The following is a 60,948-nucleotide window of genomic DNA, read 5'->3' as shown; positions in this document are numbered from 1 at the left end:
AGAACAGTGTGTTGACTGTTGACAGACACAGCATTGTACAAGTATTGTACCGTACATGTATGTGTACGCATACAATGTACAGTACATAGGATACTATAATACAGTGTAAATGGTTGACACAAAACCTGCACAAACTCCACAGTTCCACATTTCACCTTCAACTGTTCCAAGTTCACACTCTCCCCAGACAGCAAGCCAGGCACATTTAAACACGGCATGCAATCAATCACAACCATCTAAGTCAACATCATCTGACAGGGTTTAGACTTTCGCATTTTAATTTCAAATGCCCCTAGCAAACTAATGTAAGGAAATGTAATGGATTCTACGGAACACTAATAATATTACTAGAATACCAACTGTCTGAACTGGAAAAATTTGAAAAGACTTTAAAATGAATTTACAGATACAATGAAGGCCTACATTTTATGTTTTGCTTGCCAATTATCATACAATCTATAGCGTCTGCATTGTTGTAAGCTTACAGTGTCAGTGTTAATTTATTCTATTGTGTTCAATTTGGTAGGTTAGATCATGGAGCTACCTTTGTATAGCTCCATGGTAAAATTGAGCCATCATCATCAATGTCTCTCACACTAGAAGTACAATACATGTAGGCTACTGGACAAAGTTGTTTTCATTGCAAAGTTGTTTTCATTGCAAGTTAACTGTACTATGCAATGTACACACATTGCAAATGGTTTGATGATGATGCACCGGACAACTTGTTTTAGTTGGTACAACATCGTATACTTCATGTATCAGTTTCTAGAGTTCAGGGCTTGCCAACTAAGCATAACAAGTCCATCTGTACTGATGTATTTTCCATTTTTCATTCTGTTCATTTGGAAATGTAGGCCTCTATTAATTTGACTGAATGAAAGCTAAAACTTTCAGGTTTTCCTTTGTTTCATAAACAGGATCTTGGTATTCAATAACATGGTTCAAGGGAACTTGTGATAAGTACAGCAGACACCCAAACACAACAAGAGGGCTTCCTGTTTGTAAAAGTATTGTGAAACATTTTAGGCCTATGAGTATCTTGCAATGGGTCCTCTAACCAGGGAGACCTCCATGCTCTAACACAGTCGTATTCAGTACAGATACTACACAAATGCAACGTGTGAATGAACATCATCACAAAGAACTGTGTTTGTCTATTCCATCACTTATTTTTGGTAGTGTTAATATCAATGTTGCTTTTTTTACACTTAAATGTTAAAGAAGTGTACAGTAATTTGTACACAGGAAATATGAGATTGTAAGCCACACTAGCATTAGTGAATGGGGTAACCACTTGGTTAAACCTGTCTGCCTGACTCATTCTTTATCACGTGTTTGTGACAAACATGGCCAATAATAACATTGGTTGCTGCGAGGCTTTAACGATTTGGTACAGCATTTGGAACAATACATGTATTTCAAACTTTATAGAAAAACCCAATTAATGAACTCTGAAATTCACAACAGCTCTGTGTCTATTACAGTGTAAAATGAGCTCAGTACTCAGACATTAAACTTTACTCTTTAAGGGGCACGGCAACTTTCCTCAAGTAAAGGGAACTTCTATGAGAAAAATCAACATTTGTATTGGAATTTTGCAAAGGGCACCATAATAGTCAGAAGCTTATTTTGTGCACACTGAGTGCTCAAATTGAATAGCAAAAAAAAGGTATTTTTGTAGCAACTGATACAATTTGTGTAGCATTTTGCTCGGCTGTACGAGGGAAATCATTCACTGCTTTCACAAACATAAATTTGTTTTTATCAAAAATCTTACTTTTTGTCGGACTCGGTCGTGGTGCCCCGCATCCAATGCAAAGCACTGTTAACCAACACTCCTCACACCAACATAATTAAAACCAAATGGTGTCTTTACTTTTGGGGTGCTTAGGGAACAAACCAATCTGAGATGTAACTTCAGAGGACAATCTGAGCATACAGATCGAAATGCTAACTTGTAACACCACTGGTTCTTAACAATTATTAGAATGTCCTGATCAGAATGTCCTACTGCAGGCTTAATTTGAGATGTATCTAGGACGGGGAGTCAAAATGCGGTGCAAAGTAGAATACATAAATGGAATTTAAATAATAAACTGTCAAATAATTGATTACTGCAAATTGCCAAATATTTTGAGTGTACTGTAGTGTAAAGAACAATGTTTCATCTGTTGATGCTTGCGTGTCTAACTCTACCACCTGGAGTTTCCTGTCACCTGGTGTGGCATTTTGTAGTGCAAAATGTTTTAATAAAGTTGCATCACACTGCCGAGTGTCACAAGAACCAATGGCATCAATTGGCTACAAATTTTACAAAAACCTTGTTAAAAGTTAAACCAAAACCTAGTACCCTGTCTGTGAACTTGGACCATGGAGCTGCGCTTGGACCCATTTAGCCTGAAATGATTCAAAAGCGATCAAATAATGCAGTACAAGTTTACTGTCAACAAAATATTTTTTGGCATGTGTTTATACTCTTGATACAAATTTTTGCTTAAAGACTAAAAAAAAATGGAGAGGTATTGAAGAAGTTAAGAGTTATCATTTACTAATGTAAATTTTCTATCCATTCTTGTCCATTTGATTTCAGAACTATAGGCCTAAGGTCAAGAAGCTGATAATAGTTGTTGTATTTATTTTAAACAAATCAATTAATTAGGCCTATTGTAAAATAATGATTCACACAAATATTTGCAACCAACCAAAATGCCAAGAGTGATTAACATGTACCATAATTGTTTGCTTAATTTAAACTGACTGATCATGATAATTAATATTTTCCTTAGTATTTTTTAAGGTTTCATAACGTTCAAGTCTTATAGGTTGTTTAATTGTTGAAACTGGGTCAAAGGCAATTTGTAAACAGTCTGCGGAGAATAAAGAACAAACAGTTACGAAAGACAGTGCCATTTAAGTAGTTCCACTGGGCAAAAAAACGTACCATGCATTGCAAAATACATTTGGGAGGTCTATACAGCAAAACCGACTTAAGATTTGAAAAGAAACATGAACCAGTTTTTGAACCTTTCGAGCGGAAAATAAACATCGTTTTGTCAACTGCATTAACACCCAAGAGATGCAAACATTGAAATCCAAAAAAGTCTCTACAACCAACAACTACCAGTTCCTCAAGGAAGAGGGTTTATTTACAAAGGGAAATGAAGTCCACCACACAACCACACTCAAAACAGAGATGAAACAAGGTCAGACTGTCAGACCATGGAGGTAGGTCAGACACAAGTCAGACAAACAACTTAAAATAAGGAAGAGCATGTGATTGTGACGAGGGGAGGCTAAAATTAATTTATAAGTTTTACAACATTGTTTCTGACTCAGTGGTGACTGTCAAACACTCATTTTAATAATTGATAGTCATGAACATTAATAAACCATTTACCAACTTATGAAAACAAAATTACTGACACGCTATTCAAATATTAACTTAAACATGTCAATATTATTACTACTAGAAACCAGATGACCGAAACTTGGTTGGTGATGTTGACAAGTCACAAGTTGAATAAAGTAAAACAACAAAATCATAACTAAATATTTAATGATTAACAGGCTTACAAGGGCATCAATTTTGGCACAATTACGCAGCATTTATTGGGGGTAAGATTCAATATGGAAAAAGGTTGAAGAATACAGTTTCTTACCCTCAATGCAGACGACATGTTCACGAAACTGGTCCTGTAAGTTTGGGTCATCAATTTGCTCCAGAAGGTCGTAGATGGCATAAATATGCGGGTGAACACTTTCAAACCGCTGAATTTCCTCACGAATTGCCCGTGAATTCAGCATCTCCAGGCTATGGGCATTCATCGTCCTCTTCACGACACTTCCTATTGGTGATTCTTAAATATCAGAGTTTATTTTAGGAGAGTAAATGCTTCGTAGGCGAGACAAAACAAAGGGACATTTTCAGCATTGAAATGTTGTCTGCTCTTCGAATGTGTACAGCTAGCTAGTTCACGGATTCAGTGGTGAGGTGTGTACATTGTACACACGTTACATCCTGCGTTTCATGCACACTCTGTGTATTGAGTGTACAGCAATCATGTACGTGTATATGGTACATGTACATTAGGTTTAGCTGACACATCAGTGGTACTTGGCCAAACAATATTGCATCTACAATTTTGGTTACCATCTAAACTACATAAACGCATCCACGCGTGTGATGTATTAGTCTTAGCCCAAGACGTCAATGATTGATAGTGGACATTGTACTGCGCTCGGTTGTAAATCGTAACAGCATGCAGTACACATGTAGACTACCCACTAGAGACACCGACGCGTCGTGACGTTTTGAGCTAAGACTAGTGCCCAAAAGATATATATCCCAGAGTGCTCAGATCCGGAAGAGATTAACACTAACAGCTGACTTTCAAGGAAGCAGACGACACATTGGGGGCGTTGTCTACCTGAGTAGTAAAATTGAAGCTGAGATAAGAAAGAGTGGTAAGAACAATTTGCAAACTCTAACCGGTACATTTACTTCAACATTGCATTTCATTTTGTGTCTCAGTGCTATGATTATGAATGATTGACATCTACCGATTCGAGTTTCTGCTGAGCTGAGTCTATTGTTGTTCCTTTTAATTTTATTTTTTAATGATTTTTTTTTATTTTTTTTCTTTGGGGGGGGGGGTGGGGGTGGAGGCAGCATAAACCCAGACACTCCGATCTGGACTACTTACAGCGCTCAGTTAAATTGGAAATATTTCTGTATCCTGCCACAACTTTGTAAAACAAAAATTACCACACGGAATTTCTCAATAATTGAGTAAATTAGATACCAACTAATTTCATACAAATACAAAAAGTGGTGGCAGAAGGATACGGATTGCTTTCAGATAAAACATTATATTTATATAGGATATTGTTGCATGTTTCTTCCTTGGTGCATGGTTAGATGGTTACTGTACGACCTATCTATGTACGTACAAATGTAGTTATTTCCAATGAACGGGGGCTGGTCATCTCGCCACCTACCAAGCTCGCCACCAACAAAGTCGCCCCCTGCAAAGTCGCCCCCTAACCGGCTCGCCCCGAGTTGTTACAAAGTCGCCCCCTGAGTCAGGGACAATGTCACCCCCAAACAATGTCGCCCCCCTAGCAAAGTCGCCCCCTGACAATGTCGCCCCCAGCCAATGTCGCCCCCTAGCAAAGTCGCCCCCAGAAAATAGTTAGGGTTAGGGTTAGGGTTAGGGTTAGGGTTAGACCTTCCACAAGCACATTCATTACTTCATACAGAATTTTTTCTGAAAATGTTTTAACTATATTTTTTTACCATAATTATTGTAGCCTTAATTATTTTCTGAACAACATCTGGGGGCGACTTTGCTAGGGGGCGACATTGGCTGGGGGCGATATTGTCATTGTCAGGGGGCGACTTTGCTAGGGGCGACATTGTTTGGGGGCGACATTGCCAGGGGGCGGCTTTGTTTCAACCCGGGGCGAGCCGAGTAGGGGGCGACTTTGCAGGGGGCGACTTTGTTGGTGGCGAGCTTGTCAGGTGGCGAGATGACCAGCAATCCCAATGAACACAGGAACCAGCATGTTGGATACGGACATTCAAATAACGCTATACTGGCACCATACGGTATTGTTTTATGATTATCGTTCACTTATTCACAGAATCGGTCATGAGCAGCAACTCGGTGATGCAGTCATACGCTTCATGTTAATGTTGTAATAAAACAAATAAATGTACACTACAAATACAACAACTCAACGCTCTATTTTAAAACAATAATGGTACTTGTAAAGCGTATGTATCTGTCACCTATTGGTCGAGAGCAACAGCTGGAACAGTTGTGCCACATCACGCGATACACGTGACGCGCACAGAAATCTCCTTATATTTTTAAAAGGAGTTGTTTACCAGAGGGTCTTACCATTTTATAGCTGGAGGGGTGTTGTGTTGAAAGAAATCATTGAACAATTATAATATTTTGCATTTTTGTTACTTTTTTACCCAAAAGTGTTGATGTTTTTTTACTGAAAAGGTACTGATGAATGGGAATCAAAGTGTGTTGAAGCGGTTTTAAACTATTGGTTTAAACCCGCCGAGGCCTGGTTCTTGATAATTTACCTCAACCTTGTCTCGGTAAAATTATCAAGAACAAGGCCTCGGCAGGTTTAAACAAACAGTTTAAAACCTCTTCACCGCTTATTGATTCCCTTATTCTAAAATTGAATCTACGTTCCACACTGACCCTGTGGGTTATAACATGAAGACTAGTTGGTAGAACACCAGCATGTTAATCTGAAGGTCGGTTCAAATACTGCACTAGTAAATTTGTCTGTGTTTAACCCCAAGTTATAAGTAGATTTATGTAAATTTTTAATTGAACTTCATTTAGTTTGGGCAAATATTGTTTGCTGGTAGTAAAGGGGGAATCAATCTGTGCGCCCGATACTCTCCTGAGTGTTCTTTTCATTGACCAGGCGTTCTTGTGGGGTTTTTTCTTCCCCCCAGAGATTCACCATGAATGTTGACCATGAAATTGAGTTGCTGGTTCAAGAGATACATCGTCTTGGGACAGCAAGTAAGTATTCAACATTTACAAGGAGACTTTAAAGGGAGTGTATAGGGCCTACCTTAAATAATAATAATATCGAAGTCTTTATATAGCACACGTATCTACCAAACATGGTACTCAAGCCGCAGAGTATATACAACCTTTTAGAAAGATAGGTAATTGCAGTGATGAATTTTGAGACCCAATTATTTAGCACCTTATAAGGGTTTACAATGTGCTACGGAGCATACAGCAGCCACAGCCAGGAACACCCGGGCGAACCCCTTCTCTTTTCAAAAAGTGCACTGGGTTCTTTTACATGCGTTACACAACACATGGGACCAACGGCTTTATGTCCAATCTGAACACTAATGACCATAAAAACTTACTTGATGAGAAGAACTGCAGCTGTTGGTAATGTATAACATTTTGAGAAACCATACACTACAACCATAAGGATGGTTTTAGGGTACTTCTAGAACTTCTGAACTATGCGGTTTCGTTCCGCCATCGTCTACTAATGGACTAATGGGAGACGATAGCGGAACGAAACCACATGTAGTTCTAGGAGTAGTTTTAGGGCAGGAGATTCAAACCAATTTCAATCTGAGAAATGTTTCATGCATGAATGGTTTCTAAGACTGTATCAATTTAAGAATTATTCTTCCTACAATCTCAAAAATGCTTCCATCTGTGAAAATTTAAACTTCATGGTTACCTATGTTGATATAAGATTTAAAAAAAGGAATGGTTCCAAAATCCACAGGCATACATTACCGTTCAGGGGTGGAGATAATGTTGATAACTTATCTATAGGCCCCCTAAGACAAATATTTTCTGAAGTAGGCCCTACATTTTGTTGATTGATGAACATTATCAAAACCTTCTTATTGATTTGAACAAAGAAAAATTTTCTACAGCGGGACTTGACTCACTGATCTCCGGATTTACGTACCGTCACTCTATCAACTGAGCTACACGTATCTAGCCCTTGCACGCACATCACACGCGGCAACCAATGCAACGCTCACCATGTTGGTGGGCAGTTAGGTTTACGTGTATTAACGTTGCGTCGCCTAAAATGCACACTTTACTGCATAACGCGCAGCATAGAGTTATAAAAAAAATGAACAGTGAAATTGTCCACCAGTATGGCGCATTCAAGATTTTTCTGATGATGACGTCAGGTGAAATGGGTCAATCTAGCCCTAATGTTGCCGGTCTCTATTTAAATCAATCTCTTTGTTCGGGGTTGTCAGAAGCTTGACCACAATGACTATTCATAGCCCCCCCCCCCTTGATAAAAAAGAAGCCTTTTCAAACTAACTTGTGAAAAAGCTTTTGAACAATTCAGTTGTGATAATTTGTTGATGATCCCGACATCACTTATTCGACATCATGTCAATACAAATAAATGACGGATACACTGTGCATTGAACACTGACTTTGCATTGCATCTTCATGTGTTGTGTTTGAAGGAGCTGATGGCAAGCTTGCTGTGACGTTTGGAGTTTTATTCAACGATGACAGATGCGCCAATATCTTTGAGGCCCTCGTTGGAACCCTGAGAGCTGCTAAACGCAGGAAGATTATCAGCTATGATGGGGAGCTCTTACTACAAGGCGTCCACGACAAGGTGGAGGTGTGTCTTCTACAAGAAACTTAAAAAAAGAGAAAGAGGCAGAGTACTACGGTAGTGGACAAATTTATTTTTTATGATCTCAGTGACTGACTGGCTGGTGTGTGTGTGGGTGTGCCACGCATGAAGCCAAATGGTGAAATGATTTAATGGGAACACACTCTCAACAGCCTGTATGCGTCAGTTTTGTTAACAGACATCCTAAACTTGAGATGGTTTGACCAGATGACGGCCATTTACTTAATAGATTATTAGTGAACTTAGAGTGTACTGTTTTGTTTTTTGGGTGGTGTATTTTTGTTACTAATACTAATGGTATACAATAGTTCTAGTTTTTAAATAGATATTTAATACAAGCAAACTATTTAAAGAATGCATTGAATGAATTACATGTACAAATTGTAGACAAATATTGGATGTAGTAGGCCTCATGAATTTGAAACTGCAACTTAAGAGCTATCAGTGGAATTTTGAAAATTGTTGAAATAGGCATTATAGTCTCCTACTTTCGTCCGACGTCTGAAAATCAGAAAAATTGTGATGAAATAGCCTGAAATATGTAGCAAACTAACGCCATACTTGTGCTCAAACATTATTTTCCTACTTTTATCCCTATGACTAAATATCGTGCTTGAATATAATGCCCCGACGAAGGTATCAAGTTTTGTTGAAAGGTGATGTGCTTCCTTGTTTATGAGACTGTTATTAATTTCTTAAAGTGCCTTTTTCTATTTCTGATATCTTTCCAACCACCTTCTTTAGTCTAGTGATCCTTACACCGACGTCATACACTCTACTATCTGCTATGATCGCCATTTTGGGAGTCAGTTGCACATTTATATTATGGTATGCCTAAGATACAATGTAGCCCTATGGCTTAAAAAGCACACTTACATGTAGTACACACAGGGATATTGACTCACAAAAAGGGCGCAACCAAGATTGTTGTAATGAATGATGTTGGTCAGGTCAATTGGGTCATGGTTCACATCCTCAAATGGAAAGTCTTTGTCATTCAAATCCTGTGTTCCAATTTTATTCCAATATTCATTTTAAATAACTACATTCCTTGTTAACTCAGCATGTCGCAATAATAATGCTGATTTATGATATTTTATAGTAGTAAAAAGTGTGTAAATAGTTGAACACCAGGGTATTGCAAATGATAGATTCTTTATTAAAGTGTCTTGGTCAAGCAGATAAGAGCACCGAACTCAGGCTCTGGTGTTTCTGTTCAGCAGAGTGTGGGTTCAAGTCCCGGTCGCGACATTTGTGTCCCTGAGCAAGACACTTTCAGGCATGTGACATGTATCCATGAAAAAAGAGGAAATGATAATATTTTTATACGTTTGTACACAAAAAGTGAAGGAAAAAAGAGAAGTCAAAACCCCCAAAAGAGGAAATCAGCTGAAAAGAGGAAGTCTTTACTATAATTGCTTCTCTCCCACCCTGGGGTCAATGGGTAGCGGTGAGGGCAGAGATAGTTTTTGAGATTGATTAGCTTAGTAGCGCATTCTTGATGCACAGGCTGTTTACTCCCAGGGAGCCGAGATGGTTTAAGAATGAATCAAATGGCCCAGTGACCAGTAGTAATAATGTTGGACGGGCTTTGAGACGCCCTTCGGGTGTGTAAAGGGCATTATCAAAACCAAATATTAGTGTTCTTATTATTAGAATTTATGTAAATGACTCCAAGCTTGATCCAAAGATTTACAGAAGGAGCATTCAAAGGCGGATCCAAAGGTCCACTTAAAAGAGGGAGGGGGAACATGTGCGTCACATGACGCTTGAAACCCCACCCCTTTATTACTCAAAACATGGTGGGTTGCAATGTATTGATAAAGTGAGGCATATATAAATGGTCTTGCTATCATGGTTTTCAAGGACCAAATCATTTAGAGTCGGGATGGTGTTGTGGTATCGGTCCTTGCCTTCCACCTCTAGGTTCAAATTTTGAGCCTGAATGTGTGTTTCCTGGAATAAATCGCTGGGGTTTTCCTTTAACTGGTACTTCCTTCCTTGTCTTCCCTACATGTGGTTCTTGGCTAGTACAGTGGTATTTAGTTCCCTTTTCTGAGAATCCTTGGCTCACAACCAGTATTATTATAAATAGATGTAATCATTCTCTATTCACATTTATCTTCAAGTACGTGCTTAATCCTCCCAATCAGATTTGCAGAATGGAGTGATGATATAAACCTATGTTGCACGGCTAATATCACTACCTGCGTCTTGTGTGTTCTACGTCACAAGTCAAGTTTGCTTGAAGATAAATACATTATCACATGCGCGCTCGTGGAATACGCACAAATATAGCGCATCTGCATCCTCCAACTCGGCCTTCGGCCTCGTTGGATATGGGACGCAGAAGTGCTATATTTTTCCGTACTCCACTCGCGCTTGTGTGATAACTTGTAGTATTGCTACTCTGCTGGTGTTTTAAATCTACACAATGATATATATTATAAATGTCAAAACATTCCAGTTAGTTTTCTCACACAAAGAAGCTTGACTTTTTACCCTGCAGGAATTATGAATACCGTAAAAGGTAGACTAACAAGAGCAATAAAATTGTACTGCATACATGTACCTGCATCTGTAAAATCATTAAAGTATTGCATAAGAAAATTTCATGCGAGTGTACATTTAATTACCAATGATATTGTATGAAATGATATTGTATGAAACTTTTTTACAGATATATGTTAAGCTTGAAATCTTTAAAAATCTATTTCCAGATAGATGTCAAAATTCTTTTGTTCCCAGCTATAAAACCAAGGAAAATAATAACATTTAAATATACAAACCTAAGTACACACAAGGCCTGGAGGCCACTTCAAGGTGTGGGCTACAATTATTTTTGTCCAGAGGCCATTGCCACCTACTCCTAGGGCTGAAACAGGGTTACCCCTTTCACAGTCCATACGAATGTAGGCTTGGGTATCTCCAATTCGAAGCCTAGCCGGTAGAGCAGAAAGCACTACCTCCCCAATTTTATGTAGCAAGTGTCACGACCGGGATCCGAACCCACACCCCGCTGATCAAACACCAGTGCTTGAATCCGGTGCTCCCAACCGCTCGGCCATGACACTGCCACGGATTGGAATTTGTTATAAATTAAAGAGTAAACATCTAATCAGAAATGTTACATTTATAAAGTACAGTTTTTAGTCACACATTTCTGTAGTATCAGCTGAATGGTTTATACATGTTCATAAAAAAAAGCATGAAGGACATTTGTATTGTAATCAAACAAGAATTTCAATGCTACAGCGATGAAATCCACCAATTTCAGGCCTGGAACTACACGCAGGCCACAACCTCTGTTGCTCCTGGTCTTTGCCTTGTGCTCCTCAAAAAGTTCCATAAAACTTCAAGATTAATTAAAGAAAGTGCCCTTTGCAAAATGAAACTGGCCTTGTGGTCTCAAAGATGAAATTCCAGGCCTGCAATTTACACAATTTTTGCTGTAAATTTATGTTGCTTTTCATTCTCAATTTAAAGATGTCACACTGTCCCTTTGAAATATAGTATTAAACAACATATAAATGCTATACATTACAGTGGGTAATCAAATAGTATAGGCCTGTAAACCAGTAACTTTTCATCAAGCAAGAGTATCCCAATATAACTTGGGTTTGTACAAATGCCGTCATTAAAAGCAAACACAAAATATAATACAAAAAATACTCCCTGGATCCGAATATCCGAATAAGTATTGTACTGGGACAAGGTAGTATTTTAAGTACGTCTGTGTGTTATGCAAATTAAGTTACTGGTATTTAACCCTTTATGTCTCGGTACAAAAAGCTGCAGCACATTTAACAAGGATGTAGGTGAGACGTGATGCAGCTTTATGAGTATACACTGAGACGATCTATGAAGATCAAGTGACTCGTAGCTCCGTTGCCCAGTGAGGTGGTCTGTCATCGTAAGCTACCCCGGCGCAGCTCTTGATCTTGCCAACGCCTGCCTGGCTGGATCCTACAGCTCCAGAGTCACCTGAAGAGTTATACAAATAGACCAGAAAGAAACAGAGGTCATTACTTAGACATTAACAGTGGGAGAAGCTGGGCCCAAGTTCATAGAGAAGAGGTTTGCCTCGGTGTTTGTGTCGTGGTCATGTGGTTAACAGCACCGGACTCGAGCTCTGGTGTTTCTAATCAGCAGAGTGTGGGTTCGAGTCCCAGTCGTGTCGCCCGTGTCTTTAAGCGAGACACTAAACCATGATGCTCCTTTGGATGGGACATTGGTTCCATGTGTTGTGTAACGCGCAGAAAAAAGAACACAGTGCACTTATCAAAAAGAGGAGGGGTTCGCCCCGGTGCTTCTGGTTTGGTTGGCTGAATAATGCACAACAGCACCTTTCAAGCCATTAGCTTCACATACCTTGCAGGCAAAAATAAGCGCTTTGATACGCCCCTTAGTGAGTGTGATAAAGCGCTGAACAAGAACATAGTATTATTAGTGTTCTGGTTTGATTGGCTTCACATTATGCCACAGCACCTTGTAAACCATTACATTGTGTTTAAAGGAATTGGTCCCAAACTTCAGCGAGTAGCTCCACATATACCTTGTAGGAAAATACTGACAGCGCATAGAATGGTTTACTATAAGGGAATCAATGTGTGGTGAAGAGGTTTTCAACCAGTGGTTTAAACCCGTGCCGAGGCCTGGACTTGATAATTTTACTGAGACGAAGTCGAGGTAAATGATCAAGAACCAGGCCTGGTGGGTTTAAACCACTATTTGAAAACTGATTCAGCACACTTTTATTCCCATTCATAAATACCTTTTCGGTCAAAAAACATCAACACTTCTTGGTCAAAAGTTAAAATAAATGCAAAAACTATAATTCTTCAATGATTTCTTTCAACACAACACCCCTCCAGCTATGAAATGGTAAGGCCCTCGGGTAAACAACTCCTTATAAGGAGATTGCTGTGCGCGTCGCGCGTATCGTGTGATGTGGCACAACTGTTTCAGCCGTTGCTCTCGACCAATAGGAATGAAGAAACTGTCTTATAAGCGCAGGGGGGAGCTCGCGTGTCACGCCCATGTAATAACACTTTTTACTGGTGTTATATCATCCGTTCAAACAACCCCTGGTGATGCCCTTTCGACCAATCAGAATGGATAAACTGGCTTAGGTATTTATGAATCATTATTATTATTCATGAAAATACACTTAATTTCACACTGCTTACCAGCATCCTCATCGGTGCTTGTACTAGACGCAGGCTGTTCTGTCTGCTTAGACGCCAAGCTACCCAGGTCTACTGATTCACTGTAGGGCGTCTCCAACAACTTCAGAACGCGCTGTACCTACAAAATAAACGCGTGGTAAACCTTACCAAAAAATAATCAAGACGACCTCACACTTAAACATTATAAACAGCCTAGTTTTAACTAGCCATTTCTAAGAAGACAAAAATTTCCTTCAAGAAGTCTCAATTTATCAGCCAACAAAGGGTTAGATAGCTCAGTTGGTTAGTTGGAGATCGTTGATTCCATCTCTAGTCAAATACTCTCACTTCAACCCCAAAATATTTCAAATTTACACAGTGAGTTTCCCTTGAACTTACCTCTGTGAAGTCCCCCTTCTCAGCAGCCTCTATGGCATTCTGTGCAATGTAGTTTCTCAAGATGAACCTTGGGTTGTTTGCATTCATGACATCAACTCGTCTCTGGCTGAATTCCCTACAAGCCTCTTCTCCATTCAGTCCATCCAACTCCTTCAGCAGCCTGTCTCTGTAGGCAGCCAGCCAGATCTCCCAAGACCCTCTATCCGTCTTCATCTTTTCATCTTGACTAAGATTCTGCCAGGGATAATAATAATAATCATAATAACAATAATAGTAGAAATAATAATACAATAAATTTATATGGTGCATAATGCAAAAAAATTAATGTAAAAAAAATAATGTAAACAATTCAAAAATTAACAAAAACATACATATACTAACAAGATTCAAACAAATGAGCCATTAAAAGCAATTTGAAAATCTGAAGAGTCAGCTTGACGAATATGAATAGATAAGTCGTTCCAAAACGAAGAAACAATGAAGTGGAAGGCTCTTTGACTATAGAATTTAGTGGAAAAGGTAGCCACTGGTCTTAACCTCGGTGCCCCTTCAAAATTTTCCTGTTGTCTTTAGGATCTTACAGTGCAAGTGCCTTTTGCAAAATGAAAATGGCCTTGCCCTTTCAAATGAAATTCCAGGCCCGACGATTGCTTTACTTCTTATAGCACCTTGTCGGAGGCAACTTTTACAGGCAACCTGGAGGCCACCAACTGCAGTGCATGCAGGACCACTTTAGTAGCACTGGGGTCACTCTTCAAACAATGTCTCACGATCCCCAAGGCAGTGGACACTACTGGTAATTACTCAAAATAATTATTAGCATAAAACCTTTCTTGATTACCAGTAATGGGGAGAGGTTGATAGTATCAAACATTGTGAGAAACAGCTCCCTCTGAAGTGACGTAGTTTTCGAGAAAGAAGTATTTTCCACAAATTCGTTTTCGAGAACTCAGATTTAGAACTTGAGGTCTCGAAATCGAGTATCAGAAAGCACACAGCTTTGTTTGACAAGGGTATTTTAACTTTCATTATTATCTCGTAACTTCGACGCCCGATTGAGCTGAAATTTTCACAGGTTTGTTATTTTATGCATATGTTGAGAAACAGCAAGTAAGAAGACTGGTCTTTGACAATTACCAATAATGTCCACTGTCTTTAAAAAGTCTATAAGCAACTTTTGAAGCAGCACCAAGGCCAATACCAGGGGCAACAAAGGCTATGCCCTCCATGTTCTCTGTGTAACTCCAGGTCTGGAAATGACATTCTGGACTGCCAAATGTACTCTTTATAATAATAGATGGATTGCACTAAGCATCATTAACCGCCATATTTGATGAAATGTGCATGCGTGCAAGGCTATCATTGGCTAAGAGCTGCGGTAGCGCGTACACATATGCACTTTTGCATTGTTTATACATCAAATATGGCGATTGATGACGCTTAGTGCAATCCATCTATCGTGCTCTTTACAACGAGAGTTGCCAGTGTGCCTTTCCTTACTTGAATATCCTTGGCTTTTTCCATGCGTTCCAATTCCTTCATGAGTTTTTGATGACCACCTCCAAGCTGCTGCAACAACTGAGGGTTCATCTGCATCAACATCATCATCATCTGAAGCTCTCTGGGTTAAAAAGGTAGAGTCATAGATTGGTTAAAGGAACACGTTCATTGGATCGGTCGAGTTGGTCCTTGAAAAGCATTCTGTAACCGTTTGTTATAAAATTGGTATGGTTAGAAAGATGTTGTAAAAGTAGAATACAATGATTTACACAAATATGCCTCAAAATTGCGTGGTTTTCTTTTTACCTCGTTGACTAAACACGGTCGGCCATTTATGGGAGTCAAATTTTTGACTCCCATAAATGGCCGACCGTGTTAGTTCGCGACGTATAATAAAAACCGTGCAATTTTGAGTGAGTGTGGATCATTATATTCTACTTTTAAAACATCTTTCTAACCATTAGCATTTCATAACAAACGGTTTCAAACGCTTTTTATAGACCAACTCGTCTGATCCAAGGCAACGTGTTCCTTTGATATTCCAAAAATCTACCTTGTGAGAAACACTGCAACTGTTGATTGCATCATTTATTTTGTGGAAGGATTCTCTTGATCTTAATTATAAAAATGAAGAGAAAAAAATGTAAAATAGATTTCCGGTTACAAAAGGAGAAATCACACCTCTGAGTAATACAACATTTTGACATGGACCAACAACAATGTACCTTCCATCCATCCTCGGTGCTAGTGATTCCTTCATTTCCTCTGCCGTACTGCACTGAGACAAGAGGTATGACATCACTGCCTCATCGGAGTCCTGGCTGGCATGACCACCACCAGGCAGAGGGAGTCGACTCAGGCATCTGAAGGAGTTAGTGAAGTCTGCTTGAGTCTGCTGCATGGTGGCTAGGAATGCGTCCACGAGAGCTCTGCCACGAATGAGGAAACGGAGGAGACAATGAGGTTGCGTGGATAAAGGGTCAACAGGCCAGAGACTTCCTTGTTGTAAGGGCAAGGCGGTTTTTTTATGTTGTAAAAGGCACCTCTTTTGTGAAGGAAATCTAAACTTGAGCTGAAAAGTTTCCAGTCACACTCTTCCTAACTTAGGATTGATCTTAGGGTTCAGTTCCGTATCCAAATACGTAGGATGCATTGAACCCATACTAAGTTAGAGCGGGTTACTCGTCAGATGCATTGAACCCATCCTAAGTTAGAGCGGGTTACTCATCCTAACTCGAGATAGGATTGATCCTAGGGTTTCGTGAAATGGACTGCAGGGCACCTAGGCAATAACCAGGGTCATGGAGGTAGTTGCCTCTGTTGCCTCCGTGAAGCATCAGGCTCAGACGTGCAAACCCCTGAACCTCAGAATGAGTAACTATCCATGAAAGAAGAGGAAAAGAGAAAGCCGGGCAAGAAAAAAAGAGAGGACAAGATAATATTTCCATAACAATCAGCATGAGTAAGCTCCTTGGTGCTTGCGCGCCCTCTACAGATTGGGTCCTTCCTTAGGGCCCCTTAAGGTGGTTTAAGGGGTTTTCCTAAACGTGTTTCACTTGCCGGGCTGGATGAGTCAAGAAAAATGAGGTTTACTTTATTTTGAAATCCTTCAGGGGCGCTACCGCTTTTATTTAATGATTTGTCAGTTTGTGTCTTCCTGATTGTTTTTTGTCATTGCACTTTTGTACCATACCCTTTGAAATATACAAACGAAATGAAAATGAAATAAAGGATGGGTGGTGATTTAGACAAGATTTTGCTGGCATCAATCAGTCAGTCTTCAATACATTGGATTTGCAAAGTGGAATGTATGAGACCATAACAACTCTTTTCAGAGCCAACACTCCTCCAAAAAGGAGGAAGGAAGAGAAGGAGCTCGAACGACCCGCAAAACTGCAGAGTAACAAAATAATACCCTGACAATGCCTCTGTCTGACCAGTGGAAAAAGATAGGAGACCTCCAGCTGGACGGTCGATTAACGAGTGGGATTAGATCTCTTTGTACAGAACCCGTTGTACCGCCGCTCTGCACCGTTGCCTTCGTGTAAAGTTGAATCTTTGGAGACAAGAGTTGTGAATATACACGTTTTCATTGACCATTTGTGGTATTACATCGAAATATCATAGCATATTTTAACATTTTTTGCAACTTTCCGGTCACTAGCGGTGGATCAAAATTTGGGTATTAGCACTTGGGTGGTTGGTATTCAACTGTGTTTTTCGATTTGGTGGGCGAAAGTGTACACACATTAATTATCAGGTCTCAAAAAAGTTGTTTTTTCTTTATTATATCCATACGATATACGACACCATAGATGAGTGAAGAACCAAGTGCGCACGCGCCAACTCACATTCGCCAGGTCACCCATTGTTTGTATAAGGTATGTGGGTGATTACGAGGTGTCGTTCAACGGTTGCGGTACCACAGGTTCGTCTTTTGAAGTCCCTTCGTTCGAGCTCCTTCTCTTACTTCCTCCATGGTTTCAGGTACTGCATCTCTTTGAAACTCCTTGCCTGTTGGATGTTTCCCCCCATCCTACAATTTGGACTGTTTTAATAATAACAATTCTTGCCTCCGGCTCTCTTGAGTTATTTTCATGTTTAATAATTTTCTTCTTGTAGCCCCTTAAAGCCATTGGACCCTTTCGGTTCAGAAAAAAAAATAAAAGTTCACAGATTTACAAATAACTTACAGGGTTTACAGAAGGCAATGGTGAAAGACTTCTCTTGAAATATTATTCCATGAAATGCTTTACTTTTTGAGAAAACAGCAAAACAATATAAATTCTCGTTAACGAGAATTACGGATTTATTTTAAACACATGTCATGACACGGCGAAACGCGCGGAAACAAGGGTGGGTTTTTCCGTTGTTTTCTCCCGACACCGATGACCGATTGAGCCTAAATTTTCACAGGTTTGTTATTTGATATAGAAGTTGTGGTACACAAAGTGTGGGCCTTGGACAATACTGTTTACCGAAAGGGTCCAATGGCTTTAACTAGAGTGGCTTTTAGCCTTGTTTAAAGGCAGTGGACCCTATTGGTAATTACTCAAAAATAATCATGTTAGCATAAAACCTTACTTGGTAACAAGTAATGGGTTGAGGGTTAATAGTAATAAACATTGTGAGAAACGGCTCCCTCTGAAGTGAGGTAGTTCGCAAGAAAGAAGTATTTTTCCATGAATTTGGTTTCAAGACCTCAGATTTAGAATTTAAGGTCTCGAAATCAAGCATCTTCATTTGACCAGGATGTTTTTTTTTCATAGTTATCTTGCAACTTCAACGACCAATTGAGCTCAAATTTTCAGAGGTTTGAACATTATTTTACACCAAGTGAGAAGACTGGTCTTTGACAATTACCAATAGTGTCCAGGAGAACTTGCATTTTCTTTTTAAATCAGTCTGAAATAACTCTTACTTGTCTTCGGGCAACTCTTTGTTCAGTAGCCCTAGTTTCTTCCTCATCTTCGCCAAGTAGCACCTTTCGTACTCTTCATCATACAGCCCCAGTTCTGCTTTGGAGACTTCTTCTGGAAGTGCCATGGAGATCGCCTCTGCCAGCTTCTCCATATTCCAGCGGCATATCTTTGGCTGGTTGGCATATGTGTACCGACCACCATCGTCTGAGGGAAAAAAACATGAAAGTTTTGCTGCTGTTTTTTTGTAGACAAAGCTGTAAAGGTAGCTATAAAAGAGTTGTTCGAAGCTTACGTATTGATAAGACCGTTTTTTCAATGCGCCATATTGTTTTACCGCGTGAGGGCGCTCTCAATAGTATGTGTATCACTTCCATGGTGATACGCGATTCGTCCTGCACAGTGTTAATAGGCGTTCTGTCACTTTTGTTGCACCGTAGTTTTAAGTTGCTTTAGAGGTGGATTATAACGACTCCTTTAAAGCCATTATACACTTTCGGAACAGAAAACAAAATTACAGTTCACAGATTTACAAATAACTTACAGGGTTTACAGAAGGTAATGGTAAAAGACTTCTCTTGAAATATTATTCCATGAAATGCTTTACTTTTTGAAAAACATTAAAACAATTATTAATTCTCGACACTGAGAATCACAGATTTTTAGTAAACACATGTCATGACATGGCGAAACTTGCAGAAACAAGGGTGGGTTTTCCCGTTATTTTCTCCCGACTCCGATGACCGAATGAGCCTAATTTTTCACAGGTTTGTTATTTTATATATAAGTTGTGATACACAAAGTGTGGGCCTTTGGACGGTACTGTTTACCGAAAGTATCCAATGGCTTAAAAGTCTTGTCGTCCGGGATAGATGATGTCTGTGGTGGTAATGTGTTCCAGTCTTCTGTATCTGTTTTGGGTATGAATGAATATACCCCCAGAAGTGATTAAGAGCGCCCTCATGCGGTAAAAAGTATCGCGCATTACAGGCATTATACGGGAGGATAAATGACATCATTGTTTTGTCTAAAAGCTTACTGAACTGAATCTGAACAATTCCTACAAAATGCAAACAGTTGATTGTGGTTGCTACAACCAAAATTAAGGATAATGTAGTTACATCATGTACATGCTGAAAAAGGTTTTTACCTTTTTTCTCTTGAATCACACATTACCTGAAGTGTTGCATATATGTTCTGGGTTGTATGCATCCATAAAGCCATATGGGCCATAGTCAATAGTCAATCCAACAATGCTCATGTTGTCCGTGTTCAACACTCTGTACAAAAATTACAAACAAATTCAGAAGATTAAAGAGCCAATAAAGGATCTCAATATGTCAACTATTACCTTTTTATGGCCAAGTAGACATCGGAGATACCGGTTAATAACCATTTTACTCTCAAAATTTGCATTTAGTAATAAATAACTCGAGTCAAAAATGCACCCGGCCCGCGCGGCTTTTTCAGCCGAGAGTCAAAAACGGCTTATCTATTATAATGACCCTGGACGCCAGTGACATATTTCCCCTATTGGTTTTATACACAGTTCTCCAGCTTTGGCATTTCCACACCAAATAGCCGCCACTGATGTCACGATTCCTTTGTCGCGCGGGTTTGGTTGACTCCACGTTTTTCAGAAATTTTGCTTGGAGTGTTCTGGAGAAAACCCATTTTTACCATGTTTTAATGTGAGGTAAGAGACTCGTTATATTTGTTATGTTTCCTGGATGGACTGCAGTTGTTAGAAAACTGTAATATCTATATATTTGATATCATCCTTTATTGACTGTTTAACTATTTAGGTAGAAGTTAAGAAGTAGGACAGTTCTTTTCAGAACTGAGATGTCTCCTGAACAACCAAATAAATCTACTCCGCGGTAGTAGAATATATAGCAAGACAGTTCTCTAAAGAACAAACTCTACCAGGCAAGTACACGCATGGTATTACCGCAAACCAAATACATTATACAAATATAACATGATTTGAGGGTGACTAGTCGATGCTAGCTCCCCGAGGTATTGGAAGTTGACAAACTAGATCCCGAGGCAAAGCCGAGGGAACTAGTTTCGAGGGAATAGCATCCGGTGATGACGTCGCACAATGGTAATGAGCATGACAAGTAGAATAGTTCCCGGGGAGCTATTACTTGTCACGCGCATTCACCACTTGCGTGAATACCCGCGTGCGCACTTGGTAATGAGCAAAATTAACACCTGGCACGTGATGGTGAATGGGCCAATGAGAACTCGACTCTCGGTCATGAATATGTATGAGGTATAGTAAATATTAATACCTCACCATGCGATGCCTCAAATCAAATATATTAACTATTTAACAAATAAAAGCAAAGGGCCATTCAAAGACTTTGCCAGTGCAAAAACTGCCCTCAATAATATTGTAAAATGCAAGAACCAATGGTCGATATTTTAAAGGTGGTTTTGTGAAGTTTATGCTCTGTCTTTTCCTGTTCTTTTATAATACTGTTTTCAATGGTATAAGTTTACATTAACACAACATGAATTTGACAGCAATCTTATAAACTTAAAATCAAGTCTGAGTACATCCTCAGTCGGGATTGAGTACATGACTTTCAGTACAAGTATCTTGCGAAATGAGTCTCAATACACAAGGAAAGAATTTGTTAATCCATTGATACACCAACACATCCTATTCCTACTCATGGCTAATTAAGGAGGGTCTTTCTTACCCATGACAGAATCCCACACATTGCCACTCAGCTACGAGTTGAGCAGTCAACTTGACGACTTCTCTGTAGAATGCTAGATAGCGATCATGCGTTGAGTCTTTATGGCTTTCATAAATCTGAAGAAAAGGTTGAGACAACAAGGGTTACAGACATGAACAAAACGGATAGTTAATCTGTATCAAAATGAAGGAACAGTTAAAGGCACTGGATGCTTAGTACTGGTAATGACCCCGATTGGCTTGTTAGCAAATAATGTAGTTTTCACCCTGTAGAAATTAAAGTCTTAACAACACAGTCTTTGCAATTTTTCTAGCTAAGGAAAAAGCGACATATTTTTCAGGGCATGTCTTAAAGTTCCCCAAATAATTCTTGCTTATACCCCGTTCACACAGCTCTACGACCTTACGAAGACCATGCCGATCACCGCGATCACAAAAATTTATCAAGTCAAGACACAATCGCCGCCCAAATCCAGCAATTAAAAAAAATACATCATGACTGTACTGCTTCTTTGTCGAAAAGTGTTGCCGACTCACTGCCACAACGTTAACACCTAGACCAATGCCGACCGAGCGGTTGTTTCTGCTTCAAAATGATTGCCGACGATGCGGCGTTTTCATTACGACCCAGGAGATCTTACCACGATGCTACCACACTGCTTGTATGATAATGGCATTCCCACTATGACTTTGCCCCGTTATAAGCGTGGGGAGAGTACGCAACTTCCCGACCTAGCAGATCCCTTCCCGACCAAACCACGCCCATGGAGATCCTTCTAAATTTGGCACACGATTGGCCCCCAGTTAGCCACGCTCTCGGCAACTTTTCCAACGTAGTAGAAGCGGCATCTATGTGTGTGAACAGGTTATAGCCCATCTACAGATATATCCTAGAACGTGCTTCATGACCTGCATCTCTCAACCCATAATACTTTACTCACTTCTGCAAAGAAAGTTTTGATGACGTACTCCAGCATTTGTTCCAGAATATCTTTCCGACCAACACTTGGGCCCCCTCGACCCGTCGTACTTTGCAGTGGCTTGAATATTTCAAACGACCCAATCCTGAAATGGAGGATAATATGTTTGTACGTACACCTTCCAGTAATTCTAAAAAGTTTTTAATATTTGTTTATTTAGTCTAATTTTGTTAATTCATAACAAATCTTAACATCTAACATCTCACGTTGAATGACATGTTTATTTGCCAACGTTTTCTAAATTGGTAGGCAGACTTATTTTTCTGACTGGAACAAGACCGGGTGCCCTAGGGTGCATCTATTATACGAGGCCTAATTGTACTATACTATGCTTACACAGAGGCAACGACCTCTGTTGCATCTGGTCTTGGCCTTGGTGCCCCTTCAAAAGTTTCCCAAAGACTTTAACAATTTCCAGTGAAAGTTCCCTTTGCAAAATGAAAATGGCCTTGCCAACTCAAAGATTAAATTAGCCATAGATAGATAGATAGATAGATAAAATGGTTTATTAAAAAACTGTCCTCGCAGCACAAAGGCTGAATTACAACAATTTTACACAAATTAAAAAATTGAAATTAAATAGGAGGCAAATTGGTAATAACAATTTAAAAAATATGTGGAATAGTTAAGCCACTCACCTAAATTTACTCATTGAAAATTGCACAATGAAATTGAATTAATTTTACTCAAAAATGGTGTGACAATACAACAAAACAGCAGACAAGAATTGAAAATGTTATAATCAAGAAAAACAAGCAAAAGACCAATTAAAATCTTATCTCAATGCTATTATATATATTTATCAATTAACAGTTGCTGTGTCAATGATGAAATAACAAGTGCTTCGATTTTTGCGAATATAAGATCTGCAAAGAGGTTTTTTATATATTTATACAATTATCTGCTGTTTATTCAGTGTCTTTGTAACAAAAATGGTACCCAAGTTTGTGTGATTTACATAACACTTGACCTAACCTTATAAATGTTGGTGCTATCCGTAACACTATCGTTGACCTCTCCTGTATTGGATTCCCAGTGTAGAAGATGTCACGTATAATCTTTGTGTCAGACGTCACACATGATCCAGCTTAAAGGGAAGGGGATATATGTAAAATTGAACAAATAAATAAAATAACAAAACTTTCTGCAATATTGCTGAGATGTTGAAATGTCCCCCATGGCTTATTTCAGGAAAGGGTCTTCCAAAATAAGTATGCAAAGATCTTTCACCAATGACCAATGATATACTTATCATTTCAAAAACTACTTCCAAAAAGCAGCTTTATGTAACTGTCCCAGACAAGTATATCCTGTAGCCAATTTCATACAGCTGCATGCTTTAGCACAAAAATCACTTAAGTGCAAAACAATTTAGCTTAGCAGAAATGGGTTACCAGCCAAAGTACCATATATTATTTGTACATAGTTTGTAACTGGTTACCAGGTATTTGTGCTTAGCAGACATTTGTTAAGCAGTATTTTGTCCATAAGCAGCTGTATGAAATTGGACCCTGGTAGTAAAACAAGGTAAATGTTGTTGCTTTACCTATGTTAAAGTCTTGCCTTCTAGGTACCTTACCTCTAGTTGTTGGTATTCCGAGGTGATGCATAGCTTCACTACACAGGAACTCCCTAATGCTAGATCGTAGTACTTTTCGACCATCACTCTGCCTGGAGTATGGTGTAGGACCAGCGCCTTTCAGTTGAATCTCCCATCGCTCACCTGACGGGTTAACAACCTCTCCTAAGTACCTGTTAATTTAAATAGAATACCTTCCTTTTAAAACCACTTTGAGCATAGCTCGCTAGGTTCATGCGGTTCATGCTGTACGAGCTTGTGCTCCTAAACTTTGGAACGCTTTACCTAATAACATCAGGCGCTGTAGTTCTCTTCCATTGTTTAAAAGCTTGCTTAAAACTCATTTGTTTAAATCCTCTTACACTTAGCTCGTTACATGTCTTGACAGTAGATTATTCATTGTATAATTTTGTATTATGTTCTACATTTCTTTTTTGTTGTATGTATTGTTTTTTTGTTCTGCGCCTCGGAATAGGGTCTTGTACACTAGATAGATGGCGCATTATAAATGCATTATTATTATTATTATTATTATTATTACATGCTGGAAAGCAAAGTCCAGGGCTAGAGCTGCTTTTAAAGATGCTATGTCAGATTTTTTGCCCCAAACATTAAAAAAAAAGATTTTTTTGAGTGAATGGTATTTCAAAGAGTATCACCCACTCTAACGAAAACAAGTTTAACTTTTACTTTTAATGGTCAGGAACCATGACAAAAATTTAACACGTTTCTTATAAAACACATAAGAATTGGTCACGTGATATATTGTCGGGATCCCGACAAAAACTAATTTTGAGCACTTTATTTCACTGCTACTTAATAATTGGCGGACTTTTTCGAGCAAAGGCTCAAATGAAAGCTTGTAACTTTCTCGACCCCCATCAAAATACCTATTGAATTTTAAATCAAATCGCCCAAAAATCTGACATAGCATCTTTAAAGCACAAAAAGCACAACATAAATGCGTACCACATTAAGGTTACCAGCCACAATACCACGTCACCCCATTTATTAATATATTATGAATGTGTACTACACTGTAGCTTCTCTAGTGCCCTGTTGCAATGATCCCCTCTACTGTATCTGGCTGCTGGGGTGGATTTCACAAAGGTAGTCCTAACTTAGGACTAGTCCTAGGCAATGCTAAGAGATAGGACCAGTCCTAAGTTAGGATGAGTTACTGGTCCTAACTTATAGGACCAGTCCTATCTCTTAGCATTGCCTAGGACTAGTCCTAAGTTAGGACTAACTTTTGTGAAATCCACCCCTGCAGTGGATTTCACAAAGAGTTAGGACTAGTCTTATCTCGAGTTAGGACCAGTTACTCGTCCTAACTTAGGACTACCGGTGCAATTTGTACATCTCCTAGGACTAGCCCTAAGTTAGGACTAGTCCTAACTCTTTGTGAAATCCACCCCTGGGCTTGTACTTCCATGCAGCAGCCACAATCATGGGTACATGTACACTTTGTGTTACAAAGAAACCAAATTAACAACAGATAAATATTGAGTAACTCTTTGCAGATCTTGTACTAAGCAACTTAATTGATATACAAATAACATTGAGATAACTGCTACTTCAGTGGTTTTCAAACTGTTCATAAAATGGACAAGAAAAAAATGCGTTATACCTCTGATTTGGACTGTGCACCCCTTCTACACTGAATGGAAGGAAGCCAGTCAACTTGTCCCCAAGCAAGCTAACCCCCAATTTAAGTCTTTCCAATAAACATAAGTCAATCAACCACCAATTTACCAATGATAACTTGCAGGGGTGAGAGTCATTACTAACAAAAAAAGTCTGAAACTTGGATAAAAATTCAAAGGTGTGTTGAAATGATGGCATTTCTACCTTTTGGTAACTCCTGGGGTTATAGATTCCAAGGAGCTTTTGGAAACAGTACACAAAGCACTAGAGAATTGATCAATGAGCAGATTTTCTTTATTTTTTTGTGGAAACAAATATTGTCTGATTTTCTTCACCAGGCTGACAAAAAAGTTTGAATTCAGCCAAAAGTCTGCACAATCTCATCAATGTAACTTGTTATTTTAACCATTTCAAAGACTTCTTCCCAACAAATATTTCTTTTTTCATTCCAACAACAAATGTCGCAAGCATTCTACATGTAGGTGTTCATGGCATGGCTGGGTTATGTTTCTTGAGTTCAGGATAGACTAAAGGGGGGAGCTTGCAAGGGGGTTGACCCAGTAACTGGGACGCTGTAACTCCTTTTTTCAAAATTGATGTCATCTTCCGTCGTGCAAAATTTTGAAAAAAGGAGTACATAGCCCCAGTTACAGGTCTAGCTAAGGGAGCTATACTTTGTGACTGTCAGGGTGGTACGATTGTTGCCAAGTAGGGCAAGCTTGTTAGGGGCCAACTTTGATGAGGGAGAGCTTAGCCTTTAGGGGGCAGGAATTACCAGCGCAGCTGCCCAAGGCAGGCCTGGAATTGTCATTGACTACTCCTAGAACTAAATGAGGTTCGTTCTACTACAATAGCGGAACGAACCTCAGTCATAGTTCTAGTGTAGGAGTGTCCATTAACCTGGTCTTGGCCTAGACCCAGTAACTAGGGCGGTGTATTCCTTTTTTGAAATTTTGACATTACAGCGCCCCAGTTACTAGGTCTAGTCTTGGCCTTGGTACCCCTTCAAAAAATTCCAATAAACTCCAATCCAATGGAAGTGCCCTTTTCAAAATGAAAATGGCCTTGCCCTCTCAAAGATGAAATTCCAGGCCTGCCTGTGACGTATTGTATGAACCTACATGGCTGCTCCATCACCCAATTGTCCAGAGAAATGACCAAACTGATGTCCACAGTAGCAATGGGCTGCACTGTCGCTTCCCGGCAGCGTCTTGCTCCCAGAGAAAAACTCTGCAAACTCCGGCCTCTCACTTTCTTTGTCTTCCAAACCGAGCAATCTCAACGCTGGGAGGGACACCGCGACCGTCTCTGGGTTAGCAACTGGCTCGGGCGTTGTCTTTGAGAAACACGCTCCCTTGACTGGCCTAGTGAAGTTCTTCTTCTCCGGGTCGATAGGGAGAGTGCGAAGCACAAGATTGTCAAAATTCAAGCTTTCAAGTTTGGCCATTTTGCCTGCACGAAAATGGTTATGTGTCAATCTATGAAACATAAACAATGTTGTTGCTGAAGCCAAAAGCTCTCTCCTTGGTTTCACAGACCGCTGGTGATGTTGTTGTAAATGTAAACACTGCCAGTTCCAATTGTGTCTGGAAATGTTTAATAAAGACGGCGGCTTTAAACGCATGGGAACGGTGGCCACCTTTGGCAATTGGCCTACTTCTATTCTAACATACAGCACTACTTGCAGTGGAAGAAGGAATCCTTGTAAAAGGAATTATTACCCCCATCAAACAACAGCACTGCAGCAGTATGATGTTACTGTACCTATGGAACGCCAAAGAGGCATTTAATCATCGGTGGTGGTCCTATGCGATCGGTGATCAACTTTAGCGAGCGGTGATAAAACACGATCGGTGGTCCATTTTAGCGATCGGTCATGCATATTCATGATCGGTGATGGTATATAGCGATCGGTCATGCATATTCACGACCGTTGATGGCTTTTTGCAATCGGTGGTCAACTTTAGTGATCGGTGGTGGCTTTTTGCAATCGGTCAACTTTAGCGATCCGTGGTGGCTTTTTGCAATCGGTCAACGTTAGGGATCGGTGGTGGCTTTTTGCAGTTGGTCAACTTTAGGGATCGGTAATGGCTTTTTGCATGCGGTCAACTTTAGTGATCGGTGGTGGCTTTTTGCAATCATTCAACTTTAGTGATCGGTGGTGGCTTTTTGCAATCGGTCAACTTTAGTGATCGGTGGTGGCTTTTTGCAATCGGTCAACTTTAGTGATCGGTGGTGGCTGTTTGCAATCGGTCAACTTTAGGGATCGGTGGTGGCTTTTTGCAATCGGTCAACTTCAGGGATCGGTGATGGCTTTTTGCATGCGGTCAACTTTAGTGATCGGTGGTGGCTTTTTGCAATCGTCAACTTTAGGGATCGGTGATGGTTTTTGCAATCGGTCAACTTAAGGGATCGGAGGTGGCTTTTTGCAATCAGTCAACTTTAGGGATCGGTGGTGGCTTTTTGCAATCGGTCACATTTTGCAACCGGTGATGGGATTTTGGGATATCCGAATTTTGCGTCCGGTCGGTGCAGGCCTACTTCAAAACCTATGATTGTGTAGATTGTGGATATTAGTTGTTGTTGTTATTTTCTAGTTCACACCACCATGGAGGAATAAATTACACTCACCAGCGGGTTGACTGACTTGCCAAACATTTGTAGAAGAGTACCATTTTATAACTATGTAAGGGGGAACGCAACAAACATCAAATTAATCAGCTCTTTCTAAAAAGATAATAATAATAATAACAAATGGGTAGGAGAGGGTGTGGAAGGGTTTTCTATGTCCCACAATTGGTTGTCGTCTTCCGGAAATGGTGTATGCCGGGGAAATATAAATATTTATATTCAGTGAAGGGAAATGTTTTTGAACAAGAGTCTCTATCGATAGTTTTGTGTGTAAGGGGAAATCTGAAATCATACAAGTAGCCCTGTGTAAACAGACTCAGAGGTGAGAACATTATGACCACACAAAAACCGTTTTGATGGAAAACACATATTATGTGCATCATGAATGTGATGGACAAACACAGACCGGGACGCACTCAACACGTTTTATAAAAGGCTAGGTAAAGTATTATACAAATATTTCCTTGTAATAAACGAAGAGGCACGTATTAATTGAATCCAAAGCGAAAAACGTACTATATAAAGTTCTTAATTTAGGGGGGGGGGGTGTATAAAAGAGTTAAATCTTATATAAAATTGAAGCTTTAAAATAAGCTTTACTCTAAACGTAATTTTGTTTTAAATTATTAATTAATCAATCGGTCAACTTCAGGGATCGGTGGTGGCTTTTTGCAATCAGTCAACTTTAGGGATCGGTGGTGGCTTTTTGCAATCGGTCAACTTTTGCAACCGGTGATGGAATTTTGGGATATCCGAATTTTGCGTCCGGTCGGTGCAGGCCTACTTCAAAACCTATGATTGTGTAGATTGTGGATATTAATTGTTGTTATTTTCTAGTTCACACCACCGTGGAGGAATAAATTACACTCACCAGCGGGTTGACCAAACATTTTTAGAAGAGTACCATTTTATACCCAGATAACATACATACATTGGGCAATCAGTTATTTCAAATTATTACATTATTGCAATCAAGATTTATTAATATCTACAATTTTGGGGGAGATTTTATAGCAAAAAAAATCTCAACAAATTACATTACTTTGTCATTTTTTAATTGTTTCGACAATCTTAAGACATCCTGTGCCACAGATTTGACACCCTGCCTTGAAAATTGCATATTATGACCAATGTCGGTTCAATGCCGGCCCAATGGTGGCCGTTACCAAATCAGTATTGGCACAAAAAAGTTGTTTTATACCATTATTTGCCAAAATGGTGTGCCACTTCGAAACCAGTATTGGCCCAGAAAAAGTTGTCTATACCATTTTGTCAAAATGGCGTGGCGCTAAAAAAAAAGTATTGGCCCAGAAAAGATTGTCTATGGTGCAGCTACAAAACCAGTGTTGGCACAATAGAGGTTTTCTACCATTTTGCCAAAATGGTGTGCCGCCAACAAACCAGTAGACAGATGACAGAAAGTAAAACTTTCATTATCAGACGAAAATTCAACCAGCATTTTAACTCGTAAGTTTTTATCAATAAAATAAAAATGCAAAAAGTATATTAAATATATTAAATTTAAATGTAATTACTTTGCAATAAAAAAGTTCATTACAATAAAGTGTAGTTGTCCATGATAAACACAAAACATAAAAAATGAAAAAACAGCAGCAATGAATAAATCAAATTAAAAAATGCTATGTAAAAACCAATAAACTAAAAAAGGAGGTATTAATTTTAGAATTTTGTTTTATTAATAGTATTCGGTTTCTCAAAATGCCGGTACCATCAGGGGTCGATTTCACAGAGAGTTAGGCCTAGTCCTAACTTAGGACATAGTCCTTGGAGATATAAGAAACGTATGGCTAGTCCTAAGTTAGGACGATTAACTACCCCAGCTTCAATAAATAACTTGCATGGGCTAATTCCTTTTTAAATATCAAGTCGGTTTAGTCATTAGAACATATTTCTTTACCGTTTTGCCAAAGCCAGTATTGGCATGATTGGCCCCAAAAAGGTTTTCTATAATGACACCATTTTGACAAAAAATGGTGTGCAGCTACAAAACCAGTATTGGCTCAATGAGAGGTTTTCTGCCTGTTTTCCCAAATGGTGTGCCACAAAACCAGTATTGGACCACTGCAGGTTTTCTACCACTTTCCCAAAATGGTGCACCGCTACAAAACCAGCATTGGCCCATTAAAGGTTCATAATTTTGCCGAAACGTTGTGCCGCACAAAACCAATATTGGCCAAGACAGGCAAACCTCCGTCCTAACTAAAATAGTTTGCCTCTATAAAACCGACATTGGCCCAGTGTGGGCACTTTACTAGCAAGGACATGACGCTTGACCGGAAGAAGGCCAGCACTGGCCCAATTCTGGCTCAATATCATCAAGATGACATTTGGCGTCATCTGCGCATGCGTCGGCTTTGAGGACGGTCGTCCCTCAATTTCTACGACAGTACTTGGGATGAATCTTCGTTGTGCTGAAAACGACAACGTTTAGCTGAACAACCGTCGCAGAACCATCCGTCGTCGAAAACGAAAAGTCCCTACCATTTCCGGAAGACGACAACCAATTGTGGGACATAGATAACCCTTCCACACCCTCTCCTACCCATTTGTTATTATTATTATTATCTTTTTAGAAAGAGCTGATTAATTTGATGTTTGTTGCGTTCCCCCTTACATAGTTATAAAATGGTACTCTTCTACAAATGTTTGGCAAGTCAGTCAACCCGCTGGTGAGTGTAATTTATTCCTCCATGGTGGTGTGAACTAGAAAATAACAACAACTAATATCCACAATCTACCCAATCATAGGTTTTGAAGTAGGCCTGCACCGACCGGACGCAAAATTCGGATATCCCAAAATCCCATCACCGGTTGCAAAATGTGACCGATTGCAAAAAGCCACCACCGATCCCTAAAGTTGACTGATTGCAAAAAGCCACCTCCGATCCCTTAAGTTGACCGATTGCAAAAACCATCACCGATCCCTAAAGTTGACGATTGCAAAAAGCCACAACCGATCACTAAAGTTGACCGCATGCAAAAAGCCATCACCGATCCCTGAAGTTGACCGATTGCAAAAAGCCACCACCGATCCCTAAAGTTGACCGATTGCAAACAGCCACCACCGATCACCAAAGTTGACCGATTGCAAAAAGCCACCACCGATCACTAAAGTTGACCGATTGCAAAAAGCCACCACCGATCACTAAAGTTGAATGATTGCAAAAAGCCACCACCGATCACTAAAGTTGACCGCATGCAAAAAGCCATCACCGATCCCTAAAGTTGACCAACTGCAAAAAGCCACCACCGATCCCTAACGTTGACCGATTGCAAAAAGCCACCACGGATCGCTAAAGTTGACCGATTGCAAAAAGCCACCACCGATCACTAAAGTTGACCACCGATTGCAAAAAGCCATCAACGGTCGTGAATATGCATGACTGACCGATCGCTAAAATGGACCACCGATCGTGTTTTATCACCGCTCGCTAAAGTTGATCACCGATCGCATAGGACCACCACCGATGACAAATTTGATCACCGGTTGCAAAAGACCATCACCGATGATTAAATGCCTCTTTGGCGTTCCATAGTGGCGGAGATGACGACGCGACCTAGATATAATGACAGCATGTGCATGCATCTCATGCAGTCGAAAGTGCATCGACCCCAATCAAAGTTCAACAACATTGCACCAGTCTCCTCTAACAGAAACAAACAGCCATGCAAATACCTGTTATCTTAAGATTTCGTTTCAAAATGAAATAATTTTTTCATTCTTCTCTTTAATATTTATAACACTAAATACATATTAAATACTTTGTTTGTTGTCTTACACCAAATAATATGATCAAGCATGTCTTATTCCCTGACGCTTTCTGGCGCGCTGAGGCATACATACCCGGGTCCCCCTCATGAAATGTACAAAACGGCGATTGCATAATTAACTTACGAAAGTTGTCAGTGACGAACTCCGAACCGGCTGAAATTTCGGGATAAACTGTGGTAACAATATGGCTTCTGAGCACAGTTTGATGGTTTGATAGACTTGTGAAGATTCTCAAGTCTTATTCTACATTTTGAGCCAGAAATTTTGGGTTTCTTTCTCCTGTCAGAGTTGTGAATTGTGTTCTCACTATTCAAGTGACTATGCCGCTTCGGTTTCTTCTCAGGTAAGTCAGTGTACACGTAGACGGAAAGTTATCCCATTACTCTGTGAAATATCACTATCTTAAACCCATCAATTTCGGCACAGAAAAAAAAAGTTCACAGATTTACAAACAACTTACAGGGTTTTCGAAAGGTAATGGTGAACTCTTGAAACATTATTCCATGGAATGCTAATTACTTTTTGAGAAAACATTAAAAAAACAATTATCAATTCTCGTTGTCGAGAATTACGGATTTATTTTAAACACATGTCATGACACGGCGAAACGTGCGGAAACAAGGGTGGGTTTTCCCCGTTATTTTCTCCCGACTCCGATGACCGATTGATTGAGCCTAAGTTTTCACAGGTTTGTTATTTTATGTATTTAAAGTTGTGGTACATGAAGTGTGGGCCTTGGACAATACTGTTTACCGTAGGTGTCCAATGGCTTTAATTGTGACACCTGTGTTGATAAATTTATCTTTTACAATTTCTTCTGTTTTTCCTTTCAGGTACCTTGCTAACAATGAGCAACTTATAGAAAAGGTATGAAATATTACAATCATTATCACTGCATCAGACTAGGCCTATTCTTAAAAAAAATTAAATCATATGTTTTTGTCAGAGTTCGCAGTGTAACTTGTAAGTAGAGCTAAGAGAGTACTCTGTAATACTAATAGTTCAGGAGGCCAGATGGCTGAAGATTGAACTTGATTTAATGCTTTTATTGCTGTAGCTCATTTAATACAGTTGAGTGTGTATCGCCTTAAAACATGGCCGCCTGCATACAACATTTACTTGTTACACACGGCCTCGTGAGGGCGCTCTTCTAACAACAAGCCGTATTACAACATCTTCTTTTTTCTTTTAAAGAAAGCCAAACAATATACATTTACTTGCAGTAAGATTTTTTTTTTTTTTTTAAACAAACCCTTACCAATGAGGAATAAAAACAAACTTTCTTTGAACACTTTTTTTTTTTTTTTTTCTCTACTACTGTTTGTTTTTTGTTCTGGGTTTTCTGTTTGTGAATTTTTTTTTTAAATCAACAAATTCTTGCAGAACCAGTAGTAACTTTTGGCGGCAACAACTAAGTAACATATTGTTCCAAGTATAGTGTAGGTTTGACTGTCCGGCCAGACCTAGTTGTGATGACATGCGGTGGTTTTTCCTGCACCGTGTCATTCAGATTGTGAGTCTGTTCTGAATCAGAGTCAATGTTCAGAGTTTGTTCTTGATCCTTGCGATATGAAGCTCTGATGTCTCGTCTGTTTCGTCGATACTGATGTCCATCAGCGGTTTGTACGATGTAGGACCGTGGTGTAGCAGCGTTTCTAGCGATCACCGCGGGTCTCCAGGTAGTTTCCTCGCGAACACTTACTGGAACTCCAGTGGCAAAGGGTTTGAGTGGTTTTGTGTTTCGATCGTAGTAGTGCTTTTGCATGTTTTGCTTGGCGTGAAGTTTCTGCTGAATATCTGTGAAGATTTCTGATTTCAACAGTTCTGCTGTTGTCGGTAAACGTGTCTGTGTTCGACGTCCAAAGAACAATTGGGCAGGAGATGGGAGGCCATCTCGGGGTGTGTTGCGGTAATCGAGTAGTGCCAAGTGCGGATCCTGATTGTCAGCGATAGCTTTTTTGAGCAGATTTTTGGCTATCTGAATAGCTTTTTCAGCTCTGCCGTTTGATTGGGGATAGCGCGGAGAGGAGGTTGCGTGTGCAATATGGTAATCCTTAGCAAATTGTTTGAACTCTGACGAAGCATACTGCGGACCATTGTCAGAAAACAGTATATCAGGAATACCATATCTTGAGAACTGTTGCTTACAGCATGCGATAACTGCGGAAGATCTCATGTTGGACAGTTTGTTGACTTCGATGAAGTTTGAGTAATAGTCAACAAACACAATGTAGTGATCAGACTTGATCTCAAAAATGTCAGTTCCAACCTTTTGCCAAGGTCTCTGAGGGATTTCATGCGGTATCATCGGCTCTTTGCTTTGCTTAGCTTTGTATTTCTCGCATACAGCACATCTGTGTACCATATCTTTGATTTGTGCTGACATGTTTGGCCAGAACATGATGTCCCTTGCTAAGCGTTTAGTTTTCTCAATACCTTGATGGCTCTGGTGTAGTTTTGCAAGCATCGTTTTCTGCAATGCCTGTGGGATGAGAACTTTGTTGTTTTTGAAGATTAGTTTTTCTTCAATTGTCAGCTGTTCCCGAAAATCCTAGAATTGCTTCATGTTGGTTGGTAGGTCTGCTCTGTTATCAGGCCAACCATTGCAAATAGTCTTCGCGAGTGTCTGCATTGTGGGGTCGTTGGCTGTTTCGCGTTGTAGTTCGTCTATTCTCTCAGCCGACATTGGTAGGCAAGTGACCATACAAATCGGAATCTCATTGTCAGTATCATTTGATGAAACTTTGTATGGCGGATAGTTGCGACTTAATGCATCTGCCACTACCAATTCTTTTCCTTTTTTGTAGCGCACTTCCACATGATATTTCTGAAGTTTGAGAAGCATGCGTTGTAATCGTAAAGGAGTTTGCTCAAGTGGTTTTCTCATAATTGCTTCCAGTGGTTTATGATCTGTCTCAACCACAAACTGACGACCAAATACATACTGATGGAATCGCTCACATCCAAATGTGATTGCATACAATTCTTTCTCAATTTGTGCGTATCTGCACTGTGCTGGCGACATCGCTCGTGATGCATAAGCTACAGGTTGCTCATTCTGCAACAAAACAGCCCCTACACCTGCTTTTGATGCATCTGTCCTGACTAACACCGGTATCGTGACATCATAGAATTGCAAAACTGGCGATGCTGTTACCATGTTTTGCAATTTCTCAAAACTTGCATCTTGCTCTTTTCCCCAGTGCCATGCAATGTCATTTTCAAGCAGCTTTCTCAGTGGCGCTGTGACTTGAGCAAGATTAGGGAGAAATTTGCCAAGGTAGTTGATCATACCAAGAAATCGTTGCAATTCAACTTTGGATGTTGGCTTTGTCATGCTCGTGATTGCTTCAATTTTTTGTGGATCTGCTTTCAATCCTTCTGATGTCAGCACGTGACCAATGTATTTCACCTGATCCACTTTAAACCGACACTTCTGTGGGTTGAGCTTTATGTTACGTTCTTGAATGCATTGAAGGACTCGCTCAAGCCTTTCATCATGTTGTTTCTCATTTTCACCCCACACAAGAATGTCATCCATAATGACCTCTACACCTTCAAAGCCTTCAAATATCTGGTTCATTGTTCGCTGGAAGATTTCTGGTGCCGTCATAATACCGAAGGGCAAGCGTGTGTATCTATAGCGACCGTGCGGTGTATTGAAAGTACAGAGTTTAGAACTCGCATCGTCAAGCTGAATCTGCCAATATCCACAATTTGCATCAAGTGTTGAAAAGACTTTAGCATGCGGCAATTTTGAGGCTTGGATCCAAGCAAATGCGTACTTTATCATCCTTCTTAGGGACCACCACCATGCTATTGACCCACGCGGTAGGTTGTTCTTCTTTTACGATCACTCCTAGTTTTTCCATTCTAATTAGCTCTGTCTTCACCTTATCCGAATAGCGACTGGTACTTTCCGTGGTGCATGAATAACTGGCACTGCATCTGGTTTAATATACAGATGGTGTTCCCCTTCAAGGCATCCCAGGCCCTCGAATACATCGTATTTGCGTAGCATTTCCGCGTTTGGATTTTTCTCAAGTATGTCAATACGCTTGATAAGACCAAGACGCTCACAAGCTTTCAGCCCAATAATTGGTTGAACTTTACCAGGCAAAACTTGGAATTCAATGTCAAAGAGTTTGCTCTTGCGTTCACACAACATGGTGCATTTTCCGATGGGCTTCATTCTGTCACCTGAAAATGACACCAGTCTGTCATTGGAGCGTTGCAGTTTGTTGCAAATCTTGGTGTGCACACATTCCGGAACAACGTTACATTGTGCACCTGTATCTACCTTGAATCTGACAGTGCGGTTCATTATTTTGAGATTGATCATCCAGTCAGGTGTATTTGCCTTGTTGCTCTTTTCTAGGCCAACTACATCTACAAAGAACTCATCATCATCGGTATCAGAATACTCATTAATTCCATGCATCTTTTGTGTTCGTGCGTCATTCCTTCGAAATGTTGGTTTAGCATCCTTTGATCGTGACATGCAGACTTTTTCAAAGTGGTTTTGTTTCCCACAATTTCCACATGTCTTACCGTACGCTGGGCACTGACCTCTTTCATGTTGCCTACCACAGTATTTGCAAGATCGCCTTTCTGGATCAGGGTTGTTAAAGGTTGACTGACGAGTCGCCGCATTTGTGGGCAAACCCTGTGTTCCTTTGTTTTTCTGTTTGTACAGTGCATTTACTGTGATGGTGCTCTGAACTCCAGCAGCCATGTCTCCTATCTGTGATTTACTGATTTCAGCTGCTCTGCAAATTTCAATGGCTCGCTGCAAGGTTAAGTTCTTCTCGCGAAGAAGTCGTGCTCTAGTACTATCCTCAATAATCCCAACAACAATTCTGTCCTTAATGAGGCTATCTCCAAGGTTTCCAAACTCACATGTCTGGGCTTTCTTCTTCAGATCCGTGACAAAAATATCAAAGTGTTCTCCCTGCATTTGCATACGAGTGTTGAACTTGTGCCTCTCATAAGTCACATTCTTTTGCGGCTCAAAGTAATCTGTGAATTTTGTCAACAGAACATCTAGCTTCTTTTTGTCATCTTCATTATCAAAGTCAAATGTATTGTATATTTCAAGTGCTTCTTCTCCAATAGTATGCAACAACGTGCAGCATCTGACATACATCGGTTTGTCTGCCATCCCCGAGGCTGTCATGTACAAATGAAATCGTTGTTTCCACTTACGCCAGTTTTCGGAGACATTTCCCTCCAGGCAAAGGCTATCTGGTTGCTTGATGCTATCCATCTATTCACTGTAGTTTACTTCTGACACCATGTAATAATTCAGGAGGCCAGATGGCTGAAGATTGAACTTGATTTAATGCTTTTATTGCTGTAGCTCATTTAATACAGTTGAGTGTGTATCGCCTTAAAACATGGCCGCCTGCATACAACATTTACTTGTTACACACGGCCTCGTGAGGGCGCTCTTCTAATAACAAGCCGTATTACAACATACTCCTACTCTAGCACTATGAGGTTCGTTCCGCTATCGTCTCTGTAGTAGAACAAACCTCATAGCTCGAGGAGTATGTATGTAGGGAGGTAGTTGAGATAACGTAACCCTCCTCCCGACGGCGGGGAGGAGGGTTACATTATCAGAGCTTGCAGTGTAACTTGTAAGTAGAGCTAAGAGAGTACTCCTACTCTAGCACTATGAGGTCTGTTCCGCTATCGTCTCTGTAGTGGAACAAACCTCATAGCTCGAGGAGTATGTATGTAGGGAGGTAGTTGAGATAACGTAACCCTCCTCCCGACGGCGAGGGAGGAGGGTTACATTATCAGAGTTTGCAGTGTAACTTTTAAGTAGAGCCAAGAGAGTACTCCTACTCTAGCACTATGAGGTTCGTTCCGCTATCGTCTCTGTAGTAGAACAAACCTCATAGCTCGAGGAGTATGTATGTAGGGAGGTAGTTGAGATAACGTCACCCTCCTCCCGACGGCGGGGAGGAGGGTTACGTTATCAGAGCTTGCAGTGTAACTTTTAAGTAGAGCCAAGAGAGTACTCCTACTCTAGCACTATGAGGTTCGTTCCGCTATCGTCTCTGTAGTAGAACAAACCTCATAGTTCTAGGGAGAATGTATGTAGGGAGGTAGTTAACCCTCCCCCCGACGGCGGGGAGGAGGGTTACGTTACCGCAACTAGTAGGTAGAGAGGGGTAGCAGTCATGAACAAGCCGTCTTAAATGAGCTGGGTTTAGTCAGTTGTGGTGCCAGAATCCTGGGCTTTATTGCCATGACGTGCTTGTGTACTTGAAACAGTTTTATTCAAGTCTTCGCTTCACCTAGGTGTGCATGTACTGAGTATAAACATGGAGGAATAAGTTCTCCTCCATGGTATAAAACAGTAACAAACATGACTTAGCTGTAGTAGCATTGATGCTCCTTTTCCAAAGGTTCCCTTTAGACTTTTCCAATGGGAACTGCCCTTATTGTGTTTATTTATGTTCAAGTAAATCTGCAATCACTCTAAAATCTACCTGTTTACCTGTAGATTCTGCTCTGCATAATGAAGGCTAAATGAAGCCTTATAAAACGCCCATCCATATTCACACAAACACTTATGGCGATTTAATTTTGTATTTGCAAAAGAACTACAGCAATTACTACTCAATTGCATATTCATGTTAACTTTCAAGTTCATGACTTCAATCGTACGAGTCAATTTAATGATGGCTCACGTTTGTGTATATTGTTGGTACACCTACATGTGTTCGTCTGTCCTTGTTGTCCCTTGTGTCTTTGTCTTTGTTTGTCCTACATCCATGTTACCGTACCTTGGTTGTCTCACACCAAATGTTTGTCTGTCCGTAGGATAGGGTACAAAAGCATCACGCTTAACCTTACACCTAATAATATTGAACCATTGTGTACCTAATATATCATACCTTATACTATAATTATTGCTTGTACAATTTCGACATAAATGTACATTATTGTAGACTGGTATTGTATGACAGCATTGAAGTAAATGTTACTGTTGCTAATTGCAGTTAAATCACCCTCTCAAATATAGAATTCCAGGCCTAAAGTTAAGCTTCACTGGAAGTTGTGAAAGCTTAGTATGTCTGATGACAGGGATATAAATTTTGTACAACTGCTTAAAGACACTGGACACTATTGGTAAATGTCAAAGACTGGTCTTCACACTTCAACTCAGTGTATCTCAACTTATACATAAAATAACAAACCTTTGAAGATTTGAGCTCAATCAGTCGTCGAAGTTACGAGATAATAATGAAAGAAAAAAACCTCTTGTTACAGGAAGTTGTGTGCTTTCTGAGGTCTTGAAATCAAATTCGTGGAAAATTACTTCTTTCTAAAAAACTTCGTTACTTCAGAGGGAGCAGTTTCTCACAGTGTATCCATTAGCTACAGCTCCCCATTATTTGTTACCATGTAAGGTTTTATGCTAATAATTATTTTGAGTAATTACCAATAGTGTGCAGTGCCTTTAAGGGGCTTATAATGTGCACTACAAAATAACCCAATATTCTTCCCCCTTTCTGTTTCAGCTGGCAGAATCTCGCATCATGAGACGGCTGGCTCAGATGACGGCATATTCTATCAACAAAGCACAAGCCTTAAGTGAGTGCCATTACTACATTGTATATCTTGCCAATTATTTCCTAAGACCCTCGTTCATTCACAATCACAGGGGAGGATCAGGACTGTGGAGCTCGAGAAACAACTCAATGTTGCTTTCCTTTTGCTTTGTGAACTAACATGGTTGCATTTTGTGGAGTTAAAAATTTTTTTTCTATTTAATGGCGGACTCTGTCAATATACAGAGTGAAAGAAGAGCCACACAATCAGACAATCAGAAAGTGTGGATCATTAATATTAGTTTATTTTGGGTGGTGTACCCGGACTGTGTTGGTTCTCCATAGGGTTCCGTCCTGCATTGATGTCTAAAGCTCTGATGTCTCCAGTTCGGTGTCTTCAAAACATCTAGGTCTACCACGTTAAATTTCCTGCTTCCATGTTAGGGTTCCCACCAGTGAATGGGTTTTGATCATTATATTCTACTATTAAAACATCTTTCTAAACTTATTTATTTCATGACTATAACATACACTTTTGTTCATACCAAAGTGCCTAATTCGTAGGCAACAAGTTCCTATGATGAAGAAACCTGCTTCCAAGAAACTAGACTTGATGACAAGTCCTTAGGCGCTGCCTATTAGTCTGCCGTTCATGCAACAGTCACAGTGCGATTATACACATGCATCGGCCGTAGATAGCACGAGGCAGCTCTTGCCACTGACTCACACACACCTCTTGGGATCGAAGTTGAGTGTACCGTCCCCGTAGCTACACCGCGCTGTAACTACATCGCGATTAACAATTACCGTCTTGATATCAAGACCACCAAGAAACCTGCTTCTAAAACCATTTCGGACTAATTTATTGGACAACTGATTTTGATTTCAGGCCATGAAGCAATTGAGAAGGCATCAGAATCAGAAGTCCTCAAGAAGATGGCCGATGGTTCGACGGATCAGAATGATAAAGTTACATCTTCCTTCTCTAGAACTTTTGCCAGGGAACTCCGGGAAGGAATGAAGGACATTGAGAAAGAGATCAAAAAGAAACAGTTCAAAGAATGATCTTTGGCGGAATCGTATCATATTTATATGCAATGAGATTTTGTACATAAACACTACAGAGGAATGCAACAGTAAAGTGTATCATTTCGCCATGGGGTGCTCTTTACCAAGGAGAAATTGCCTTGGTGCCCTTGCCCTTTCAAAAATGAAGCATACAGAGTACAGGTCAGGTTAGGTGACGGTATAGACCATAATGAACTTTGTTTACAATTGGCCTACGTGTGACCTTGTGCTTTCTTTATTCTAGTATTCTGGCAGGCAAGATACTACACTGGTCATATGGGAAAGTTGACGGTTTGTGTCATTATTTCCACATAAATCCAAGAGTTATGAAAGTAAAAGCTGGACAAGTTTTGAGATGTGCCCCCTTTCATCATATTAAAAGTTGATAAGAATAAGACAGCGCAATCTCCATTAGGCTGTGTACAAATCATGCCTACAGGAAGTCCAGGCTCTGTGGCTCTTTTGTAAACATGTGATGTCACAGGTCACATCGTCTATAGACAAATCCGGGCGCACACCGGGCGCGCAGGTGTTGAGCACCGCGCGCCATTTGTTGCGGTGTCTTCAGTGTATAGACTGCACAAAAAGACACCGCAATGGGAGACTTTCTGGGACGATAGAGGGCAGCGGACTTACCGGGTAAATCCATTGTTCTCAGAATTATGCGCATGTTCAGAACTACGTAAACAATGGAAATTTACCCGGTATGTCTGCTGCCACCTAGCGTTGGAAAGTCTCCTATTGTATAAAACAAAATCAATAGAGGGCGCTACCAATTTTGTTTTGTCGGATTGGTCTATAGGTTTAGTAATCACTCTTAATTAATGGCAACGAAACTTACTTGGTACAGCAGTACAGTAAAAATCATTTTGACAATGATTTTACTTTGAAGTAATGTGGTTATGGAAAAAGATAAACGTTTTTATCCCCAAAATGTTTAATCTGAGAAGCTCTACTGGTAGTAACCTATAGGAAATGTGTGCTCCAATTATGGATTGGTGGACAAAAACGCGACGACCTTTTGAAATGAAAGTTTCACAGGTTAGTTTCATTGTATATATCTATATTTGTGTATGATTAAAACATTTAAACGGTTAACAAAATCAAAGGCCTACTTTCCCTTTAATTTTTCATTTGAAAATGTTTATAATAATTCAGTATTATTTTTTTAGCGCCCTGTTATTTTTGAAGGGGGAAGGCAGGTGTAAACTCGAGGTGGAAAAGAACTGGTTAATGTCCTTTTGCACTGCTGAAAAAGCCTCAACTCCCCACTATGATAGAGTCGCACTAGTCTTGTCTCAAGACCCTCCTGTCATTGATATACCCCAAGCCATTGCCACAAGAGGGTGCTTTCATACCCCCAGGAGAGTCTTGGGGGCCCTTTTCGAATCGTCTGTTTCAGTCTCTGTTCCGCGTCTAAGGCCTTGACACAAACGCAAAGCACGCGCAATAGGAGACTTTCCAACGCTAGGTGGCAGCAGACATACCGGGTAAATTTCCATTGTTTACGTAGTTCTGAACATGCGCATAATTCTGAGAACAATGGATTTACCCGGTAAGTCTGCTGCCCTCTATCGTCCCAGAAAGTCTCCCATTGTAAAAACAACCGCTAATAGCCTGAGCCATCAGTGGATGAGTTTACATTGGTCTTACTAGGGTCATTCAACTTAATGGATGAGCAGTTCATCTGCCTGGAACAATCAGAAGCTCTACTGGTGTGTGCATGATCCAAGAAATAAAAGGTGTAAACTGTCAAATGAAAAGAATGTTTCATTCTAACCTTTTTTTGGAGCTTCCTTGTTATGATTTGCTTAATATTTACGTATACATTATGTTGAATATTATTTGTATTTTCTATTGGTTAGTGTCATTTGTTGTGGTCATTGCCATCCGTTTGAATGAATTACATGGAGATAACATGTGTTAGTTGTCAGATGAAAAGGATGTTTTATTCTAGTCTCTTTCTTTAAATGCAGCTTTCCCCGCAATGTTTTGCATAATTCATGCATACATCATGGATTTAATGTCATTGGTCTTTCCAAGGAGGTTGGTGACCATTCTTGTCTTCATTGTAATGATATTGGTGTAGATGCAGTGGTCATTTTTGTATCATTTTTAGTGCAAGGAAATCCGACCGGATACGTGTAATGTTAGTGTCTGAAAAAGGGGCAGGCCGTTAGAAAAAAAAAAATCACACACAATAGTTAGCATCTCTTTTTGAGTGTGAGCTTCAATAGCTTATAATCCCTATACAGGGTTTATACAGGGTTGACTACTAAAAAACAAAATAAGGGGTTTTATGTGTGTACGGGGTTCACCCCACTAAATAAGGAGAGAGAGCGCGCAGAGAATCGTCATCAATAATGTTTTGTAGGCCCTCAAAAATGTTCTGTAGTTTGACAGATTTGAGTATCATGCGATCACATCGCAAACTTCCGTAGGCCTACTCCACGAGCGCGCGTGTATCAGTCAGCCGTGACGGCAAAACAGCCAGGAGGCGCGGGTGTTTAAATAATTTGTATATTTTCCGCGTGCACCATCATCGAATAAAATTAAGCATTCATTAATGTTCAATTCGCATGATGATATTTATCGACATTTTGAGACGGCTATGCTCTGTGTGAAACTACAGGAGTGCGTTTTGGCGACCCCAACCAAAAACTGTTTCTCACGTCATAACCAAAACGGTAACCGAGCTCCCAACTCGGTTATCGTTCAGTCTGAACAGCAGAACCAACGACCAACAACCCAGTTTTTGATTGGGGTCGCCAAAACGCACTTCAGTCATCTCTCACCTACGTCACAGACTATTGATTTCTTCATGCAAACACTTCATGTCAAAAACTTTGCAATCCTGTCTCTGGGCTGAAATGATCTCTTGCTCATACACAAACACCCGATGTTCGAATGTGTGCATACAACTGTGACATCAGAAGCTCAAACATCGCCCTCCCGGATGTCAGCAAGTAGAAGACCTGTGATTGGCTGGTGTTTGTGTTAATTGTGACGTCACATTGGCGGGAATGTTGACTACTGTTGCTCTGTGCACGCGGTCTTAATGTTTACGACCATCTCACAACACAGAAATACAAACACACCACTCACAGCAGGTTACGTGAACACGTTAAGTTTTTGTAGCTACCCAGCGATTTGAACTGAGAAAAACGATTTGCAAATCAGTCATTGCAAAAATCAAGAGACGATTTTTGAAGAACAGACGTTTTTGTGAGTATCCCGTCTTATGCTTGTCTGTTTCTTTTCAACGTAACATACAATTTAAATTAAAAGTTTGAAAGTTTTCTTGATTATTTGCGGGTCAAATAAGTTGGTAAATTTAGGGCAGTTGCCATGCAATTCATTTGCGATAAAGCATCGGCCACTTGGTCTGGTATCAGGTGATGCTCTAGAAGTTTGACCTTAGACCAGTACTGCCTTAGACCCGGCCGAGTGGAGATCCATGCCATGAACGTGGTTGATGGTATTCAACTTAGTATGTACGCTGTATGGGCTGCTACACAATGACATCAAGATGGACAATATTATATTGATGTCCTATGACATTGTGAAGCATCTTTGGCATGCATTATGTGATTGATGTAGGTGTTGCTAAACAACAACGAATACCCCATCAAAAAACTATGTTTTAACAAGTGAAGTGAAAACAAGATATCGCCGGTTTCATGCCCATATCGCTCCTGAAATGGTCGAGCCCCAGTCGACGCAAAGTGATATTTTTCAACTCGGCTACATTCTCCATAGCATCGGCCAGTTCGGAGCAGTTCACTTTCAAGAACAACTTGGGGATACTTGCAAATCATGAGATCCTTCACAACGACCTGACATTACACACAGGGTGTCTCAAAAAAGGAACTTGTTTTTGCTAATTCCTGCGCAGCTAATTTTCATACCATTTACAAAAGTTAACAGTGCTCACCCAAGCATGAACTTTTCCGGACTTTTTGGTGTCATATGAAAGTAGAGTCCATAACTATCCATATATATAACCTTTTCCCCCAGAATCATATATATTTTTTACTTGGCAGCCGTTTCAAAAGTGTATAGTTGGGTTTTTTGAGACACACGGTACGGTATTGAATTCAAAACAAATCCTTAATTTAGTGAAAATATTAAATAAGTAATTATAAATAGGGTAATTTTAAGTACAAAAGTAACGTACAACAAATATTATCCCAAATACCCATTAGTGAATTGTCAGAACGAATCCCTATTTTATGACTAAATTGGAAACATTTATTAAACTTTTATTATTCTTAAATGGAGAATACATCTTTGTCAGAGCTTCTCTTCATGACTAAATTAGCATTTATTGAACTTCTATTATGAGCAGCACTGATTATGAGAGGCAATAAGTACCCCCTTCGTCGGAACTTCTCTTCATATGAACTAATGAGCATTTATTGAACTTATTATTTAGATAATCCCCAAGATTGAGATTCAAGATGAAGACAAAGATTTTTCGTAAGCTCAAAATAGTTAAACCTTTATTGTCCCTGAAATAATGTTTAGTTCCCACGAACAGAATGAATGACATTGTTCTGGGTGTTTTTCTTAAGTTTTTAAATATTCACAAAAACAACAACAAACAAACAAACAACAACAAACCAAACGAAAAACGTCTTGCAGTCTCTAGTTGCTTTTGTCTGTAGGCCTCAACCTTTCCACTAAAAGCGCCACCAACGATAGTGCTGGTGTTAAGCCCATAATGACGAAGGCTACGTCATAGCTTCCAACTGTGTCGTATATCCAACCTAGGAGAAAAAAAACCTTAATTTATCTCAGTTTGCAGATTAATTCCACTCAATGATAAATCCTAAAGCTCGGTTCATACTTCCTGCGAATGCAAATGCGATACGAAATTTGACAATAATTATAATAATAACATGCGTTTATATAGCGCTTAATACCAGATTTCTAAGCGCTGAACATGAAGTGAATGATAACAAAAAAAAGACAATTAAAAATGGGATGAAATAGCAGAAACTGAACAGCTTAGATGGATTTAAATATTCAAAAAGCGTGTTTTGAGAGCTGTTTTAGATAAGTCCAGTGTAGTGGAGGCACGGATGTGAACGGGAAGATTGTTCGGGAAGAGGGAGTGGCGATTGAGAAGGAGCGGTTTATAGGACCACGGCTGTTTTCTCAGGAGTTGAGCATCAACTGACAGCGAATTCGTGACGTCAAAATACGTATTGCATTCACATTCGCAGGAAGTATGAACCTGGCTTTGCAGGCTCCTACTTTTTGGACCAGGGGTACAGTGTGTTGAAGCGGTTGGGATTGAGCGATGGCGCGGGCAGGGTGGCGAGCACATGGTTAAAAAGATCTCTGTGGAGATGTCAGAGTATACTTGTGACCCGATTTGACACACAGTAACTACAAATTCATTGTGGCGGCCATTTTGAACCTCAATAATACTTTTTGGATTGACCACTTGATAGTCCATTGACTGTTTAGCTTAATTTGTTAGATTTCACGAAAACGTAAAATCACAGACACATAATGTCTGACTGTTGTAATGAAAAGTTCACCCTTAACAGAGACTGAAGTCTGTGCGTTTTTCCAACTACAGAGGCACTGAGCACCTTTCATGACATCTGACCAATAGAAACCGGGAAGAGCCTTTGGGTTCCACTCCGAGGAACGGAAACCGCCTGTCAGTTGGTATCACTTTTAGCCTGGAAACTAATTGTTTGCAAATACAGGCACTAAAAGTCACTGGACACATTTGGTAGTTGTCAAACACCTGCCGTCGATTTCCTAAAGAGTTAAGACTCGTCTTATCTCGAGTTAGTACGAGCACTCGTCCTAACTTAGGATTAATCTCAAGGTCTGCATGCTACAGTGCAAGGTTGGGACTCGTCCTAAGTCATAAGATTAGTCTTAAGTTAGGAAGAGTTTTGTGAAATCGACGGCAGTATTCTCACTTGTCCCAACATATGCATCAAAATAAAAAAACAAATATGTGAAAACTTTGACTCAATTTGGTCATCGAAGTTGCAAGAGCAAAATGCAAGAAAAACACCCTTGTTGCACAAATTTATTTACTTGCAGATGCCGAAAAAAGGCTTCAGTCCTGAATATTATTTTGAGCGAGGAATTATCTCTTTTTTAAACACTACGTTACTTCGGAGGGAGCCGTTTCTTATTCAACAGCTCTGTGTTGGTCGTTACCGAGTAATGTGGTTTTTTTTTGCTAACAATGATTTTGAGTATTAAAGGAACACGTTGCCTTCGATCGGACGAGTTGGTCTACAAAAAGCGCTTGAAACCGTTTTTTTATAAAATGCATATGGTTGGAAAGATGTTTTAAAAGTAGAATTCAATGATCCACACAATTTTGCTTCGAAATTGCGTGGTTTTCCTTTTACTGTGCGAATTAACACGGTCGGCCATTTTTGACTCCCATAAATGGCCGACCGTGTTAGTCGACGAGGTAAAAGGAAAACCGTGCAATTTCGAGGCATGTTTGTGTGGATCATTGTGTACTATTTTTACCATATTATGCTTTCATAAAAAACGGTTTCAAACGCTTTTCAAAGACCAACTCGACCGATCCAAGGCAACGTGTTCCTTTAAACTAACCAATCGTGTACAATGCCTCCTAATCTTATTATTTTAGACGTGCTAAGAAGTGTTTACATCATTTTAGAGTAATTACCTGGGAAGAATCCAAAGCAAAAGAACGCAATACCAGAAACAAATTTCATCCAGCTGAAGGCACTTGCAAGGAGTTCAGGTCCCAGTAACTCTCTCGTCAAGATGTCAACAAGTGCACCTACTGTTCCAAGAGAGCCATAAAATATAAAGACGTTCACCATCATCAACCAATACGAGTTCATCCATGGGTCGACAAGAAGACACGCAGAAGACGCCAATATGTATATCACCAGAGCTACTCGAACTGACAAAATCCTTCTGTCAATGATGGGACCGCTCAGAATCTTTATGACTACGTTCGACAGCCCTCCTACGGTGGTGAACAAAACCGCGTCGTACGCCGTGAAACCTTTCGCCAGGACGTGATCAATAAAGTAGGCGAACCAGAGTACACCCGTTGTACCGTTGAAAATGAATATGAAAGTCGGTATCCAGAACGACAGTTTGGAACAAACCGAGATTCCTGAGCGGTTCTTGATAGTTATCATCGTTTCCTCTAAGCAGACGCCACGTGGTTTCGTATTGCATTCTTCAACGGATGAAGGGACTGGCGTGTATTTCACTTCGTGTGACTCCTTTGATGGTTGACTGAGAAGGGCGCCACACACGGCGATATTTAAGTTAATTCCTCCCATCAGGAGCATGGTACCCCGCCATCCGTAGGTATCAAGGAATACTTGGACCAAGGGGGCCATGATGATCAATCCTAGAGGACTCCCTGCGTGTCCAATACCAACAGCTATGGCGTATTTTGATGTGAAACAACGTCCCATCATGGCTCTTGATAAGATGTTGGTGAAGCTCAAACCGGACCCTGAAAGAGACCATCATATTTTCAAGAATGTGGACAGCGCAATACGCTTTAGCACGGGGGGGGGGGGGCCGGGGGGGCGCACATCAAATGAAAGCTCACATCTTCATACTAGAAATTGCTTCAAAGGCTCAATATAGCACAGTAGAACAATCATTGGATGTATTGTTATTATCATTGATATAAACCACAAGGGAAACTGACTAGGTAAATTTTTAACTGATTTTGGGGGTTGAACAAAGAATTGACTAGAGTGGGATTCGAACCAACGACATCCGGATTAAAGTGCCGGCGCTCTACCAACTGAGCTATCTAGCCCTATGTTGGCGGTGTCCCTATTTTGTCAATATCTTTGTTCCGTTATTATTATTGTATAGTTTCTAAAGTATTATGGTATTGTGTGGTTGTTTGCAATAGTGACACATTTTATGATTTGCGATGTTCCTTCAGGGACACCCTAGTTCTTCTCGGTTCATGCGGAACCATCTCCAAAACTTGTTAGCTTGACAGTTACTTGTATCATTGAATCTATGCATTGTAGTTCCCGGTTTGTAAAACATAAAGGAGGTTATAATTTCCATTATTCAAACTCATTCCAGGATTGGTACATTTTGATTTTCACACTGCAAGAAACACCTACATAGTGCAGCAAGCCCAGACAGAACAGAACATAATTATATTGTCGTTGTTGTTGGTGTTTTTACTTTTCAACTCATCTTGAAATCTTTGTCATTTTCACATGTTTGTGGTGAAAGATTGAAATAAGTTTACGATTATCCGTATCATCCCGAAAATAAAACAATTTAATGGTGAACAAATCTCCCATTTTGTAGACTCTGTAGACGCTAGGTGGCAGCAGACTTACCAGGTAATAGACCTTTTCGCAAATACCGGGGCGCGCGCGTAAAGCTTGGAATTAGGTGCATTGTGGTCTTGCTGGTATCCAAATTTGATCCATATATATCCCACAATGCACCTCATTCAACAGTCTGCGCTTGCGCATTGGTATTTGCGATAAGGTCTATGCGCACATAGACCTTTTCGCAAATACTGGGGCGCGCGCGTAAAGCTTGGAATTAGGTGCATTGTGGTCTAGCTGGTATCCAAATTTGATCCATATCTATCCCACAATGCACCTCATTCAACAGTCTACGCTTGCGCAATGGTATTTGCGAAAAGGTCTATTACCAGAAAGATGCATTTTACCTTGTAAGTCTGAGCCACCAAGCGTCCCGAAAATTCCCCATTGATTATTACCACATCCAAGTGCGAGAACGATAGTGATTTGGGCGACATTGGTAGCAAATGAAGCAGCGATGAAAGAAGCTCCAACCGCAAAACCACTCGCCATAATCACAGCTCTGGTGCCAAATATAGATTCCAATGGTGACGCTAGGGGACCTGCAGCCGGTCAAAGAAAAAAACAGTTTGGTTTTGTGAATAGATGGATTGCACATGGCGTCATTGGCCACCATATGATTTACACAATGAAAAAGTGAACGCGTGTACGCAGTGCGTACAATTCTCAGCCAATAATAGCCTTTCACTCGTGTACGTTTCATCAAAGATGGCGGCCAATGTAAGGGATCTAATACTGTTTGGTCTTATCGTGTACGTACATAAGTTATCGGCAATACGTTTCCTCAAGTTCACCTGGAGTGGTGTAAATTTAAGGCGCTTTTACACTATTGGTAACTGTCGAATACCAATCTTCCCACTTGGTGTATCAGAACATGTGAACAAAATAACAAACCTGTGAAGATTTGATCTCAATTGGTCATCGAAGTTGCGAGACAATAATGGAAGAAAAAACACCCTAGTCGCCAAAGTTAGTTGTGGGCTTTCAGATGCTTGATTTCGGGACCTCAAAATCTAATTCTGAGGGCTCGAAATCAAGTTCGTTGAAAATTACTTCTTTCTCGACAACTACGTTACTTCAGAGGGAGCCGTTTCTCACAATGTTTTATACAATCAACAGCTCTCCATTGCTTGTTACCGAGTAAGTTGTTATGCTAACAATTAGTTTGAGGAATTACCAATAGTGTCCTCTGCCTTTAATCAATTACCTGTAAGGCATACGACGCCCGCAACGATAGATACCATCCATCCCATGAGCCAGGTCTGAGCTGTGAATTGCTCCGTAAGAGTTGGTAACATCACTCCGAGACCTTTTATATTGCCGACCCATAGAAACGTGGTCACATGCAGGCAAAGAACTGCGCACCAGCCTCGACGAATTTCAGCAGAAGTCATGTTGAAGGAGTCCTCATTAATTACCAATAACAGTTAGCAATGCAACGTGTAGGTAACTGGAAGACCTGCAGGCACCGAACCGCAAACTATCCTAAAAGATTTGAGACTAATTCAAAATGTACAGCTTTACAGAAGAAAACAAATGGGAAGAGAAACACAAATACGGATATGATGTTCCATACGGAGCTTGAAGAGTGCCATCATTGGTATCTGTAACGAAATAGTCTTATGGTGCCTTGGGATTGCGGACAATGAAAAGAACTTTGTTAGTTCATAATATATTCAAACGGTTGAAAGGTACATGTAAAGTAGATGGCTGTCCCATTCAGTGACGCGTCAACGCTGTTGACTTGAGATTATCTTATTCAAAACTAAAGTTAACTGTATATTATTATGTTTTATGTGTGGGTCAGATTGTGCATAGTTTGTCTTGTTGGTCAGAACGACATGGGCTAGTTGACAAACATAGGGTGCGCTCGATATGCTTCCCTGGGTCGACCCGGTCTGCCCCGGTACGTTGGAATGGGAGACTTTCTGGGACGATAGAGGGCAGCAGACTTACCGGGTAAATCCATTGTTCTCAGAATTATGCGCATGTTCAGAACTACGTAAACAATGGAAACTTACCCGGTATGTCTGCTGCCACCTAGCGTTGGAAAGTCTCCTATAGCTTTGACGTCATTCCAGGGGCTCACCGGGTCAGCCCCAAGTGCCATACTAATGTAGTGGGTCACTTCGTGATGGCCCCAGGTGCATGACGTCACCACGAGAGGGTGAGTGATCGTTCGATTAGCTCTTGTCAGGGACTCACCCGACGAGTGAGCACCGCGGGGTCGACACAGGGTAGCTAATCGAACGCAACCAATAGAGGACCAGAGGAACCGGTTGACAAATGCATCAAAAATCCAGAGGTCTCATCAGTAGGTCAAATCGCGAAAATCGTGTATGAAAATCAATCAAGCAAAGTCATGCACATTCATAATAAATAAATAATAGTAATGAATTGGTTTTTATTCTGGTGCGCATTCGTCACTCAGTGACACTCCTGCCGTCGATTTCGAGAGAGCCTCAAGCCAAATCCAAAGCAGAAGTCGTGGTTTCGAAAAGGGCCTATGATGGCTATATCGGACTGTGTAAAGCCGGGAAACGGCAACTTCGGCTATATATACAGCTTCGGCTAACCAATTCTTCAACGCTGGAAGACGCGCAGATCCAGCTGTAGCTAGCTGTAGCCGAAGTCGCCGTTTTGGACGCGGCCTTACCCTGTTTCAGCCCAATTAATAGGTGGCAACATGCCCCTGGAAGGTGATTGTTTGATAGCCAACATTGGTTGTAAGGCCCTTTTGTTTTAGCAAGGGTCCCTTGCTAAATTTTAGCAAGCAATTTTGGCACCCCAATGTGTTTACTGTCCATACAGAACGGTAAATTTGAGAAGGTTTCACGAGGGACCTTTAGACAGGCCATGCTCCAATTAAGCAATGGACCCCTGCTAAACTGCTGTCGTGTTGGGACTGACTCGTCCTATAAGTCCTAAGATTAGTCTTAAGTTAGAGAGTTTTGTGAAATCAACGGCTGGCGCTGTAACATGCAGTATTTCCGGCAAGATGTGGGACTATGTTTGAGTTATGAAACCTTATCCTTGCAACCAAGAGTGCATTACAATGTGTCGTGTTGGCGCATTTGCTGCCAATCAAACTAGGAACCCGGGGCGCATCCCTTCTCCTGTCAATAAGTGCACTGGGTCTTTCACGTGCGTTACTTACACAACATATGGGGCCTACTGATTTAAACGTCTCATGAAGCCAATGAACTCACCTCCTCAGAAACAGCCATTAAAACCAGATGCGAAATGAACGCCCTAACCGATGGGTACCCCAAAAAACAACGCGTTATAAACACGTTAATGTATACGTTACATTGAAGTTTGTGCTGTTCCTTCATGGGGCCACTGCCGAACTCCCGTCTGAAAACGAGTGGCATTTACAAATTGAACGGTGTTCAGCGACATGAGCCAAAACCATGCCAAAACGCATAATGCGGGGCAGACAAACAAGCACAAAAATCAGTCAAGCTTTCTGTAGGTTGTTAAAGGCACGGAGAAGGCTTTTGATATGTTAAAATGTGGATCGGTGTCACCCCTATGTAGATATGTATGAATAATATACAAAAGAAACCCTGTCTCTGTGATAGTGCGTACAGCTCAGTCGGGCTCCAGCGAACAAACGTAGAGTCCTATATGGCCCTTTTCGAAACGACTGGATTTGGCTTTGGATTCGGCTCAGGCTAGATTGACCCCGCCGTTTGTATTGACAATTTATTGCACTGCGTTAGGTATACGCGCTCAGGGCTTAAGACGAGAGAGCCTCAAGCCAAATCCAAAGCAGAAGTCGTGGTTTCGAAACGGGCCTATGATGGCTATATCGGACTGTGTAAAGCCGGGAAATGGCAACTTCGGCTATATATACAGCTTCGGCTAACCAATTCTTCAACGCTGGAAGACGCGCAGATCCAGCTGTAGCTAGCTGTAGCCGAAGTCGCCGTTTTGGACGCGGCCTTACCCTGTTTCAGCCCAATTAATAGGTGGCAACATGCCCCTGGAAGGTGATTGTTTGATAGCCAACATTGGTTGTAAGGCCCTTTTGTTTTAGCAAGGGTCCCTTGCTTAATTTTAGCAAGCAATTTTGGCACCCCAATGTGTTTACTGTCCATACAGAACGGTAAATTTGAGAAGGTTTTACGAGGGACCTTTAGACAGGCCATGCTCCAATTAAGCAATGGACCCCTGCTAAACTGCTGTCGTGTGACAAGGGCCTAAGTGTACCCTCGTGAAGTGACTATTCGCAGCTTGTGTTGTGTTAGGCGACCTCTCATAAGCAGTCTTTTAAGATGTAGCGAAATCGCGACCTCATTTTCGTTCTTCTAAAACCATATCAAATTCTTTGCCTGTTATACAAGTTGGTTTTGTGGACCGGACTGGATATCGCCCCCCCCCCCCCCTCTCTCTCCCCTACTTGAGCTTTTTTCTATCAAGAAGTGTGCAAGTCGCCCTAAACCTTTAACAAATGGACGCAGGAACATGCCAGGATGACTAAGGTACAAACTGCATCTCCCTAGCATTTTTTGTTCCAGAGTTATTCCAGAGCGTTGCTGAAAGTTTTTAATTGTCCGGGCCTATTTGTTGAATGACCCCCTTATTGTTGGTTGGAATCCTGACTGTGCCGTGTCTTTGTATACGTTGTATACGCGCACAGTGTACGTCAATTTCTAATGGGTGCCTGCTCGTGCCGTCGCATCTGGCCCCGCCTTAAAAACCGTCAGAGCATTAAGTTTTGTACGAGAGGAAAGCCCTTGAACATGGCAATCCTGTGGTGGTAAATTTTTCAAGAGTGAGCATGATACTGGGATCGAAATTACCCGTTGTACATTTTGTTTTTCTCTCCGACAGCTCTGTGCACAAAACTCCCATAGTGGAGGTTGTTGAAATCGTTTCTGCGCAACCCCGCGTACTTGAGCTTTTTTTTCATCAAGAAGTGTGCAAGTCGCCCTAAACCTTTAAAAAATGGACGCAGGAACCAGCATGCCATGATGACTAAGGTACAAACTGCATCTCCCTAGCATTTTTTTTTCCAGAGTTATTCCAGAGCGTTGCTGAAAGTTTTTAATTGTCCCGGGCCTATTTTTTGAATGACCCCCGTATTGTTGGTTGGAATCCTGACTGCGCCGTGTCTTTGTATACGTTGTATACACGCACAGTGTACGTCAATTTCTAATGGGTGCCTGCTCGTGCCATCGCATCTGGCCCCGCCTTAAAAATCGTCAGAGCATTAAGTTTTGTACGAGAGGAAAGCCCTTGAACTTGGCAATCCTATGGTGGTAAACTTTTGAAGATTGAGCATGATACTGGGATCTAAATTACCCCTTGTACACTTTGTTTTTCTCTCCGACAGCTCTGTGCACAAAACTCCCCGCCGATAAGTGTGTTTGTTGTGTTGTGTTATCATTATTGCTTCATGGTATTATCCCAAGGTATTTCTATTATTGTTTCGCCCGCCTTCCCCTTTATTTATTTCAACCACTGCATTCCTGGTATTTACTTTGTATTGCTTTGTTATGTCTAGTATGCCCTGGTACCAACGTAGTGGGTGTTGGCTGCGTATTTTATGCTTGCAGCGAACACCTTAAGATCATTTCTGTTCCTGATTCCGTTGTGTTCTGTTCGAGTTTATTATAGTTCTACTCAGGTCTCAGACATGTAATTTTCCGTAGCCATCTCCCGTAAGTAACCTTATTCTGTTTACATATGTGTTTTTTCTAGCATTTACTTCCATTATGTAAAATATTCTCTATTTAAACCTTCACAGAAAATGTTTTCCTTGATACACGCACGTGGGGCCTGCATGCGATTGAGGGCACAATTTATATTTTGCGAATTTACTGTTCGTGCGTGTGCCAGTGAGCCTCCATGGTAAACAAGAGAGAAAACAGTCAGGTGCCATAGGGACTCATTGGTCACGTAGTAGAATGCTTCTTTGAGCGCATCTGGCTCAACGGTACTGAAAGGGTTAATATTGATCATACGATTCAGAATTGAACGTACAGACACAGATATCCATACGAATCACTCTAAAAACTCCTGGTCCGACTTGACCCGGATTCTGTTTCAAAATTATTCAGAAACGGGTCAAACTGACACATATTACAAGTATAAATCTCTTTGTAACCAGTTTCAGGGTCAGCCTGACACAGAAAACAGTCAGCCTGACCCAGAAATTTGTCTGGTCCTAATGGATCTAGAGCAGCCACATGTTATTGCATTTTGGGGATTTACGCGGTTCGTCCTGCACAGTTTTAATCCGCGTTCGATCACTTATGTTGTGCCGTATATTTTTATTAAGCTGTTTCATAGAGGTGGGTTGTAACGGCCCCTTTCAAATTCTTACTGTCCGTGATGAATATGATGTCTGTGGTGGTAATGTTTTTCAGTCTTCAATTATTGTTTTGGGTATCCGTGTCACATTGTTAGTCAATGATAATGGAAATGAAGTCCCTCATGGTCTCAACGAGAGCCATCCTATCGTCAGCAGTGAAATTATCACTGCGTTGCCTTTTATCAGCCATGGCTGTAGAGTATCGAAGTAACGACCTGCTGAAGATGTCTCTATACTGAGGCGTATCATATATGTTCATCATGTTGCGCAATCCTCTATCTACATTACAATGTATTTAATAATAGGAACCACGGTCAATAGGATTAGACTGTCCTAGTTACACAAGGATAACTAAGCAATTATTTGAGATATTTCGGAAGACTTGTTTAATTAAGGTGTTTAAGAAGACGCGTGTAACTTGGATTTATCCATGTCTATATACTACACTAGTGTAAAGATAAACGGCTTTCGTAGTTACAGCCCATAATGTTTGTAAACGCCCTCATGCGCGGCAAAAATACGAGGCATTACATTTCGAAGTTGAAATAGGACGGTTTTCCACGCAAATTTTTTTTTTCTTTCTTTTTTTTTTCCTTCTCCTTTTTCAGAGATTTCGGGGTCGACAATGGACATTCAGTTTTCAATCACCAACATGAATACGAGTGATATTCAGGAGCAGAGTGGTGAACAGCTGCTGAGGGATCAGCTTGTTGTTGAGGTGAAGACAACCATGTTCTTCTGTCCGTTATTTTTCATATTTATAATCTTTTCCCTTGATTCGAAATATTTTTCATATTTATAATCTTTTCCCTTGATTCGAAATATTTTTCATATTTATAATCTTTTCCCTTGATTCGAAATATTTTTTATATTTATAATCTTTTCCCTTGATTCGAATTAACTGTCGTATTTTACTCTGTCTTTCACAGTAAGACGATTAAATTTTGTGAATTATTGACGGCTGTTTTTAAACGCCTTACTGGTCAATAATATGGAAATGAGAAAATGAAACAAATGACGCTTTCATGAAACCCCAGAATATGTGTTGTTTTAATTGTCCTTTTTTTCTTCCTACACTTCTTTTTCAGCGCTTAGAACCCTTGTATTAAGGGCTATACAAAATGCATGTTATTATTATTATTCCCTTGAACAAAGCAAAAACGGCTCATTTCTGATCGGAGACACCTTTAGAGAGAGGTCAACCATAGGGGGAAATGCTACTTTAATTTTTTAGAATTATTTGTATATATGCCATTTGTTGGCAGGATCTGGGAAGGCTTTGATGACGGTTTTTTGTTTACTTATGCCCTACCCTTGACGGCCCCTGCCAACAAAGAGTTCTGTCCGATGATTTTAAATTAAAATAATAAATAAATACAGATTTTTCCTAAACTGTGTTTTTTTTGCAGATTGAACGCATGTATTCGGACTACAACAAATTAAAAGCTGCAACAGTTACGAGTTTACGGTAAGTGTTCACTTTGTTAGTAACAAGAGACTGACTTAAAGGCACTGGACACTTTTAGTAAATGTCAAAGACCAGTCTTCTACAAACCTGTGAAAATTTGGGTTCAATTGGTCATCGAAGTTGCAAGAGAATAATGAAAGAAAAACACACTTGCTGCAAAAGTTTGTTTGCTTTTCATATGCAAAGACTTCAGCCTGAAGTCTTTTATTATTTTTGTGAGAAATTACCTCTTTCTTTACTTCAGAGGGAGCCGTTTCTTACAATGTTTTAAACTATCAAAATCTCTCCAATGGTCGTTACTAAGTAAGTTATTTATGCTAACAATTATTTTGAGTAAATACCAATAGTGTTCAGTGCCTCTAAAAGTAACTGTGAACCAACAGGTGAAATATCTGTCATACTTTGGCATCGTTATCTCAACTTTCATTGGATTAAAACAGCCATCGAATAAATTATTTGGTTTTTACTGTACTCTTATTTCAGAAACGGCAGCATTATTACGGATGCCAAACTGGACTTTACTGAAGGGCTAACAATTATTTTGAGTATAATAACTAATTGTGTTCAGTGCCTTTAAACGTTCTCGTACAGAATTGTGACAACCTCATCTCGTTCTTGAGCGTTTATGGCCTCAGTAAATTCCAGTTTGGCATCCACAATAATGCTGCCTTGTCTGAAATCGGAATAGTGTCAAAACAAAATGAATTATAATATGATGGATTTTTTATTATGATGAAAGCCAAGATAAAGACGCAAAATTATGACAGATATTTCACCTTTTGGTTCACAGTTGGCTTTTAAAGACAGTGGACACTATTGGTAATTGTCAAAGACAAGTCTTCTCACTTGCTGTATCCCAACATTAGATAAAATAACAAACCTGTGAAAATCGGTCGTCGAAGTTGCGAGATAATAATGAAAGAAAAACACCCTTGTCACACCAAGTTGTGTGCTTTCAGATGCTTGATTTCGAGACCTCGATTTCGAGACCAAATTCTAAAACTGCAATTGTAACGATTTCAATGGTACAGAAACTAAGAAACAAACTTCATTCAATGTTTTTTATCAATATATTATTATTAAAATCATAGTGCTGTAACTCGTTATTTCACTGACTTTGTAAGCGTTTCACTCACTTTATGAACTAATTAGGTGTACTGACTATAAATCTTCATAGGTATCACAGTTGCAAAAGTAAATCTTATTTACAAAAGAAATGCTTTTCAAGCTTTGTAACTTCATGACGTCAGTGACAATATAACAAATGTGTATTAATTTGAAATAACTTTTGAAACAATTTTGTGGAAACAAGGTCGTATAGTTGTTGCTGTTGATAAGAATACCGTGGCGTTGGAGATGCTGGACGAACCACCTTCTGCCGTTGGGGGCGTCGCTTGTCAGACCATGGAATCCTTCCTGCTGTCAAAATACATGAGGAATGGTGTGCCGTCTTGTGACTGAAAGAGAGATGAAAGAGTAAACGGGGAAAAGTTTATTTTAGGCAATCTTTAAAGGCAGTGGACACTATTGGTAATTACTCAAAATAATTATCATCATAAAACCTATTTTGATTACGATTAAGGGGAGAGGTTGATAGTATAAAACATTGTTAGAAACAGCTCCCTCTGAAGTGACGTAGTTTTCGAGAAATCAGTAATTTTCCATGAATTTGATTTTGAGACCTCAAGTTTAAAACTATTTTTGTACAGTTGTTAGGTTACAAATTAGTCAATTTATAAACTTAATAAATCCACCAATAAATCCACCAACAAAACTCACTCTTAAAGTCTTCATGGTTTGTGATTTTTGTCTTGTTGATGGCTGATGTGGTTTAACCAGAATCAGATTTTAAATTATTAGCAGTGACGCACCCGGGATTTATTATTTTGGGGGTGGGGCCCCAAATATTTCTTTCGAAGATTGTAAAAAAAGAAATCAAAACAAATAAAACAAACAAACTGGATACCTTGGAGGGGCTGGGATCAATCCCCTAGACCCATCGTCCCCCACCCCCCCCCCCGCCTTTTTCCGATGCACCACTGTGATTATTAATGATCCCAGTTAGAGATTACATTAAAGTTGAGATGGAGAAGCTGTCTGCCTTTCTTCAGTAGATCATCACAAACTTATGCAGTCTTGCTTTAACCCCCTGTGATGAATCTTGAACAACAAATTAATGCATAAGAACTTTCTTAGAAATCCTCAAGAACAATTTGTTTACCATGCTGCATCTCTGACTTCAGGGCCCATTTTGGTAGGGCTGTTCAGCAGCAGATTTTGTGCTAACTGTGCGATTTCCATTTCATAACGCCGCTAACCGTATAGCACACGAAAAGGCATGCTAACCTTCCGATGTAGTCAAAGTTGCAGCATGGTAACATTTGTTTTACCATCTTGGAAAGAATTTTGTTTGGGAAATATGCCCCCCCCCCCCAACCCACAACCCAAACTAAATCCTGGGTGCGTCACTGCTGGTATAAAGTATGATTCTGGTTAGACCACATCAGCCCTCAACATAAAAAATCCCAAACCACAGTTTTAGTAACTTTGGAATTTTTGTTTTATTATTTATTTATAATGTGACTAATTTGTAACCTAACAACTATACAAAAATAGTCTTAAAGTTGCAAATTTTGAAGAGCCCAGTTGTTTTTTAGTTGATTCTGATAGAGGACGACATGCTATATCAAGTGATTTTCATTTCGTTGATTTTTGGAATGATGCGTTTATTCAAAAATTGGGTCAAAGGTCACGATAACATATTACAGATCACAGTGACTTGTACAAAAATAGTCATAAAGTTGTAAATTTTGAAGGGCCCAACTGTTTCTTAGAGGATTCTGATAGAAGAAGACATGCTCTATCAAGTGATTTTTATTTCGTTGATTTTTGGAATGATACATTATTTCCAAAACTGGGTCAAAGGTCACGATGACATATTAAAGATTACAGTAACCTACATTTCTGAAAATTTATTTTTACAAAAGAATTGATTTGAGCATGCAATTCTCATCATTTTGATAACAAATTTGCATATATGTGATAAAAATTGACATGGTTATGACATATTTTTACCAAAAAGGTGGTATTTTACCCTTAAAATTGTAGATTTTAGTGGTTTCTGCCATGACCACATGGTAAGTCGGATCGGGCTAAAAATTGGTGTGCATTTATTGCTCATTAGGACCTACAAGCACAGCAATTTTTATCAAAATCGGAAGACATGGGGTAAAAAAGTGTGTTGGTCTGACATGGAATGACCCATGTCTGACTTTATTAGATTATAGGTCTAGACCTAAACAGAAACGTGGTAACTTTGGCTCTGGCTTCGGTTCCAAATTAAATCTGGTCAGGGCTTATGAAGCCACTATGCAGACAACGCTGGTTTTAAAAAACATCCACTGTAAGTCAGAGTCTTCAAAAGCCGTTTTTCGAAAAGACCCGCCGACTGTCGAAAGTAGATTGAGCCCTCTCAATTCTATGTGTGCGTTAGTTTAGCTTCCCTGGGTCGACCCCGGTGTGTGGCTGCTTTTTTTTTCCAGGCCGAACGTGTGCAGATAATTACCCACGTTCGTCCTGGAAAAAAAACACCACACACCGGGGTCGACCCAGGGAAGCTAAACAAACGCACCCAATGATTGTAGGCAATAGTAAACAGGGTACCCGTCCAAGTGGTCTCATTTATGGAAAGCATGACATGCCCCATACAGGGGCAGAGGGTACCCCCCCCCCACAACCAATCCCCATTGTTCCCGATTTTACCAGCACACTATTGTCCTCTTGTACAAAAGTACCCCCCCCCCCCCCCCCCAATTCTCTAAAGAATTCCTGATTTTCCAAGCACACATTGAAGGCATGATAAATGGGCATCAATGCTGGAAGTCGCCGTTGACTATAATTATGTACGATTTGTATTAATGTATTATGTGTTATTTTAGTCCTCAACTATTGTTAACTGTTTTTTAGAATTTTAAGGAAGTGAAGAGACACGAGGCTGGCTGTCAGTTTTAAGAGCTAACAACATACCGATTGCGTCACATGACCTACGTGTATAGTGGGTATTGGATGTAAACAAACACGGCGCACTGCAAATTTAGAACTAATTGGGAGGGAAGTGTGTGTGTCTAAGTGAAAACCACGTCTATAATTGTAGCGCGTCTT

The 60,948-nt window shown here is 40.2% G+C and overlaps 3 protein-coding genes across 4 annotated transcripts; 1 reads left to right on the top strand and 2 right to left on the bottom strand.

Annotated features, from left to right (window-relative positions):
* Positions 1-11,773: 11,773 nt before the first annotated feature.
* On the bottom strand, positions 11,774-27,261 carry LOC117288515 (protein adenylyltransferase SelO, mitochondrial-like). Its single transcript, XM_033769404.1, has 12 exons — positions 26,714-27,261; positions 23,946-24,118; positions 23,342-23,453; positions 22,328-22,451; positions 21,388-21,503; positions 19,853-19,956; positions 18,679-18,883; positions 15,983-16,186; positions 15,258-15,378; positions 13,758-13,991; positions 13,380-13,497; positions 11,774-12,174 (listed from the first exon to the last, which is right to left on the bottom strand). The coding sequence occupies exons 1-12, from the start codon at positions 27,214-27,216 to the stop codon at positions 12,059-12,061; spliced, it is 2,130 nt and encodes a 709-aa protein (XP_033625295.1). The 5' UTR covers positions 27,217-27,261; the 3' UTR covers positions 11,774-12,058.
* A 4,613-nt stretch (positions 27,262-31,874) lies between these two features.
* Positions 31,875-40,966, top strand: LOC117287735 (protein NCBP2AS2 homolog). Its single transcript, XM_033768238.1, has 4 exons — positions 31,875-32,359; positions 32,850-32,883; positions 39,552-39,624; positions 40,471-40,966. The coding sequence occupies exons 1-4, from the start codon at positions 32,337-32,339 to the stop codon at positions 40,644-40,646; spliced, it is 306 nt and encodes a 101-aa protein (XP_033624129.1). The 5' UTR covers positions 31,875-32,336; the 3' UTR covers positions 40,647-40,966.
* Positions 40,967-44,674: 3,708 nt separating this feature from the next.
* LOC117288304 (monocarboxylate transporter 12-like) lies at positions 44,675-52,425 on the bottom strand. 2 transcript variants are annotated; one of them, XM_033769111.1, is made up of 5 exons: positions 52,207-52,425; positions 50,205-50,482; positions 49,396-49,539; positions 47,329-48,141; positions 44,675-45,418 (listed from the first exon to the last, which is right to left on the bottom strand). In XM_033769111.1, exons 2-5 carry the CDS (start codon positions 50,389-50,391, stop codon positions 45,297-45,299), a joined length of 1,266 nt encoding a protein of 421 aa, XP_033625002.1. In that variant the 5' UTR covers positions 50,392-50,482; positions 52,207-52,425; the 3' UTR covers positions 44,675-45,296. The 2 variants fall into 2 exon arrangements, with proteins under 2 accessions (XP_033625002.1, XP_033625003.1); XM_033769112.1 differs by having other exon boundaries at positions 50,205-50,477.
* Positions 52,426-60,948: the final 8,523 nt, after the last annotated feature.

Source organism: Asterias rubens, chromosome 3 (genome assembly GCF_902459465.1).
Source record: "Asterias rubens chromosome 3, eAstRub1.3, whole genome shotgun sequence".
Lineage (NCBI taxonomy): Eukaryota > Metazoa > Echinodermata > Asteroidea > Forcipulatida > Asteriidae > Asterias > Asterias rubens.
The sequence above is the reverse complement of the archived record's forward strand: the minus strand, read 5'-3'. Positions and strand labels throughout refer to the sequence as shown.

Coding starts and splice junctions, on each gene's coding strand:
- LOC117287735 (XM_033768238.1), top strand. CDS start 32,337: ATGCCGCTTCGGTTTCTTCTCAG. Junction 32,360..32,849: donor CCGCTTCGGTTTCTTCTCAG/GTAAGTCAGTGT, acceptor TTTTCCTTTCAG/GTACCTTGCTAACAATGAGC. Junction 32,884..39,551: donor ATGAGCAACTTATAGAAAAG/GTATGAAATATT, acceptor TTTCTGTTTCAG/CTGGCAGAATCTCGCATCAT.
- LOC117288304 (XM_033769111.1), bottom strand. CDS start 50,391: ATGACTTCTGCTGAAATTCGTCGAGGCTGGTGCGCAGTTCTTTGCCTG. Junction 49,540..50,204: donor GGGCGTCGTATGCCTTACAG/GTAATTGATTAA, acceptor GACCGGCTGCAG/GTCCCCTAGCGTCACCATTG. Junction 48,142..49,395: donor CGTTCTCGCACTTGGATGTG/GTAATAATCAAT, acceptor GGTCTCTTTCAG/GGTCCGGTTTGAGCTTCACC.
- LOC117288515 (XM_033769404.1), bottom strand. CDS start 27,216: ATGCGTTTAAAGCCGCCGTCTTTATTAAACATTTCCAGACACAATTGG. Junction 23,454..23,945: donor CGGAATACCAACAACTAGAG/GTAAGGTACCTA, acceptor CTTCCCTTTAAG/CTGGATCATGTGTGACGTCT. Junction 15,379..15,982: donor GCACCGAGGATGGATGGAAG/GTACATTGTTGT, acceptor TTTTTAACCCAG/AGAGCTTCAGATGATGATGA.